The following is a 72,089-nucleotide window of genomic DNA, read 5'->3' as shown; positions in this document are numbered from 1 at the left end:
ATGTATTTCTTCTTTAATTCTCTAGTTGTAGGTCTTCTGTTCAGCTAGATTTTAGGAGGTTCTGAATGATGGTTGTTCTGTATTTTAGTTGTAATTTTGTGCTTATGAGAGGCGGTGGGTACTGCATTTATTTACATGGCCATCTTGTTTTCTCTCCCACATATTTTTTCTGATTGGTGTTTCAGGATATACAACAAAGCCACTGTAATCAAAACAGCCTGGTACTGGCACAAGAACATGCATATAGATCAATTGAACAGAATAGAGAACCTAGAAATCAACTCAAGCCATTATATTCAATTATTATTTGATAAGTTAGGCAAGACCACACAATGGAGTAAAGACAGTCTTTTCAATAAATGGTGTGGGGAAAATTGGAGAGGTACATGCAAAAAAAAAAAGAAAAAAGGAATAAAAAAGAAACTAGACCACCAACTTACTCCATATACAAAAATAAACTAAAAATGGATAAAAGGCTTAAATGTAAGTTGTGAAGCCATAAAAATCCTAGAAGAAAACATAGACAGCAAAATCTCAGAGAACCTCATGTAGCAGAGTTTTCACAGATACATCTCCTAGGGCCAGAGAAACAAAGGGAAAAAACCCCACACAAATGGGACTACATCAAACTAAAAAGCTTCTGCACTGCAAAAGAAACTAGCATCAAAATGAAAAGGGAACCCACTGTGTGGGGGAACATATTTGCCAATGATACATCTGATAAGGGGTTAATTTCCAAAATATATAAAGAAGTCATATAACTTAACAAAAGGAAGACAAGCAGTCCAAACTTCTCCCCTTTTGAAATACCAAGTAAAATGTATATTTGATATTTTCAGTCTGTTCACTATGTCTCTTAACCTATATTTTCCATCTTTTTGTTTTTCTGTGCTGCACTCTGGATAATGTTTCCTGGTTTTTAATATATAAACATACTATGTTGATAATTTAAATATCTGAAATCTCTTTCTGATGTCTCTTGCTTCTCTTGTTCCTGGCTCATAGTGTCTTGCTTCCTTATTTGCTTGGTTAACTTTGATTGACTTCTAGTCATTGCTTATGAAAATTATTTTTAGGAATCATTTGAATTCTAGCATGAAGGTACCGTCCTGCACAAAGAGTTTATGTTTATTTCTTTTAAGTGCTTGTGTGCATTATCTCTCTAAGACACTTAAAGCAAGTGTAAGACTTGAGGTAGTATGAAGCCGGATGCAAATCTTTAGGTTTTGGTTACTTCTGATTGACTCTTACCCTAAGGCTGTGACTTTTTGGGGCACCAGTTAATTTGGGGGCCACTTACACCTTTTGTAAACTCTGGACTATGATTTGTGTCTACCTCCATCACAAACTTAAAAGAATGAATTTTCATATTTGCCCAGGTTGGGAGATACTCTCATGGCAAAAGTGCTTCTGTGTTCACCTATTTCTCTGTGCTGCAGATTCCTTTCTAATCAGATTTTTAAGAAGGTAGTTGTGTTTTTTTTTTAATTTTGGTTGTTTTCAGCAGAATGATTAGTCCAAATAACTTGCCTTAACATTCCTCAAAATATTTGTAATTTGCACCAGGGAAATAACTAATGTAAGAAGTGCGTTAGGAATGGTCAGTAGGGGAGAAAGACTGTTAGAGTAAGATCCTAAAGGCAGTGATGTGAAAGAGAAATTTTACTTACCCATGACTCTTTTGGTCACTTGAGCATAATGCTACAAATGTAATATGAAATGGGTTAAAATTCAATCCATCAGTACATCTAAGAGAATTTGTAGACATTTTTCAGTTTGTCCTTGAACACACTTTAAGAAAAACATTTTAGAATTTTCATGGCTATTAAACCAAACCCTCATTTACTTTAGAAGACTCTGCCTAAAAGAAGGGCACCCAAGTCTTATTTCCCACACTAAAGACTGTGAGCTGCAATTGCAAGCTATGTGTATATTCATTTGCAATTCCAGCATTGGTTTCTTGAGCAAACAAACTTGCTCAAATGAGAGTTGCCAAAATGTTATATTACATAAACACTAGCACTCTACAGTGGTGTTTCTCAAAGGTTACTGCACTTATGAATCATGTGGAGACCTCGTTAAAATGCAGATTAAGATTCCGAGGTGTGGGGTGGGACAGGAGATTCTGCTTTTTGAACAAACTCCCAGATGATCCCAGTGCTGCTGGTTCCCAAACCACAGTTTGAGTAGCAAGGTCTGTAGCTCAGAGCATTTCTCAGTGAACCTGGACCTGTGTTCATTCCTCATATCAGGTTTTCCCATGCACAGAAAAAAACTTTGAATTAATAAGAATGGAAATATCGAGAAGAGCCATCTCAGTTGGCAATGCAATTAAATATTTATAGCTGCATCGCAGGCCCTTCTCACAACTTGGATCATCTCCTTGAGGCCTGGAAATGTGGATAAAGCAGAATGTAGCATGATCCTCTGTGGAAGCAGAGCCTAAACCAAACTTAGTCAGCAGTTTCACATTTTACTTTCATCGAACATACTAATGAATGGTTGTTTTTATTTATTTTCCTTTGCTTGTTTTGTTTTTATTTTAATTAACTCTTTCCATTTTAATCCTGCTTCCTTTAAGAATACATGTTCATTTGAAAAGCTTTATCTTATAGTTAAGAAAAGAGTTAGAAGGAGAAGCTGATTCTGGAAAGTGGTGTGAGAAGAGGAACTGACACCATTCAATGGACTCACATGAAACAACTGTATTTGCTTGGTTAGTGGGTCTGGGTGTTAGATGTGCAAACATGTGTGGTTCCAGTTCTCAAACCACAGCCACAACTGAAGAGTTGGACTTGGGTCTAAAACAATACTCCATTTTCATTCTAGATTGTTTCTGCATTCTTAAAAAACAAGAAAGCATTTTGCTTAGTGGTTTAGTATCTTTTCACTTCCATGATTTAAATCTCTGGCCCTTGTAGGGCAAGAGGTGCTGACCACCTTGCAGCGCATGTGGACCCTGGGAAAAAAAAGAAAAGAATGAGCAGCTTTAAATTAGGTAGTAATAAACATTTCATATCTTCTCCCCCTAAGAGTTAGATGGGAAGGGGAAAGGAGGGTAGGATTGAAGAGGAGTTCTTTCCTGTATGGTCAGATCTGCCATTTGCAGTTCTTACCAATCAAGCAGTGACCTACAAGTTAATAACATGTGGAGAACAGAAAAGATGCTGGAAATCTCAGAACCACGATTCCAGCAGCCCTAAGCCTTAGGTGAGGACTCTTCATAATAGGCCCAGTTAAGCTGGTGACATGTAGGCACCCTTCCTCAAAGATCAGCAGGAATAGGAAATAAGGCAGGTCAGCCAAATTGTGTACTAGTGAAGAAAATCCGAAGTAAGACTCTAAATAGTACATTTAAGCCACACATGGGATTCTCCATCCCCTAGAAGCCTAAGATTTGAGCAGCCTTGGATGGCATGGGGAAAAGACATTGAAAATGGTGCTTCTGGGGACTAAGTGGCATGTTGTTGGGGGATGACTCTCATGAGAAGCTGGAAGAAGCCACAGATAGGCTAAGTGCTGAGGGAACCAGAATACATTCCTTTTCCAGGCGGCTGAATTTTATCACTCTGCTCTCCAGAACTGCACCCTCCCTTTAACTTGTTTGGGGAGCCACTTCAGCAACATCACCTGGGGCTTCTTAGGAATGAAGGTTTTCAGGTCTCACCCCAGGCCTCCTGAATCAAGATCTGAATTTTAACAAGATTCCCTGGTGGTTCATATGCACACTAATGTTTGAGAAATGCTGACTTCCAAAGCAGTTAAGTAGTTCTAACTGAAGATTCCCTTTCTCAACCAAGTTTGGATAACTGACCTTGGGGCCTGGTCAGGAAAGCAAACAATGGCTCTTGGTGAACTCTTTCCTAAGGCAGAAGAATCTCTCAAAAAAGTCCAAGCTCTGGACCAACAGTGTGTCTATGGACTCATTCTCTAACCTGTGATTTGGAGTTGCCTGAGTTTTTCACTTTGATATAATGAGATAAATATATGGTGTTGGATTCTCTTACTCCCTCTTCACTAGACTGTTCTAGAAATAGTCATCCATAAGCCATAGGGAGTTGAGATGAAAACTTTTGGAACATGAAATTTTGGTCCAAATGGGATTTTTGCTAGTGTTACTAATTAAGATTCTCTTCAAAACTAGGCCAGCCCTAAACTATCCAGTTGGCAGTGTTTTTAGAATCCCTCTGTAAACACACAGTGGCTTGTACAAATAGGGAGGCTTTACTTTCCCATCATAAAGAGGGTCTGAAATAAATCCCAGACAACTCTAGAAATTTGTCTTTGCCATAAATATAGTAGCATTCATTGAGAGCTGCCTTGCTAAAACGAGACAGGATACAGGCTGGCTGGTTAATTGGCCATGGGAACCACCGAGTGGTGGGTTTCCCTCTACTCAAATTTCAAAAGGAAGGCCATCTTAACTTTGCTTTGAGAGCATTTAAAGCTTTACATTTAGGTGATGCTAGTCTTCATCTAGAGTAAAGGAGACAGCCCAATTTTCATTACTGAACCTGAACAACTCCTCTGTAGTTGCCCTTCATGAAAAAGCCTCCCAGAGATTTACATGGCTGGAGCCAAGTATTACTGCACTTCTCTCTTGGACAGAAACCCTGGTCATCAGCTGTTGACTTCTGTATTGTTTGGAAAGAGGAAGAAAGATGGGAAGCTCACACTGTTTTCTTTTCATACACTGGAAGAGGTGGTCATGGGTGGCACACACAGCCTAAAAAACAATGGGCTGGATGGAGCTGAGGCTTTGAGCAAACTACATCAGCTGAGTGCTTTGAATATTGTATGAACAAATAACCATATGTTGAATGAATGACTGAGCATTTGTTTCTGCACAAGGACAGAGATTTATTTGTCAGGCTGATCTCCGTATAATCAGAGGCGAGACCAGTGCCTGATAATGTAGCAGATTCTCAATAAATATTTGTTGAATGTATGAACGCATTATGAACACATTGGAGCTCTGGGAGGTAACTGTTGAAACTGAGTCCATTTTGCTTATGTAACCTTTTGCATTTCTGCTCATTTTACATTGCCTACAAGTCCCTATTCTTCTTTCCTCTGCTTACTTGATGGGGTTGTTGCAATGCCTGAGCTGATCCAAAAACTATTGCTTGTGTTAAGGGTCATTGCTTGTCTTTCAAATCAGCACATGAAGATAGGAGCTGAAATCCAGGAGTACTCAGTTTACAGACTTCTTTTAAACAACAGCTATTAAGCATTTTACTTTGGAAATTTGCTAAGAGCTACTGTACGTGTAAGTAGATCTCACAAAATTGCATACAATTTAATCTAGCTGTTCAGCACTGCTCATATGCTAGATAAAGACTCATGTGCTGAGGCTTTAGAATTGCTTGGATAAGGGAGACATAAGAAAGTGAATGCCTCAAATTCTGTTCATTCACATTTACTCTGGAACAGAGGCAGTAGTTGGGGCTGACTGCAGGAGTTGGAGAGAAGGCAGAGTGTACCCAGCACGGCCAGTGGGGACAAGTGTGTCTCTTTGTGCTGCACACAGGCTGGGAAGCAGGCAGGACTCAGTGTAATGGTGTGATTCCATTAGCACGGAAGGGGAGAACTACACCCTCCTCTCTTTCCCAGGTTGGGATATTAATAATGTATTTTGACATCAGAGTGACTTTGCTTAATTTAGAAGTGTTCTGATGGGAGAAAGGATTTCTTTTTGACCCTCGAGACACTGAAATTCCCTCCATACTTTTCCCAACTAAGGGAAGGGGACTTGTCCAATGGAGCGAAGGGTCTCTGGGAAGGAGGTTGATCTGGCCTCCATCCAGGGTTGGGAAGAGAAAGTACTAAAGACATTCCTGGCTGTGTGAACTTGAGCAAGAACCTTAGCTTCTCTGAGTCTCAGGTGGACAGGTATTTTCACTTAGAGGGTAATTATATTTTCCTTGATATACACCCTTCTGTGTTATTGTAAATATTCGTGACAGAAACTTCAGGCATATAGTAATGAGAATTGCAGCCATTTATTGAGCATCTGCTATTATTCTTACCTAAACTTTAAGAATTAAGCATATAGATCACAAAGAAAGTTATCATCAATATGTGCTTATCTGGGTATCATATCAATAGCAGGAGATACACAAGTGCTTCTTTGCACTAACTCAACTTTCTTTTGAACCCTTTGCTTGTGTTATAATAACAGGTGTACATAACCACGGGCCAGTTCTGTGGCCAGCATCAACACCTCTGTTCTAGAGTCCACTTAAGTAGGATTGGTGGCTAAATTTGGATGATTCTCTGTGTGTATGTATGAGTGTATGTGCATGTGTGTATGCATATGCATGTGTGTATTTTCAAAAATTCCCTAGGTAATTCTGTTGCTTGTTGGCTTAGAATCACTATTAAGAAAGCCCTATTGCTGTATTAATTTATGTAAAGTCCTTGTAGAATTTGTCATCTCTATATGATTAAAATTTTTTTTTTTTTTGACAGAATCTCAAACTTAAAGAAAAGTGGCAAATACTTTTTTTCCCCTGGAGCTGTTTGAGATAAAGTTGCCAACTTAAGACTCCATCATTTCTGAATACTTTAGTGTGTATTCCCTACAAACAAGGACATTCTCCTGTATAACCACAATGCAACCATCAAAATTAGGATATTAACAATGATATGTTTCTATAATTTAATCTTCTGACCTCATTCCAATTTTACCAGTTGTCCCAATAATGGCCTGTATAGCAAAAAGATGTAATCCAAAATCATGCATTGCATTTAGTTGTCGGGCCACACATCTGGAACATTTTCTCAGTCTTTGCTTCATGCTCTGGATCTTGACATTTTTTAAGATTATAGCCTCATAGAATGTTTCTCAATTTGGGTTTGTTGGATGGGTTCTCATCAGATTTTGGTCATGTATTTTCGGCAGAAATAGCGAGGTAATGCTGTGTTTTTCTCAATTCATCCTATCAGGTGGTACACAAATTTAATTTGCCCCACTGATGATATTCACATAACTGCTTGATTATGGTGTCTGCTAGTCTTCTCCATACTAAATTTATTCCTTTGTAATTCATAAGCTTTTTAAAGGGGGGTGATAATTTGAAACTATGTAAATATCCAGTTACTCTATAAACTTCCAATTGATGTATATGTATATCAATATGAACTCATGTTTTTCTTTGTTACTTATTGGGTTATGATCCATTGCTAACATTATTTACTTTGATTCTCTAGTTGTCCTAGATTTGGTCAGCAGAAGCTCCTTCAACTTGTTTCTGTGACACTTTGGCATGTGTACAATCATTATTTGAACACTTCCTTCTTTTCTGGAATAACTAGATGTTCTCAACGGATTACTGCTTCTCCTGCCCTAGCCATGGAATCATCAATGCATCTAGGAAGCCCTGGTTCCTTTTGGTGGAAAAGGGTATATAGAGGCCAATATCTGATTTCTAGGTGTACTTACTTATTGCTACTAGAAAGTTGCCTTCTCAGTGGAGAGAGATAGGGTATAAATGCGTGTAGGAAATAAGTGTATATCCATCTAAACACTCATGCATACATATATATAAATACATACATATGTATACACACATTTACCTCTCTATTTACATTTATGTCTGTTTATCTATCCATCTCTTTTGAGAACCTCAAAGAATCATATCAATACCTCCACTTCCAATATAATACCATGGGGCTCATTCTAGTTTCTTCTTTTTCCTAATGTAACTCCCTTCTCAGGCAGTGAAAAATCTAAATCTTATTGTCCTTTGCATATTTGCTCAATTCTTTTTTATTTATATGTTTTTATTGACTTCAAAGAGAGGAAGGGAGAGAGAGCTAGAAACATCAATGAGAGAGAATCATTGATCAGCTGCCTCTTGCACGCCCCCTGCTGGGGATCAAGCCTGAAACCTGGCCATGTGCCCTGACCTGGAATTGAACTAGCAAGCTCCTGGTTCATGGGTTGACTCTCAACCATTAAGCTACACAGACTGGGCTCACTCAGTTTTTTTGTATGTATCTAGTCTCCAATGAACCATCTCCACACGATGCCCTTTTACCCCACTTGGGCTCCAATCCTCTGGACTAGACCACCACTGAGGTCCCCCATGTAGATGACCTCCTTGCCCTGCTTGAACTCTGACATCCTAGGCAGGTGACCCTTCTTTGGGGATGTCCCCCTCATCCTCCTTGGCTTCTTCATCTGACTTGGAGTCACTGTGGCCCCTTCCCTCCATCCCTTGTTCTGCTCACCAAGTAGCTCTAGGACTAGAGAGTTCAGGAAAGGAAAGAAATAGGAAGGAACATTCCAGGATTTTATGATTTGGAATACAAGCCTTTACTTTGTTTGAAAGATTAGTTTGAATCAGCCCAAAATTGAGCTGGCTCCAACCCCATCTCCAGGATGAGGCGGAACCCAGTGCTGCTCTAGGATTGTCTTGCTATGATACTAGTGGACAGCAGGCTCTGCATTTCCACTGAGTTGACCATTGGGAGCAAAAGTTTCCTTCCCCAGTTTCATATTTTTCATAAATTGCATTTCTACTGCTCTTGTCACTGTTCTCTGTTCTTTGCTTATGCTTCCCAAATTTAACAAACAAAACTTTCGCAACCTTTCATGCCTTCTGCTGATGCTGTGGGGAAGGATTATAACCCCATGGTTTTAGGTAAGAAAAAAAATAAAAGTCCTTTTCAATCTGAGCGTTACCCAAAAAACTACCGTTTCACTCAACCTCACTTTTATCTCTGTTTTCTATGTATTACTACAGCCACCCATCTCTAAGGGAATGTCTGGCTGCTGCAGCTATTTAAGAGCTTTATACCCCTTTGGTTAGGTTACATTAGCTTCTGGGCTGACCTCACATCACATAATATGTTAGCAGGTGGAGGGCCTCTGACAGAAGTCACTGTCCTAAGTCACCCTTGTGCTTTGCTGCTCACCCCCTTCTTGTTTCACGGCAACATCACTAATCCATTTCAGGACAGGGCTTCACTTAAAAGGATGGTCACGGCTACTTGTGTTCAGATGTGTGAAATCCAAATAGATGTTTGGTAAAAGCTTCCTGGAATAAAAGGAGCTTTCGACTGTCGTTTTCACATAATTTTTTTCAAAAGCATTACTGACACATGGTAAGTGTTGATGTAGGCAATGCTGCTTGAAGTGGGAGGAATGGTATTTATAAAATCCTTAGTTGTGGATGTTAGCTACCTGGATAATTTTTTTTTTCTTTTAAACAAATCTTAATGGAATAAATGACATGACAAAATACTCAGAATGCTTCTGAAACACGAGATCCACTTACACATGCCTCCAGATAGCATCCTGGAGGTCTGAATACTTGTATTCAGTGGGTGTCTCCAGGGCTGACTCACAGCTCACACTCTGCTCTGCACTCAGGATCTCGAGCTCATTCCCCACACACTTCCCTCTCTTTTCTTGATGTAATCAGGCAAGGCCAAGCACGTGCCCTCTCAGCTGTTCCGAACCCCTGGAACTTCTCTCAAATGAATTTGGCTTTTGAATAGTGCCTAGGGGGAAGAATTTCCCAGCACTAGATTTACATTATTTTCCTGCTGTGCTTTAGATATCATTTTAAAATTCCATTCACACTATGAGAGGAAACAGTTTCAAGAAAATAAGAGGTTGAAATATCTATCTTCTCTGCACACCTGTAATTCCCATTCTGCCCCACTGTCAGTGAATGAAAGAATCTGGCCAGCAGATGCGAGTGGAAATGACCTTCTCTGGAGCTGTCAAAGATGATTTTTAGAAAATATGGTAGGAGAGGATGTGGTTCCTTTAAATTGCTTCACTTTTCTCTCTATATAAGCAGGAAAGTCACTTTTCCCAGGTGGATGGGATGTGTTTGTGTTGGGGATGTGGTCTTAGAAGTCACTCTATAAGCCACTATTTGTCAGGGAAAGAGATCTTGGCAGCAAGACTGTATGGCTAATAGTGTGAGGAAAGTGACCTTAATGCAGGGGTTACCTGGAAACAAGGGCAGACTCACCCAAATCCTTCCTCAAGCTGGGAGATGCAAGACATCAAGAACATCAGTGCTCAAAGCTCCTCAGGGAAGCTGGGTGCTTAATGTCATAATTTTCACAAAGCTAAACTGATTGAATCTGTAGGTAGCAAAGTGCTTAAATTAAATCCAACTCAGTCAAGTGTGTCTAGAGAATCCTTTAAGAAGTGCTTAGAGAAGTGATCAGTATGGTCTGATGATGATTCTTAACAGGGCCGATTTTCAGACTGGTGTGGAGATCAGACTTCTATAGCTCATGATTAAGTGGTCATTCTCCTGCTCCCTGTAGGTGGACAACATCAGTGGACCAAGCTGCACTAGCGAGCTGGTCCAGTAGGAAGAACTTGTCCTTGGCCATGTGACATATCTGTATTTCCAGACTAATGACTGAAAGGTCTGGGGACATTTTTAAAATCCCTATTGTCTACCTATTTGATTCATCTCCTAGAGCTTTATCATTCTCATTTGTGATGGGAAGATAATGTAATGGGAAGACTTGTGGAAAATCAGTTTAATATTCCCGATTCTATTGCTTAAGAATAAACACAAGAACCCACCAAGCAGTGATGGTCATTTACTATCATTATTTTGTATCCTCAAGTGTTTCTTGCATTGGCTAGCTATCAATGCCCTACATTTCTATCATTAGGCAACACTTTTAGTGTTAAGATATTGGTGTTAAAATGCAACCTGAGTCATGTAAAAAAATCTTGATACTTTAGTAACTCTGTAAAGCCAACCAAGGTAGTCCCCAACAGAATGATACAGGGGGCAGGCATGTTTGGGTGGAAAAAGGAAGGGAAACCCTATAACTGGGTCACAGAATGCCAACCCTTGAAGGCAGATGCACTACAACTAGAACACTCCCCCCACCCAAGTCACATTGCAGCACAGATAAGACAAAGTTTCACGATGCTTGCTTTCTTCCCTGTCTTCTGCCCCACCCATCTCTCCAAGTGCTGCTTGGTTTGGTGTATGGACTGCATGGGCATGAGAAGACTTAGAAATACACATGAACTTGGGGCCTCTAGTCCTGAGCAGGAAATGAGAGCTGAGTAGAGGGATGAACGCTTTTTTGGAAAGAGAAAGTGTTACCACAGCTGTCGTATACCTGCCAAGCCCGATGCCGTTCTCTGATGTGTATGACAGGTTGCAGTAACCATGTGTGACTTTCCAGTAGGAAAGTCAGTTGTGGATCTAATAGTAGGAGTTTGATAACATTTTGCCCTTTGGGGTTGATGTGTAGGGGAAACTCATGCAGTCTTTTTACCTCTGTGATTCTGTGGCAACAGGTAGCAGTGCTGAAAATCCTGTTGGAGAACAGGGAAGTCGGTGCAGCTTTGAGGTGGGGGAGGTGAGTGGGAGGAGGCAGAATAAGGTTTATTTGGGTCTGTACTTTACACTTCACTTTCTTGTCTGGATCTGAAGTAGGGACTTTTTCAACAGGCTGTGATTTGGATCTGAGTGAGAGCATTATTGGTCGTGTTTAGAGAACAGCTTTGGACAAGATAAGGAAAGGATGTCTGGATGTCCTATTGTCTGGGCATTTTCAGCCTTGTCTTGTTAATAACACTTTGGCGTTTTTCTGACCATTTTAGAACAATGGAACAATAACACTACATTTTATCTAAATTGTGCTCTCTATTTATTGTAATAATGTGATGGAAAAACCTCAAAGGCTCAGAAATTTGGCTCTGGAATTGTGTGAATGCTTGAGACTGGGGCAGAGATGCCCAGTGCTTGTGCGTCTCCATCTGCCACACTGACTGCACAGTGGAGACGCACACAGGATGCGAGGCAGATGGCCAGACTGCTCTCGAGTTTGGACTCATATATGGATATTTACATATATGCAAACATGCCCTGGGCAGCTGTCTGTTCTTGTCCTTAGCAAAATGGGAGACAAGGCCCTCTAGGTCAGCAGCCCTGGGCATTGTCATAGCCCACCTCCCCCCACCAATCCACAGTCCCTTCTGACAGCAAGGTGCAAGGTAGAAGTCTCACAGCACCTTACTCTCAGGTCTGGGAAGCTATCCTTCACTCTTTGGGTGCACACTAAGTGGTGCAGTTGGGGAGACAGATTGGAGAGTTAGTGAGAAAGTGTAGTTATTGATCTCAAAGAATTTGAGACTCCAAAGAGTGTAAGCAGATGCTTCACCCTGTGCCTGGAGGGAACTCTGGAAGACAAACTACAGTTAGCCCCTTTCCCTTACACTCATCTGCTTTCTTCCACACCCATGTCCTTTGATGTGAAATTATCTGATTAAAAAATAATATGTGACAGGAAGCCGTGGGGGGTAAGGGATCTTTATCTAGAATTGAATATAAATAAGACAAATAGACAAGGGTTTTACTTACGAATTTAATATAATCTACATAGGTCCTGTCACAGGAAATATTTTTAGGATGTTTAACGAGTACTTGCTTATCAATGTCCTAATCAAAAAGCATTCCAGAGCTGGGTGACTGGACATGCATGCTTAGCAGCCAGGGTCCCTGCTAGGAATTCACCCTGTGAAAATGATGACATTGATACTGGCATGCATGTAAATATTGGCATACTGAAATCTGTAACTGAACAATGAATACCTGTGAAAATGGCAGCATCTTTTTGGCCAGCTGGCACCAACGTGATAAACACTTTTCTGTTTCTCCAAGTTGTCCAACATAGCTGCTTCTATGCTCAGAATAAAGTAGTTGTGACCCAGAAGAGTGGTCCTGCACTGTCTGATGGATGCTTCTCCTCTGCTGGAGGGTGGTCTCCCCAGCCTGGACAGCTTGATTATGTCTCAGTAAAATATCCCATATTAATTGGGCTCTAAGATTACTGCCCTTTCATTTCATGATCACATCCCCAAGCATTTGTGCCAAATGTTGCACTGCACTAACCTCGTGGGTCTGGAGGGGTCTTGAGCAGTAGGTTCTTGCTTTGCTGGGACCAGTCCTCTCTCATGACCCTTAGGCCCTTGGGCTGAGCTCTGATCACCAGCACAAACACCATTCCCTCTTGTAAACTTACTGTTGGAGTCCTTGGCTTTTTTCTTGGCCAAAGGCTATAGTCAGAGTCCCCTATCCCACATTAGCTGGCTTCTCTGATTTTCAAAATCAGGAAACAAGGGACCACGCTTCCCTGGAAATTGGCATACCCCCTCTGCATACCTACAACAAGGGAATCCTGGGGATGCCTTACTTCAGCCTCAAAAGTGTCTCTACTAGATTTTCTTCATGCTAGTGGGCACCTGCTGGCTCTACATTGTTTAACTAAGAGAAGCAGCCAAAGTTATTCCTCTCATAACAGTGAAAATCAGCTCCAAATTTACTTGTTGGCTAAACCTAAGGAAGGAGAAGAGGCTGAGCATTGGTTTAAACTTCTCAGTACACTCCATTGACTATAAAGAATAAAGCAGAACTCTCCTGAATGAGGAATTGCATTTGCATTTTGAGACAAGCAGATATAAGCATGCCTACTGTGTCCCTAAATTCCACAAATGGCAGCTGCTTTCCCTTGTCTAAGTAGGCCCCAGATGTGTCCAGTCCTTCCTCATCCCTGTACCATCTGTCACAGCCCTGCCCATCTCCAGGGCCTGTGTAAATCACTGCTCTCTTTAGGGAGCCCTACTGAAGCCTTTCATCTGCTGTGACCTGGTGATATGGCCTTGCTTTGCCCTCTCATGGCTCTCCACTCACTCTATACTATAAATGTCATTTTTGTTCTTATCTAGACACACTGAAATATGATTTCCTTGAGGAAGGGGCATTGTTTGGCTCACCCAGTGCCTCCCTCCCCTGACCCAGCTCAAATCACCCCCCACATGTCATGCAGCTGGTGTCATGCAAATGTTGGTGCACTGAACTGAGGCAGCAATTGTGGGTGGCCAGAAACAGGAGTCTCAGGGTAGTCCTGAAATAGTGTCAAGTTTGGTGAGCTGGAGAGGCATCGTTGAGGGACCTGGGAAACAGTCCTCTTCCTGACAGTAACACTCTTATGGGCTTGGAAAATTAATATTTTGTTATTAATAACAACAATCATAGTTACCATGCTAGGGCCTTATTTCCATAATCTGATTTTATCCACACAAGAAAGCTAGTAGGTAACAAATGTTATTATTTCTGATTTTAAAATGAAATGGAAGCTCAGAATATATAGTGGTTCATTGTGGAACCAGGATACAAATGCCTGTGTGTCTGTTGTTTTTCTATTACATCAAACTGCCTCTCACTGCTGGCCTCCTTGGGACTCTATTGTTAAACAGCTTCTCAATTCCAGGATCCTGTGACGTCTTGAGTGGTGTGGTCAGGTGGGAGCTGGAAAAGGGACTGGGCTTTGCTGTCATGTTGGTGACCTTCACAGAAGAGGGATCTGACAGTGTTCTTTCATCCTCGTGTCACCAGAGCAGGCCAGGACTACTGCAGGGGGTAGGTTTATGTCCTCCAGATATTTCTCTATAGTCTATTACAAATCTTGATAGAATTTGTAGATCTAAAATTTTATAAAGATTGTAAAAGTGGGAGTTAATGAGAAATACTGAATCTACACTGTGAAATGAGAGCTGCAGTTTGCTATTCAACTAACTTAAGCATAACCATATACAATAAACATTTCTATGATTGACACGTTAGTTCCCTGCTGCCACTGTAACAAATCACCACAAAGTTCGTGACTTAAAACACACAATTTTAGTCTCTTACAGCTTCGGAGGCTAAAATCAAGGTGTAAGCTGGGCTAGCTCCTTCTGGAGACTCCAGGGGAGAATATGTTCCTTGTCATTTCCAACTTCTAGGGGCTGCCGCATTCCTTGGCCTTGACCTGTGGCTGCATCATTCCAATCCCTACTTCCATTGTCACATGACTTCTTTCTTTTGATCCTCTGGCCTGTTTTAGAAGGGCCCTTGTGATTATACTTAAGGCCCACCTAGATAATCCAGGGTCATCTTCCTATCTCTAGATCCTTAGTTTATCACATCTTCAAAGTCTCTTTTGCCATGTAGAGTAATAGTCACAGATTCTGGGATTAGGACTTGGCTATCTTCAGGGGTAATAATTCAGCCTGACACAGTTAGTTTCTGATATTCACTTCTAATTTTCTCCTTACCAAGGAAGTGAACAATGCTGCCAGCACAATGCAGCTAAGAGAAAATATCCTCAGGTCCAGCATCTCTCTTAGGTTTTGTGTTTCATCTTAGTTCTTACTTCTGCCCTCTAGTCAGGTATTCCCTCCCTGATTCAACCTCTTCAATGAGATTCTACACTGAGGGGTTGTTTTTGGGTGTCATACACATAACCAGAGTGCATTTAACCGCAATGACATTTATCATGGTATTGCTAATGAGGCTTGGCTTAGCTCCAATAAACTCTACAAAATTCTAGCTGCCTGCTTTACTTAATATTCCAGAATGGCTACTGGATGCAGCATCTCATATTTCATCTTGATTCTGATGGCTCTGGACCTGTCATCCCTAAGATCTCTAAAGTACTGTGATTGCAGGGAGGTTGCGACCCTCAGTGGCAGATGCAAAGGACAAGACACTTCCTAGAACATTGTTAACTCTCCTCTCTGGCCATTCAAGGATGGTCCTATTTAGTCATATCACGCAAAGGATTTTGTGAGATAATCCAGCACTAAGAATTTACTAGGTAACCATGGTTAGAGGAGAAAGAATTTCAGTGATGAGTAGGTTTAGTGGTAAGTAAAAGATATTTGTTCTTGAGGGTTCTTATGGTCAGTCTAGACCAGAGATACAAATGTACCCTCTACACATCTACATACCCGCCAGTGCCTTGGACCATCTGCAGGGGTCTATTTCTCCAGGCTGTTAGGACTGCAGGACACCTGGAGTTTTTCAGTTAACTGTTAGTTGGAAACTAAGTGATAAGAATACTCATGTATTACAGGGTGGAGAATTTTATAGGCTGGAATTTCTTGAAAGAGAATTAGTCAGAGTGAGAGCAGAAAACTCTTCTAGTTGCTTCCACATCTGGCAAGGGAAACCCATGGAGTATTGTGGTTTGATGTAGTCAAGGAAGGTGGACAGAAGGGAACTTATTTCTCCCCAACTTTTTATTTTGAAAACATTAAATCTACAGTATAGTTAGAACATAACATAATAAATCCTCTAGATTCACCAGCCATTGTCATTTAGCCACATTTGCTTTCAATTGCTCACACACACAGGTATGTATACGTATATGTGTGTATGTATATGTATATATGTGTATATAGACACAAATATACAAACATATGCCTTTTTTCCCTGAACCATTTGAAAGTAAGCTGAAGATGTCATGACACCTTATCCCTAAATACTTTAGAATTCATCTTCTGAGACTGACATTCACTTACATGACCACACTACTATTATCTATTATCACAGCCAACTAAACTAACAATTCTATAACATTAAATATATTGTTAATATTTCTCAAACTCTCCCAAGATTTCTTTTATATGTTGTGTGCATAAGATTATATATATATATATATATATATATATATATATATAAAATTTTATTTATTATTTTATTTTATTTATTATTTTATTACATTGAGAGTAGAAAAATTGAAGGAGTGGGAGAGATAAATGCCTGAAGAGGATTATTGGGAATCTTTTTGGTATAAATTATTCTATGAGAGTCATTATGTCCTGCCGTTATGATGGTATCTGTTGTAAATTATTTTCACCGATTCTGGCATCAGACTGTTTCTTTGAAAGCAAGTCCAAATAAAGACTTAGTCTTGAGAGACCCCAGCATTTTTTTTTTTTTTTGGTTGAGAGATTACATAGGCTAGGATAATAATAGCTATTCTTAATATTTAATTTAGTGGTTATCAGACTTCAGGGTTCTTAAGAATCACTTAAGGGTGTTTGTGAAAAGCACAGATCCTTGGCCCCTTCCACCAAGTGATTCTAATTTCACTGGCCTGTGGAAGGGCCCAGAAAGCTGCAGTTTTAAAGAACATTCCAGGGGATTTTGAAACTTTAAAAAAGAATGACTGCCCGGCCAGGTGTGGCTCAGCGGTGGAGCGTCGACCTAGGATCCAGGCGATAGGGCTTCGATTCCCGGTCAGGGCACATGCCTGGGTTGTGGGCTCGATCAATGACTCTCTCATCATTGATGTTTCTATCTCTCTCTCCCTCTCCTTTCCTCTCTCTGAAATCAATAAAGATATATTTAACAATAAATAAATAAATAAATAAATAAATAAATAAATAAATAAATAAGAATGACAATCAGTTAGGCCTGTTAGAGGTATACTTAAAACATAATTCCTTCACAGTCAAGAATATAGATTTTTTAATTCCAAGTGAGTGACTCACTAATAATGGGCTTTAAGGCAAAAAAAATCACTCTCTCTCTTTCTCTCACACACATACACACACACAGAGGCACTTGTTCACTTCTGCAAAGATAATGTTTTGAAGTGATCCAGGGCTTTCCTACCTGTTCCATACTATGTGAATAACTGCTGTACTTTCATATAATTTTGGAAAGTCTATTGTGAGATGAAAATCAAGCATCATACTAAAAAATAACAAGAAATATGGCATTTTTAAATTTCAGTTAATGAAAAGAGAATGAAAGAAGCCCAAGTCAAAAGTGTCTTTCCCAGACCACTCTCTTCTGATCACCAGAAAAAACCTGGATTGGATGGATTGGGTCATCAGGCAGAAGAAAAAGTTTTCATATATATATACATGTATGTATATGTATATATATATATATATGTATATGTGTGTATATATATGTATATGTATATGTATATGTATATATGTATATATTTGGCATAGAAAAGTAAAACCATGTCAAGAGCCTTCCATAGACTACTTGAGTGGTCCCATATACTCCTGGAAAAGCTTCTTTTGGACCTAATGAGGATCCAAGGTCTATATAAAAATGCTGCCTAAAAATGGAAACAACCATCATCTGCTGTGGGTGTGTTTTGAAATAGATCAGCTTTCGTGTCATTGGGGGTTCCTAGGTGGATCTTCTTTAGGGTGATCCTGTTCAGACATACTGGATCGTGCCATCTCACAGAACAGAAATAAAACTTTTTGGTACTTTTTCAGGGGGTGAAATATGGTGTGAGGACAGTATTATGGCATCTCAGGGACTTTTCCAACAGATTTGGCACCTGAGGGATGTGGTTTCCCTGTGGCAAGACCTTCAGAATCGGTAGGAGTCCAGGGCAGGTATGCCAGGAGAGACATTTTTCAGAACTGAGTGATTTTTTGAAAGAAGAGATTAGAAAGCTTAAGGAGCTTAAAGAGACTATTTAAAAGAGATATGAATATACTTAAATTAGATTAGAATTTATAGTTGAGTGATGAAGTGAATTATCTCTTATCTTGAGTTCATTTTTTTTAAAAAGAAATGATTTGCTAAAATATTTTCTATGCACAATTACTCAGAGTAGTGATGTTGTTGGGAGGAACTGGTCAGCTGGTTGAACGATAATAATGAGCACTCTGAAGTTTTGTCTGTGTGGAAATATAACTGTATTAATTCAGATTTTGGTGCATTGACTAGTATCCAGTGGTCCATAAATACCTGTGCTCTGGTGACTTGGATAAATTTAAAAGCCTGTAGGAAAATATTCAATGAGTTGCAAGAATTTGGCATTTCATGCATATAATAAATATATTGATAAAACCCAGTAACAGCCCTCGCAGGTTTGGCTCAGTGGTTAGAGCATTGGCATGTGGACTGAACGGTTCGATTCTGGCCAAGGGCACGTACCTCAGTTGCAGGCTCCATCTCTGGCCCCCTGTTGGGGTGTGTGCAGGAGGCAACCAATTGATGTCTCTCTCACATCAATGTTTCTCTCTCTCTCTCCCCCTTCCACTCTTCCACTTTCTCTGAAAAGCAATGGAAAAATATCCTCTGATGAGGGTTAAAAACAAAACAAAAAAAACCCCAGCAGCACTAAAGGCATCTCTTTGCTATAGGATAATATTTTTTGAGATGTGAAGCAATTTCCCCCCAGTCTTTTCTTTTTTCATTTTGTCTTGTCCCTCATTCAGGCTGTTGGACTATACTGTAATTTCTTGAAGGGGAAATGAGAGTAGAAAGCAGAGAAGAAGACACCTCTTTCTGGATTTATTTTTCTTTTAATGGAAAATAAAAGGACTCAAGCAAGATTGTGAGAGAACCTCATGACTAAGTGCAAATCTCCCTACCTCATCCTCTCTTTCCCTTGGCCTCCTGCACAAGGACATAAGTCCATGCCGAGAGAAAGGGGTGGGCACAGTGAGAGGCTGAAGGACCCATGAGGAGAAAGGACCAGACAGACTGGAGCAAGAGTGGTGCACACACTGCCCAGCCTCCCCTGGGGCGATCCACAGCCAGCACCCCCTCCCATAGTACTCAGCAGTTTTTTCACTGATGTCTACTGGTCTGATTAACTCCTGGTGGAGAACTTCCCTTAAAATGTCCCTGAAAGTGGTTAAGAGAAAGACACGGGGCTCTAAACACCTAATTTAGCCAGGCTGCGAAAGGGAACAGGACACTCCTCACATCTGTACTTGTCTGGGCTTAGTAACAAGACAGAGGACCCCTGAACCAGGACAATGTACAACACACTCCTTTACACAGGCGTACCATGCACCTGAATGTCCCTTGTCATGATGTCAGTTCCTTGTCATGATGTCAAAGTATCAATACTTTGGTGTCAGAGGTGAGAGAATGGATACTCACTCTTTTGTAGTTCATTAAGAAGTGAAATAAACCTCTCTGCTAAGTTAGCTTTTCTAAAACACAGATGTAATCAGGTCATTTCCAATGTAAAATCATTTAGGAGTCTCCAGGACATGCCCAAATCATGGAGTACAATGCCATTTACAGTCAGGCCCACTGCATCATTCCAGCAACTTTTCAACTGCTATAGACCCTCAGCTGAAGGCACATTAGATTAGCCACTGCTCCCCAAGAGTTCACCCTTCCATGCTTTTACTTATGATCATCTCTGCCAGGAGCACCAGTTATTCCTTACTTTCTTTATCTGACTCAGCCCCACCCCACACCCTCCATCCCGCAACTGCACCACACACAATCTGATAGTTAGGAAAATCTTAGCCTTCGTTTAAAGCCCAGGGAAACAACACTTTCTAATTCAGACTTGCCCTGCCTCCATCCACCAACCCCACCTCCAGGGAGAATGATGCTAGTGGGTGTTATAGTACTTAGGTCTCAACACATCTTTATGAATTGTAAATCCATCCTTTCCACAATAGAATTGTGCTCCTGGCACAGAGTTTTGTATATAGCCATCACTCAATTGGTGTTTGTTGAGTTAATCGAAATGATAGGAAAATAAATCTTTGTTGGTTACTGACCTATATGAATATGTGTAACATATGAGATACTTATTGTATTCTTTCACATGGTTCAAGAGTAATCTAACAAGATTGCAGAAAGTATTCTGTAGGGAAGGTAGTTCCATAACAGTCTTTCAGTAATGCTTGAGAATCCATCACAGTTTGTGTTTTTGTGCCAAATATTTCAATATCCATTTATACAGCAGCATCTTTGCATTAGAAACTGCCCATGATCACTCTTGGTTCTTCTTCCACTGTGCCAAAGAGAGCTTAGGAGGTAACAAGGAAGTGAACAGAATGTAGGAAGCTCAGCTACTCTGGGTCCTTCTCTTTTGCCATTCCTATTGAGTTCCCAGTGCCCACAATATTCCAAGGTGAGAAGAAATTTGGGGTGTTCTCCAGGAAAAGAAAGAAGGCACCATGGTGCAGAAATCTGTAACTGTTGGCAAAGCTGAACCCAAAGTGAACTAGTACCTGTGCTTCTGTGAGGGAGGTCATCTGAGAGTGGTGAGAGATTTATATGGTACAGAATAAGAAGTGACCAGCAAGGGTAAGAAGTGAGTATTTACATTCTGTGTTTGGTATGAGGCCTCTAGAAGTGACAGATATTCCAGGTCTTTTGCTTAAGAGCTGATTGAGTCATTTTTGGCCAGAGAGAAACTCTGCAGCAGGAAAAATTGGCAAATTTTCATGCTCCTTTGCTGCAGATGAAAGTCATACCTCTGTAGAGGACAGTTAGAATGGTGAATTAAACTCAGACTCAAAGCCTGGGTGTCCATTTTCAAATTCTCTATATTCCAACATGTAGCTGGCACCCTGCTTGACACTGTGCAGAATGTCACTGTGACTAGGACATGACCCTTATCCTTAAAGGGTCTATATAACTGATGCAGAGAAAAGGGCTAATATACACCAGCAATTAATCAGTTACTACAATGAATCGAGTTAACCACCAAAATAAATGGCTCTCCCTTCCTCCTTCCTATCACTTGCTTGGCTTGTGAAATATACTGAAATGCAGGCCTGGGTAAGAAAAACCCAAGGGAGGCCTAGATCCCTTAGCCACAACTAATCTCCTATCTTCCCACCAGCTTTGGCTGCCCTCTAGGTCAGATTGCCAGGGCCATGTCACTGGTAGTCCTATGGGAACATTGGCTCTGCCCAGAGTAAAGCCCAGGGATTTGGGAGAGGGATATAAGGAGAGGGTGTCCATGGGGAAAGTCTTCAATGCAGCAGCCAAACACCTGATAGGTCAGAACCCCTCCATGGACACTGCCTGTGCTTGTAGCCACTGATGTATTGGGATGGACAGTAAGAGGAACATCATTGTGAAATATTTGAATAACGTTTCTGACTGCCATGAAGTACTCAAACTCCATGGCCTATTATCTGTGTCACTTGCTGGTCTATAGGTGGATGGGTTCTTGCAATCATAAACTCAGTGGGATGTCTTTGGCCTGTGTGTTCCTGGTTGTGTAAACCACCAACTGGTATTTTCAGGGTTAATACTTCCCTTTCCTCCATATATCATGATCTTCATACTTCTTTCATCACACTGCTTACTTTTCCTTTGTTGCCCCAGCCCTTCCTAACATTATTTTCTCACCCTCCCTTTCTAAAATGATGGCACTATTTTTCAGGACAACATTTGTACTTGAGAATAAAGAACAACAAAGGGAAAAAAGATGATTTTTACCTGTGTACACAGAATCCCAAGGTAAGGCTGAGGTGATCATTGGAACAAAGCCTTGTAGACATTGTTTTCTGTTCTAAACTCTATGGCATTACTAAAGGGTGAGGCTCTGAGGTGATGGATTGGGGACCTGTTCTAGTTCATGGTACAGAAGGCATATTTATAAGTTCAATAGACAGGAAATTTTCCCTTCCTGACATTTTTTCAGTTTTATCACTCAGAGGCCAGTGCTGTTCCCAGGGTATAAGCAGCTGCTCCAGAGTTCTGTGGTAGGGCCTGGGAATTCCTCCTAGCAGGGGAACTCAAGAGATGGCATTTGCATCCTTGTTACTTCCTTCCTCTCCTGCTGACTACCCCACAGTGGGTGGGCCTCCACAGGTGCATGCAGCTACAAAGTCCCACAGGGAGAGAGGGAGCACAGATTGCTTCAACTGACTAATGTCTACCTAGAGGCCACCATGGTGTTAGAATTGGGTGAATTCCAGGAATTCAGAAGCAAACATGAACTTTCTTCATGGTTATTCTCTTCCTATAATTTCTGGCAAGTTATTGGGGGTGTGGATGTGAAGAGATGATGTGTCAAGTGACTCATACAGTACTTATGACAATGATACTGAGGGACAGAGGATGGTGATCCTCTAGTGAAAGCCACCATGCTTATCAACTTTGTGCATGCCACAAACAACTGGAACAGGTCTTTGCTTAGAGTATTTAGGAAACAATGGATATTAGCATCATAATTAATTCATATGCTCATTCATTCACTGATTCCATAAACATGTACTGAGGGCCTACCACAAACAAGGTCATCATGTTTTGGGTGGGATTGAGCACACTCACCTGGTGATTGGCAACAATATCAGGTAGAACAAGGACAGAAGCAAAGATGGATTAGAGAGAATATCTCACCTGTGGAAGCTGACTGCTGAGAGGCAGCTGGATGGCTGAAGAGTAATGGCCAGGTAGATGGTGAGCTCAGCTATAACAGCAGAGCGGAGCTACAATTTCTTGACTACTTACTATAATCCCTTCAGTTCTCATAACAAGCCCATGAGGTAAGCATTATTCTTTTCATTTAGAAGGTGAAGCTTCTGAAGCTTAGAAAGATTAATTTTCCCAAGGGCACATTTATTGCTTTAGGTGATGGAACTATGATTTAAACCCAAGGTTTCTGATTCCAAAGCTTTAAACTAATCTGCATAACATCCCCAATAGTCCATCCATGGAAAAGCTGGGTATTAAGAAAAGAAGAAGTGAGTGATTCCAAAATGGTGGCAGATTGAGTGGAAGCTACACTGATACTCTCCCAGGACCAAACTGGAATTACAACTAAACTATAGAAAAGTCATCCTGAATAATCAACTGAAGAGTAGTTGGAGAATATACCCTAATAACCCAGGACCTAAAGAGAACAATGCATAGAGATTGGTAGGAAGTATGAGACTCAAGAGGGCAGGCTGGGTTCCCACAGGCAGCAGCTGAAGGTCTGGAGGGCTATCTCAGCTGTGGGGGTTCTCACTGAGAACTCTGGGGACTAAACTCCAAGCTAGGCTTCCAAGATCAGAGCACTAGAACTAAGAAAGGTGCCCACAAAACATCTGGCTGTGAAAAGCAGCAGGGTTTCTGTCTGCCAGGGAGAGACAGCTGGAAATATGGGTAATCTCTTAAAGGGACAGTGAACAAAGTTTTGTGTGCAGCCACTGAACTTGGGCTCCAGCAGAGGGAGGGCACAGTGTACTATAGCAGTGTGAGGAAAATCCAGAGTTGCAGGCTCTGGAGATAGAGCTCAGAGGGTAGCCATCTGGATTACTGTGCTGAGTCCTTCCGCCATACTGCAGAAGACATCTTTCTCAGGCAGACCTTTGCTAGCCAGGCAGCTTTTGCCTGGGGGGATGAGGAGAACCAATTGCCCAAACCATTGAAAAACCATTCACCACACCCTGTGGATTTATGCCTTGCTGTGGTCTACAGCCTGAGATTCATTAAGAGACTCAGGTTAATCAGCCTGAAGGCAGAGGTGGACCTCTGGGTGCTTTGAGTCTTTGCCTAATCTGCTTCTGGACCTGGGCTTTGGAAAAGCAGACTTTGGTGTACATCTTGGTCCTATCCAAATGCACCCAGATCCAGCAAAGGGGACCACAAGCCATGGACTGTTGATACCTTCAAACAGGGTATTCAAGGCCAGTCACAAACAGCATCTGACATTGGACTGCACCAGAGACCCTCCAAAAAGACTGGGAGTCCTAGCACATCTACCTAATACATAGAAACAAACCCAAATAGGCAGCCAAAATGGGGAGACAAAAAACAATCCCCAAGTGAAAGAACAAGAGAAGTCTCCAGAAAATGAGCTCAATGAAATGGAAGTAAGCAATCTATCTGATATAGAGTTCAGAATACTGATTTTAAGGATGATGAGAAAAGATAGGGAAACTATGAAGGAAATCAAGAATGACATAGCAGAAATAAAGAATACATTGGAAGGAATAAACAGCAGATTAGCGGAAGCTGAGGATCAGATCAGCAAATTAGAAGACACTGTAGAAAAAAATCACTCAATTAGAGATCCAGAAAGGAAAAACAATTAAAAACCAGGAGGACAGTTTAAGGGAGATGTGGGATAATATGAAACATAACAATATTTGCATCACAGGAGTGCCACAAGGGGAAGACAATAAGCAAGGGATAGAGAATCTATTTGAAGAAATAATGGTAGAAAAGTTCCTTAACCTGATCAAGGAAAAAGTCATACAAGTTCAGAAGACACAGAGAGTTCCAAGTAAGAAGAACTCACAGAGGCCCACGTCCAGATACATCATAATTAAAATGCCAAAAATTCAATACAAAGAGAGAACCTTAAAGACAACAAGAGAAAAGCAATCTGTTACCTACAGAAGAGCTCCCATAAGGCTATCAATTGATTTCTCACCAGAAACTCTATAGAGCAGAAGGGAATAGCATGAAATATTTAAGGTAATGCAAAACAAGGATCTGAAACCAAGACTACTCTATCCAGCAAAGCTATCATTCAAAACAGATGGTGAAATAAAGAGCTTCCCAGACAGAAAAATGCTAAAGGAGTTTATGACCACCAAACCAGCATTGCAAGGAATGTTAAAGGGACTGCTGTAATAAGTTGAAATAGAAAGAGAAACATAGGCATAAAGAAATAAAATATCAATAGGTAGTACCTATCAATAATAACCTTAAACGTAAATGGGCCCTGACAGGCGTGGCTCAGCGGTTGAGCATCGACCTAGGATCCAGGCGATCAGGGTTTGATTCCTGGTCAGGGCACATGCCCTGGTTGCGGGCTCAATCCCCAATGACTCTCTCATCATTGATGTTTCTGTCTGTCTGTCTCTCTCCTTTCCTCTCTCTGAAATCAATAAAGATATATTTAAAACAACAACAACACTAAATGGATTGAATGCTCCAATTAAAAGATATGGGGTAGCTGAGTAGACAAGAACACATGACCCAAATATATGTTGTCTACAAGAGACCCACCTCAGAACAAAAGACCCCCAAAAGGATGAGAGTGAAGGGATGGAAAAAAATTTTCTGTGCCAATAGAAATGGAAAAAAAAGCTGGGGTGGTGATACTCATATCTTACAAAAAAAACTTCAAAATGAAGACCATAATGAGAGACAAGACAGGGCACTACATAATACTAAGGGGATTGATCCAACAAGAGGATATAACCCTGATAAACATATATGCACCCAATATAGGAGCACCTAAATTTATTTTAAAAACTTCTGGACAATTTTAAGGGAGAGAGCAACAGCAATACAGTCAGAGTAGGAGACTTGAACACTCCACTGACTTCACTGGATAGGTCTTCCAGGCAAAAATCAACAAGGAAACAGTGACCCTAAATGACACATTAGATCAGATGGATTTGATTGACATTTACAGAACATTTCACCCCAAAGCTGCAGAGTAAGCATTCTTCTCAAATGCACATGGAACATTCTCAAAGATAGACTACACGTTAGGACACAAAACAAATCTCTACAAGTTCAAGAAGACTAAAATCATATCAAGCAACTTCTTGGATCACAATGGCATGAACTTAGAAATCAACTACAATAAAAACACTAAAAACATTCAAACACATGGAAGCTAAATTGCATGTTATTAAACAATGAATGGGTTATCAAAGAGATCAAGGAAGAAATCAAAAACTTCCTGGAAACAAATGAAAATGAACACATAACAACACGAAATTTATGGAACACAATTAAAGCAATTCTGAAAGGGAAGTTCATAGCACTACAAGCTTACCTCAAAAAACAAGAAAAGCTTGCAACAATCTAACTCCACAACTTAAATACTTAGAAAGAGACCAACAAGAAAAGCCAGAGTAAGTAGAAGGAAGGAAATAGTAAAGATCAGAGCAGAAATAAATAACATAAAGACTAAAAAAAAATACAAAAGATCAATGAAACCAAGAGTTGGTTAGTTGAAAAAATAAACAAGATTGATAAACCTTTAACCAGACTCATCAAGAAACAAAGAAGAGGACCCAAATAAACAAAATCGGAAACAAAAGAGGTGAAGTAACAACTGACCCAGCAGTAATACAAAGATTGTAAGAAAATACTATGGACAACCGTACTCCACCAGGCTGGACAACCTGGATAAAATGGACAAATTCTTAGAAAAATACAGCCAGCCAAAACTCAATCCGGAAAAGTCAGAAAACTTGAATAGGCCAATAACTACTGATGAAGTTGAAGCAGTAATAAAAAAAGCTCCTGGCATATAAAAGCCCTGGTCCGTTCAGCTTCACAGGGAAGTTTTACCAAACTTTAAAAGAACTAAAACCTATCCTCCTCAAATTATTCCAAAAAAATCTAAGAGGAAGGAACACTTCCAAGACTAGCATTAGCCTAATTCCAATACCAGATAAAGAAACTACAAAGAAAGGTAATTACAGGCTAATACCCCGGATGAACATAGATGCCAAAATCCTCAACAAAATATTAGCAAATCAGCTCCAGCTACATATGAAAAGAATCATACATCATGACCAAATAGGATTTATTACAGAGATGCAAGGCTGGTACAATATTTGCAAATCAATAAATGTGATACATCACATAAACAAATTGAAAGACAAACATCACATGATCATATCAATAGACACAGAAAAAGCATTTGATAAAATTCAGCACCCATTTCTGATAAAAACTCTCAGCAAAGTGGGAATAGAGGGATCATACCTCAACATAATAAAGGCCATATATGACACACCTACAGCCAACATCATACCTAATGGGCAAAAACTAAAACCGTTTCCCTTAAAAACAGGAACAAGACAGGGGTATTCGCCTTCACACTCTTATTCAACATAGTACTGGAAGTTATAGCCACTGGGATCAGACAAGAATAAAACATAAAAGGCATCCAAATTGGACAAGGGAAAGTAAAACTGTCATTATTTGCAGATGACATGATATTGAACATAGAAAATCCTAAAGACCTCACAAGTGCCTATCAGTAGAGGAGTGGATTAAAAAGCCATGGTACATTTATACCATGGAATACTATGCAGCTGTAAAAAAGATGGATCTCTTAGCCTTTGGGACAGCATGGATGGAACTGGAGAATATTATGCTAAGTGAAACAAGCCAGTCAGAGAAAGACAATTATCACATGATCTCACTCATATGGGGAATATAATAAATAAAATAAACTGATGAACAAAATAGATTCAGAGACACAGAAGCATGGAACAGACTGAGGAATCCCAGAGGGAAGGCAGGGGTGGGGGAGTTGGTGGGGAGATTAATCAAATAATTTATATGAATAAATGCATAACCCATGGACACAGACAATAGTATGGGGGTGGGGCGGATACAGGGTGGAGGGGATCAATGGGGGGAAGGGGACATCTGTAATACTTTCAACAATAAAGATAAATTCAAAAAAAGAAAAAGAAGCTATTTGGGAACAATTAGCAGTCTCTGTCATAGTACATATTTTGGCCACTCAAATATCCATATGCATTCTTTTTCCTTCATATGTGGCAGTGAAGAGTCCATCAGGTGATAGGCTGTTCATGGCAGGTAGGGAAATAACATTAAGGTTCTCCTTTACTCATGGCAGAACCCAACTAGTCCCCAAAAGGAAGGGAACTTGCAAGAAATTGGCAGGGTATCAGTATATAGGCTTGAAAACAGGGCTCCAGTTACAATGGGAAGAAGGAAAAATAATCATGGGAACTAAATGGACACCCATTTGTGGAAACTCCTTTGAATATAGCCGGAGAGAGAAATATGGCCTGATATCTATGGCCAAGGATAATTCAAAGCATTTAATTAATCATAATGTGCACTAATTGAGCCTTGAAACAAGATCCTGTGAGTCTTGTTAACCAGGTGTGCTGGATGCTAACCCTTTAGTTGCTGAACAATGAGGCTCTGGGTTAAGATTAGGAGTACTGAGGCACAAAAGTCAGTCCTGCTCCTAGGACTTCCCCAGATTCATCCTTCCACAGTGCCACAGAGGTCCTAGCATTTTGCTGTGTCCCAGCAGCCACGCCTGTGTCCTAAATAATACCAGCTCATTTCAAATTCTGCCCCGCCTCAGGGAGACCAGGAAGCCAGAGCCTTTCATGCCTGGAAGGATGAGGCGGACTCTGCGCAAAGGGCTGCTTCCACGGCAAGCACGCAGCTGCCCCAAGGGACTGAAAAAGGAGGGCGGAACAAAGGTATCATTACCCATCTTAATCTCCTTAAATTCTTTTCTCCAGTGTTTAATACAGTTTGACATTCACATAGAAAAGTGAGTAGTTCGGTCAAAGCACAAACTAAAAGGTGTGAAAACAGCTGTGGAGAGGAGGGAAGATGGCGGCCCTGTGAGAAGCAGCAGAGCGCCCCCGCTCCCAGCCACAGACTCGATTTACTCCTAAAATCCTACGAAACCAGCTTGGAAAAAACCAGAAAAACATATCTGAGTGGACGGAGTGCTAGTGGGGAGCACTAAAGAAACATCACAGAGTCCAGTAAGAGAGGGGGGCTTAAAATGGGGGAGTGCCCCCTGAAGCCTGTGCTGGGCTCTGAGCCCAGAGGCTTGGAGGCCGCAGAGCTCCCTCCTTTTGGGACTGCAGATGGCATCCAAAAGGGGGATCCCACACCCGGAGAGGAGAGGGAAAGGAGTGCCCCCATGCACAGGACAGAGGGGCCCAGGGAAGGGGTGAGTCCCAGAGGGATCAGCGCCTTCCTAGCGAAACAAAGCTTCTAGTGGCAGCTGCGACCGGGGTCTAGTGCTCAGAGTGCCGAGCATAGGGAAGGCTGTCCCAAGGTGTGTGGCTCCTGAGTGGTAAGGGACCAGAGGACTGCACTCAGCAGCCACACACGGGGACCCTCTGCCTCCCTGTGGGGCAGCGTGTTGAGCCCCAGAAAGCACTGAATCTGCATGGCACAGGGGAGGGGAGGAACGCACCCGCCCTGAGCTCCGGGTGCAGAAAGGCTGGGATCTGTGACCAGCCCTGAGGGGCACCGTGGTGGCGAGTAAAGCCACTCCAGCTTTGCTGAGACCAGCAGTGCGGGGAGCTGTGTGGAGGTGACTTTGGGTCCCCTCCTGCTAGTGCCTTGGTGCATGGGCTGTGGGACCTTGCAGGGAGGACTTCCTGCCTGTGTGTTGCTTTGTGCATTTGCAAGTTTGATTGCGGAACTGGTTCCCACCTTCCCGGCGTGCACTGTGCGGACAGACCAGCGGAGGCTGGGATTGGACAGTAGACGGTCTGAGGGGCAGGCCTGGTGCAACCAGCCAACCAGAGCTGAGCAGGAAGGGGCAGAGCCCGCCTGCCTCTACTGCAGCCAGGAGCACTGCCCCCAACAGGAAAGGGGTGGTTCTAGCTCACTGAGGCCCCAGACACACCTGTAGGGCATAGCCCTAAGGGGGAAGGGAGAGCAGCTCACAGGAGGACAATACAGGAATAAGACTCTCAGGGACTGTGGTTTGGGAACTGGAGGAAACACTGAAAACCCCTGCTGGGGGCTGGGCAAGCAAAGGGCCCACCAGGATGTGTTTTTAATCGAACCCACTGAGCCCAGGCTGCCGAAACGGCCCACACAGAAAAGGCAACAGGCTGAAATCAATCTGAAGCTGCAGTGGGACAGAGCCTGGGGAGCTGGAATCAGGACAGGGTAGGGACTGAGGAACTGGCCGTGGAGCGGAGACTAACTCCCTCAGAGTGAGCGCCTGACAGCGAAACCTCTAAGGGAAGTGATACCCTGGGCTACACTAACCACCCTGCACCCTAAAGACTCTACAGAAGACTCTGGAGTAAGACCAGGAAACTACAAGGTTGAAAAGTAGTTGAAAAGAGGAGGTGGTCCACGGAGAGCCTCACATCAACCATCTACCTAAGGACACCAAAGCCAAATCTAGACGGCTCCTCACATTGGCTGATACACAAGTACCTCCCACGAGAACTGAAATCAGCACACAAAATAGTGACCCTCAGACAACATAAGTTGCTCAGAAGAAACTCACCTGATTGACTACTTTTTCTTCTTTTTTTTTGTTTTGTTTTGTTTTTGTTTGTTTTTGGTTTTGGGTTTTTTTTGTTTGTTTTTTGTTTGTGGGTTTGCTTATTTTTTCTCTTTTTTCCTTAAGAAGAAGAGAAAGGGGAGAAAATTTGTTTTTTCTTCTTTTTAAAATTTTATAATAATTAAAAAAAAAAATTTTTTTTTAAACACTTTTTAACTAAAATTTTTTTTTCTCTTTTTTATAAAAGAATTTTGTCTTGCTTAGCTTGCTTTTAGTTTGTTTTGTTTCTTTGCTTTGTTTTGTTTTATCCTTGCTTCTAATATTAAGACTTTCTTGATATCCCTGCTTAATGACTGGGACTTTATCATTATAACCAAGTTTATTGCTTTCCTCTATAGTTTCCCCCAAATCTCTTACTGAACTCCCTCCCTGCCTGGGCTTTATCTCTCTCTCTCCTCTCGATCCTTTGGCATAACTTTTTTTTTTTCTTTTTCTTTTTCTACTTTTCTTTCATTCTTTTATTATCCTCCCTTCTGTCTTCCTGTCTTGTTCGATTGTTAGTTTCTCTTATTCTCTTTATTGTATTTTTGTTTTCTCATTTTCGACTATTATACTATTCCCCCATCTCCCTTAATTTTTTTCAGGCCCTTCTTTCAGAATCTTTTCTGTGCTTCTGTTATCTCCCAGTAGCTACTCTATTTTTTACATTTTAGTTTATAATTATTTTCTAAATTTTCACCAATATTAATAACAATATACATCTCTCTCTAAGCATTACTTTTCTTTCTCTCTTTATTTTTTTTTGAAGCATTTGTGTGTGTGTTCTCCCTTCATCCTCCCAGTTCTATTTTCATATGGGTTGTTTTCATTATGACTGTCAAGATATTTTGTAAGATACCTCTTGTTGCTTGGAAGTTTAGTTGTGTATTGTCCTGCCTTGCCAGCACCCGGACAACAGCTTACACAACAAGGTTGGGGCTGAGGCACAGTTAGCCAACCTGAGAGAAGGGTCCTCCCAAGGACTGATCAATGACAATCTAGATCCAACCACAACAGGAGAACATAAAGGAACCACAAAAGGAACACCGACAAGAGGGACACGCTTAGAGCAAAGAGCTCAGAAGTATAAGGAAAGCACACCTCTAGGCTCCACTGGACCCACAAGACAAAATCCAATCCCACAAGACTGAAGGACAACAAATATATCTAATATATAGATACAAACACTAAGACCTACCAACATGGGGAGACAAAGAAACAACCCCCAAATTAAAGAAAGGGTAACATCCCCAGAAAAAGACTGACGAGATGGAGTTAAGCAAGTTATCAAAAAGAAAGTTCAGAGTATGGATAACGAAGATGTTCAAGGAACTTAAGAAGATTTTAGATGATAAGATCGAGCACATTAGTGAAACCATGAAAAAAGAGATACATACCATAAACAAAACTCAGAGATAAAGAATGCTGTATGTGATATCAAGAATACACTGGAAGGAATTAAAAGCAGGCTCAATGAAGCAGAGGATAGAATAGGTGACTTAGAAGACAAGGTAGAAAAAAATCATTCAATCAGAGCAGCAAAAAACCCCCCCAAACACACTTAAAGAGCATGAGGACAGTCTAAGGGAGCTTTGGGACAACATGTAGTGAAAAAACATTCGCATTATAGGAGTACCAGAGGGGGAGGAAAGAGAGCAAAGGATAGAGAACTTGGTGCAGGAAATAATGATAGAAAACTTCCCTAGGCTGGTGAAGGAGAAAGCCACACAAGTTCAGGAAGCACAGAGGGTTCCAAACAAGAGACCCACTCCAAGACACATCCTAATTAAAATGGCAAATGTCAAGGACAAAGAGAAAACATTAAGGGCTGCAAGAGAGACAAGCAATGACCTAAAAGGGAACCCCCATAAGGCTGAGAGCTGATTTCTCAATAGAAACTCTTCAGGCCAGAAAAGAGTGGCATGAAATTCTCCAAGTAATGAACAGCAAGAACCTCCAACTAAGATTGCTTTATCAAGCAAGCAAGGCTATCATTTAAAACTGAAGGTGAAATAAAAAGCTTCCCAGACAAAAAAGGCTAAAGGTGTTCAGTACCACTAAACCAGCATTGCAAGAAATGCTAAAAGGATTGCTTTAAGAAAAAGAAGGAATAGCGAGAGAAAGGTACATCAGCATAAAGGGGAAAAATGGCATTAAATAAGTTGATATCAATAGTAATCCTTAAATGTAAATGGAATAAATGGTCCAATCAAAAGACAAAGGGTAGCTGAATGGATAAGAAAACAGGACCCAAATATATGCTGTCTACAAGAGACCCACGTGAGAGCAAAAGAATCACACAGGCTACAAGTGAAGGGATGGAGTAAAATATTCCATGCAAATGGAAAGGAAAAGAAAGCTAGAGTATCAATTCTTATTTCTGACAAAACAGACTTCAAAATAAAGACCATAAGAAGAGACAAAGATGGCTACTACATATTACTAAAGGGATCAATCCAACAGGAGGAAATAACCCTTATAAACCTTTATGCACCCAATATAGGAGCACCTAAATACAAAAAAAATTTTGGGGGGACTTTAAACGGGGGATTGACAGCAACACAATCATAGTGGGGGACTTTAACACCCCACTGTCAGCATTGGACAGATCATCAAGACAAAAAATCAACAGGGAAATGCAGACCTTAAATAAATCACTAGATCTAATGGATTTAATTGACATTTACAGAACATTTCACCCCAAAGCAGCAGAATACACATTCTTCTCAAGTGCACATGGAACATTCTCAAAAATAGACCACATGTCAGGGCACAAGGCAAGTCTCTACAAATATAAGAAGACTGAAATCATATCAAGCATCTTCTCGGACCACAATGCCATGAAACTAGAAATCAACCACTATAAAAAAACTCAAATATATTCAAACACATACATGCTAAATAGCATGTTATTAAACAGTGAATGGGGTACCAAGGAGATCAAGGAAGAAATCAAACAATTCATGGAAAGTAATGAAAATGAACAGACAACAACCCAAACCTTATGGGACACAGCAAAAGCAGTCCTGAGAGGAAAATTCATAGCATTACAGGCCTATCTCAAGAAACAAGAAAAAGATCTAATGAACCATCTAACACAACAACAAAAAGAACTAGAACGAGAACAGCAAGAAAAGCCCCGAGGAAGTAGAAGGAAGGAAATAATACAAATCAGAGCAGAAATTAATAACATAGAGACTAAAAAAACAATACATAAAATCAATGAAACCAAGAGCTGGTTCTTTGAAAAGGTAAATAAGATTGATGCACCTTTAGCCAGACTCACTAAGAAACAGAGAGGACCCAAATAAATAAAATCAAAAAAGAAAGAGGTAATATAACAACTGACCCTACAAAAATACAAAGGATTGTAAGAAAATATTATGAGCAACTATATGCCAACAAACTGGACAACATGGGGGAAATGGACAAATTCCTAGAAGCATACAACCTTCCAAAGCTGAATCAAGAAGAGGCAGAAAACCTGAATAGGCCAATAACAACTAATGAAATTGAAGCAGTAATCGAAACACTTCCAGCAAACAAAAGTCCTGGACCACACGGGAGTTTTACCAAACATTCAAAAAAGAATTAACAACTATTCTATTCAAACTATTCCAGAAAATTCAAGAGGAGGGAAAACTCCCCAACTCTTTTTATGAGGCCAGCATCATCCTAATCCCAAAACCAGATAAAGATACTACAAAAAAGAAAATTACAGGGCAATATCCCTGATGAACATAGATGCTAAAATCCTCACTAAAATTCCAGCAAACCGGATCCAGCAATACATTAAAAAATTCATACATCATGACCAAGTGGGATTTATTCTGGGGATGCAAGGCTGGTATAACATCTGCAAATCAATAAATGTGATACATCACATAAACAAAATGAAGGAAAAAAATCATATGATCATATCAATAGATGCAGGAAAATCATTCAATGAAATCCAGCACCCATTTCTGATAAAAACTCTCAGCAAAGTGGGAATAGCGGGATCATACCTCAACATAATAAAGGCCATATACGGCAGACCTACAGCCAACATCATACTCAATGGGCAAAAACTAAAACCATTTCCATTAAAAACCAGAACATGGCAAGGATGTTCACTTTCACCACTCTTATTCAACATAGCACTGGAAGTCCTCGCCATTGGACAGGAAGAAAACATAAAAGGTATCCAAAGTAAAACTGTCATTATTTGCAGATGACATGGTATTGTACATAGAAAACCCTAGAGACTCCATCAAAGTACTATTAGATTTGATAAACAAATTTGGAAAGGTAGCTGGATACAAAATCAACATCCAGGAATCAATGGCATTCCTATACACCAACAATGAACTTTTAGAGAGAGAAACTAAAAAAGCAATAGCATTCACCATTGCAACTAAAAAAATAAGATACCTAGGAATAAACTTAACCAAAGATGTAAAAGACCTGTACTTGGAAAACTATGTGGCACTGAAAAAATAAATAGAAGAAGATTTAAACAATGGGAGAATATACCATGGTCATGGATTGGAAGAATTAATATCATTAAAATGCCCATAGTACCCAAAGCAATTTATAAATTCAATGCAATTCCTATTAAAATATCAACAGCATATTTCACAGACCTAGAACAAACATTAAGAAAATTTATATGGAACCAAAAAAGACCCCGAATAGCTGCAGCCATCTTGAGAAAAAAGAACAGAGTGGGAGGGATCACATTACCAGACTGCAAACTGTATTACAAAACCACTGTAATCAAAACGGCCTGGCATTGGTACAACAACAGGCATATAGATCAATGGAACAGAACAAAGACCCCAGAAACAGACCCACGCCATTATGGTCAGTTAATATTTGACAAAGGAGGCAAGAGTATCCAATGGAGTGAAGACAGTCTCTTCAATAAGTGGTGCTGGGAAAATTGGACATATACATGCAAAAGAATTAAACTAGACCACCAACTTTCACCATACACAAAAATAAACTCAAAATGGATAAAAGACTTAATTTTAAGTCAGTAAACCATAAAAATCCTGGAAGAAAACATAGACAGTAAAGTCACAGACATCCCACGTAGTGGAATTTTCACTGATACATCTAGGGCAAGAGAAACAAAAGAAAATAAACATTTTGGACTACATCAAACTAAAAAGCTTCTGCACAGCAAATAAATTAGCCTCAAAATACAAAGGAACCCCACGGTCTGGGAAAACATATTTGCCAAGGATGTATCTGATAAGGGGCTAATTTCCAAAGTGTACAAAGAACTCATATTACTCAGCAAGAGGAAGACAAACAACCCAATTAAGAAATGGGCAAAGGACGTGAATAGACACTTCTCCAAAGAGGACATACAGATGGCCAAGAGACACATGAGAAAATGTTCAAAGTTGCTAATCATCAGAGAGATGGAAAATAAAACCACAGTGAGGTATCACTTCACACCTGTCAGAATGGCTCCATCAACAAATCAACAAGCGACATGTGCCGGCGAGGGTGTGGAGAAAGGGGAGCCCTAGTACAGTGCTGGTGGGAATGCAGACTGGTGCAACCACTACGGAAAACAGTATAGCGGTTCCTCAAAAAATTAGAAATGGAGCTGCCTTTTGACCCAGTGATTCCACTCTTAGGAATGTATCCTAAGAATCCTGAAACATTAATCAGAAAGAATATATGTACCCCGATGTTCATAGCAGCACAGTTTACAATAGCCAAGATCTGGAAACAGCCCAAGTGCCCATCAGTAGATGAGCGGATACAAAGTTGTTGGACATTTACACCATGGAATACCACGCAGCTGTAAAGAAGAAGAATCCCGTACCCTTTGGGACAGTATGGATGGACCTGGAGAATATTATGCTAAGTGAAATAAGCCAGGCAGCGAAAGACAAACATCACATGATCTCGCTTATATGTGGAATCTAAAGAACTTAATAAGCTGATGAATAGAATAGAGTCAATGACATGGAAGCATAGATGAGACTGACAAATGTCAGAGTGATGGAAGAGGGCGGGTTGGTGGAGGGGGAGAGAGTAACCAAAGAATTTATATGCATATATGCACAACCCAAGGACACGGACAATGGTGGGGAGAGGGACTGGGGAGGGGGATGGGACTGGGTAGAATGGGTCATTGGGGAGAAAAAGGGACATCTGTAATATTTTAAACAAAAATAAAATTAAAAACGAAAAGAAAAGTGAGTAGTTCTAATCCTTGACTTCTATGAACCTCAATTTTGAAATCAGTACCTATTTAGATATGCATTTGCATAGTTCTTATAACAGTAGGAAGTAATATCTAGCTGCCCTAACAGGGACCAATATAGAAAGTGGCTTAAACAAGACAGAAATTTATTTTCTCATATATAACAGTCCAGTGCTGATACAGAGACATTACTGTGTTGGGGGACCCAGGATCCTTCTGTCTTTTTGCTGTGTATCCCTGAGGTCTTGGTCTCATCTACACTATCCAAGATGCTTTACCCCTCAGTCTACACGTGAGCTATGAGGAGAGGAAAAAAAGAGAGGAAGACATGCCACTTCTGCTATATCTCATTAACAGGAACTTGCTCACCTGGCCACTCCTAGGTGTAAGGAGGCTGGGATATGAGCTATTTATTCTACAGTGGCCCATCCAGGGTAAAACTGGGCATTCTATTAAGGAAAGAAGAAGCTATTTGGGAACAATTAGCAGTCTTGGTAATAGTACCCGTTTTGGCCATGCAGATATCCGTATGCATTCTTTTTCCTTCACAGACCAATTCAGTCCTTGCCCATAAGGGATCATCCTAAAGTCCCACTGAGCCACTGTACCCAGCTCAAAGTCTAGGACCTTTGGGTGACATGCAGTATAGTCATCTTTGTCACATTTAGATGAGGTTCCTCTACATAGTAACAACAAGCCTCTGTTTTCTCCTTGCATGTAGCATACAATGACAGTGCAGCATTAGACTGATGACAGTAAAAAATAGATGAAGGGATCAAGACAAAAAAATACATAAAACACATAGACACAGACAACAGTATGGTGATAGCCAGAGGGAAAGGGGGTTGGGGGTGCTGGGGGAGATGGAAGAGGGCAAAGGAGGGTAAAATAGGGAGGGAAAGAGACTTTACTTTGGGCGATAGGTGCACAATGCAGTGTACAGATGATGTTTTGTTGAGTTGTACACCTGAAACCTGTATGGTTTAATTAACCAATGTCATCTCAATGAACTCAGAATAAAAAACAAAACTCCTATTCAGAAAAGAATAGGAAACACACAGTGGTCATTGGTCCACAGCAAGGATCAAATCCCTCCAGGCAGAAATAGTAACAATTCCCATCCTGCTGTGCAGTCATTTCCTTGGTAAGCACCCTTGGGAGCCTCTGATAAGGAGCCTTGGACCTGACAAATTCACAGAGAAGAATGGCAACCCAGCTTTGAAATTTTACCTGTGAGTAAGAAGTGGTTATTTCCAGTCCCTTGTACAGCAGAGAAACCTACATCCCCCAAAATACAGTGCTGTTAAAAGTTTTTTCAAAGACTGAGGCCAAGAGAATCATCCATAACATTCTTGTCCATTGGGACTTTTTTGTCAAGTGAGAGACACCCACATCAAGTAAGCTCAGGCACAAGGGGGACATAATGGCTGGTGAACCCAAACTATGGGAAAGGGAAAGTTGGATCTGGGCCTCAGAATGATAGAACTGGAGCTGTACAGTCACTAGGTTATCTGATTCCCCTGTCTCTGCTGCTCTCCATGTGCTAGCATCTTATTTTCCTTCCACAAACCTGCTACTTCTGTGGCAGAAACATGGCCACTGGTGGTGCCCAGATTCCACTTCAGAGCACAGTGACCTATTTTCTCAGCTCAAAGTCAGAAATTCCTAGGGTGGGGCTCTGATTGGCTGGCTTGGGTCATGTGCAAGTAAACCCCGTGATGGACAGCCCCGCTAGCACCTCCTGCTGGAGTGGGAAGACCGGAGAAGTCTAGGCAAACACAAGCAGGTGCCTCCTACAGGCCTGGGGGTGGACAATGAGGACTGATTCAAGCCTTCTAATTCCTAATCCACTGTGTTTCCCAAGACCCGTCTTTTTTCTCTGTTGTCTGTCTTAGTCAATCTTGATTTCCACATCAGTGATGTCTGACATAGTTAATTTTGGTTGTATTTGAGCTGTTGCATTCCAAGTTCAGCAAAGATACACAGTGTCAGGTAATAGTCCTTCTCAGTCTAGTGAACCAGTTAACATTGCTGACAGGCAGAACCATTAACATGGTGACTTACTTTCTGAACATAATAATCCTCTGGCAGCCTGAGCTCTACTGATTGATATATGACCTAATAAAGCTGATCTGGTTAAAATTCTCTGGTCTTCAAGCACATTATTCTAACTGTGGGCATTAAAAAATATTTTTCTGTTAAAGTAAGTTTAATATTTTTATAGAAATATACTTTCTAACCATCTTGCTGGACCTGACTAATGTGAGCATCTTCTGTTACAGACTATGTGGAAATACACTCCAAAGCCTAGGGGCCCTCTCAGTCAGCTGGAGGCCTTCATGGCAAAGGGCTGTTGGTCTCACCCATGAGTGTGGAAAGATTCAGTGGGTTAATTCAAGAATCCAGGAGGCTAACAAGGAAAGCAAGTGATAAAACTCCGAACAGGAAAAAAGGAAGCTAGCAAACAATAAAAAATGGCAGAAAGGTTCACAACCCATCTGGAACCCATTAGAATGTTGGAAACCATTTTTCCAGAATATTTTTCCAGTGTTCTTTTCAGCTTCTGTGCTTGTTAGGAAGAGCCCATTTGGGAACAGGACAGTATAATTTAGTAAACACGCTTTTAGGCACGCTAGTCCTGGGGAGTTTCTTTGGAGTGTCTTGTTGAGGTTAGTAGTAAAATCACAGATAAGAACAATCAACTATTAATAAGTATGTGCCCTTAAACCAACTTCCATAAAATTGATTTTCTAAAGACACAGTGTGTTTAAAAGTAAAAATATAGCTTTCAGACGAACTGGTGAAACATTTATTTTTTTTTCATATGATATTCTCTAATTTTTGTCTGGTTGATAGGCCAAAAATTCTAAATAGTCTACATTTAATTAATAGTATGGGGAAAAATGTCTTTATGATTTTTACTTGTGCCAAGGTTACCTGTATAGAGCCCGCAATTCCTGGCCTAAAAGCAGGAAATTAAATACATTATCTGGGAATTTTTCTGTGAAATTCACACAAGTCCCTTAACTGTTACAGAATTCAGCTGGAGTAATTAAAAAACATTAAATCAAGGAAATTGTATCTAGGAAATTTAAATAATCCCTAAACATTTTGAAATGAACATATAATTCTTTTGAATTAAAAAAAAAAAAGATTTCCATTTTTTAAAAAGTTAAATTCTGGACAAAGATCTTTAAGCAAATTGCTCTTAAGAGGATGTGAAAAAACTTTATATTCTTGTTTAAAATTTGTATTTTCATTTAAATGTGTTTTAAGATGTATCTCTGGGAGGAAAAAGGGTATGTATGGTCACTTTAAAAATTAAAAGAAGATCTGGGAATGCCTTTGAAACCTGCAAAGTTTGATGCAGGCAGTGTGTGTATCTTACTTATCCCAGTGAATAGACAGAGGGCCCAGTGAGTCCGGGGCCCTCTCGTCCTGCTCCCAGGCTCTCGTGTTTTGGGTTGGGGAAGAATACTTTCACAGGTGGCAGTAGAAGGGAACAGGCTTTGGGATGTGACAATCTATTGAGACTTTGAGACATTTGTCTACAAGTGTGTGCTTCTGCTTACAGTGGGTTAGTCACTTAACCAATGGGGACTACCGGCTCCTCACCCGTAAAATGGGGAAACTCCAGGATGATTGCGGTGATAGAACAAGGAAATGTGTGCCAAGTGTTTGATCAGAAGGGGTTTTTAGTAGTGTTGCTGTTATTATCATGACTATTACTGTGAGTCAGGATTTCATCTGGACCTAGGACTCTGCTGGCTGCAAGGAGCTCGCCATGGGCATTTATGTGCCATTTCTCAGTTGGGAAGGCTTCCTTCTCCCCCACCAAGGTCCAGCTTATCAGCCATTTCCCACTGAATGTGGAAATTTTGAAGGGATGGCATGGAGTTTGTTTTTCACTTTAGCTTTTTTTCACCCAACTCAGTTTGATTGGGAACAGGCTCTCCTCTTGCCACCTGTCAGGGGAATGCCTTTGCCAGAGAAGAGGGTCTGCCTCCTCCTCTCACATGCGCTAGCCTGCCAGCTGTTTCCCATTTGCCTCACCTGTAGGGCTTTAGGCCAGACTTACTGAGGATTGGTATAACCAAGGTGAGAAGAGAATAAAAGCATATGGCCTTGGGGGCAGTCCGTTGTCTCAGCATCAGAGTTCTGTCTCTCCCTTGTCTGAGTGTCCAGTCTCAATTTATTTTGCCCTTGCTTTTACTGTAGGGATGTGGACTGCTGACACTGGTCTGTTTCCATGACAATCTTTTTTTGGACTCTGTATTTCTGGCTTTTGAATTTCCTGACTGTCATCTAGAAAATTTTTTGCTTGTTCAGTCCCCAAACACATTGCTGCCTAAGCCTCCTTTCCCTTCTCCATTCTCTTCCCAGACCTTTCGCCATTCAGAGAAAGCAACTTAGAGTTGAAGGCAATGAGCACTGTGTGGAAAGAGCATGAGCTTTGCAACCATGCAGATTGGAATTTTATTCTGAGCTCAGCCATTTACTTGTCCTAGGGCACTGGATAAATTACTTAACCCTTCTGAGCCCAGTTCTTTCATAGGTAAAATCACAAAAACTGTGGTTTTCATAGTGTTCATAGATGCTCCTTGCATGCGGTGAGCAACATACAACCGTGCCTCTCCATCAGGGGATTGGATCAATAATTGACAAAATGTCATAACAGGCCTGAATCTGTGAACCAACAGTAAAAAGATAACTGTGATGTTATGTAAATTAAATCAAGATTTGTATAACAGCATTTGCTGCTTGGGTGGAAAATGCCACCATTTTCAAAATGTCCTATTCTGGAAAAGGACCTATCTCTGTTTCTAAGCCGGCCTTAGACTATGACCCAGGAACCTGGATTGAGCAGCACAGTGACTGTCAGTGTGGTGATGAACGTGTGTGGATAGACTTACTGCAAGTTTGTCCATGAGCCACAGAGCACTGTGGAGGCAGATGCTAGGCCTAGCATCAGGGAGGCATCCAACACACTTAATTTTTCCTTTTCTTTTAGTTCTTTCTTTAAAATTGTATCTTGTCTTCTGTAACTTCCCTAATAGATTGTAAGTGGGCCAATGAATCTTAATTGAACACTTTACTCAATAAGATTACTTTTATAAGAGCAATTAAATTGTGTTATACCAAAATCTCTATTACTTTAGAATATATTCAGAAAGAAAATCAAGATTTTCAGTTTCTGTAACTAAGAGTCTCCTGTCACCTAGTAGCAGTTCCTCCAAATTATGACAGAGTTATAGGGCTCTGGAGTCATGCAGAACTAATCCAACCACATTATTAATAAAAACTTCACGTCCCTTCCTCACATAGTGTATGGATTATTTGGGACCCTGTTCTGTATTCCGATCAAGTGGATTTAGACTATATACTATAGCTGATTAGGAAGAACCCTATTCAATCAAGGATTTAATACTGAGTTATTACCCAAGCCTGATTCTTAGAAATAGACATTGATCTTGCTCCTGAACATGGCACTGGAAGAAATAGTGACATTTTCTGTTTAGACAGAAGCAGGCAATATTTTCTAGTCTTCTGTGCTTCAGTGGCACAGAGGTGGCACCCTTATTAAGCTCTAGGCTATGTTCTTAGAGAGCCTACCACTCAGTCCTAAAAATGAAAGGTGACGTCTTGAGACATAGTTTTTGAAATAATGTCTTTCAAAACTAACACAGATAAAGGTCCAAAAGCTATCAAGGCAACTTATGACAGAGATGAATGTAAGCAATACCCTGTTAAGTATATCCATTAATCACTATTTTAAAACGTTTTTACAACCAACTCTTTTTCTTTTATTTTTTAGTTATAGTTTGCCTTTGAACAAAACTTTTGGTTAACTATTGAAGTGGATGTAGATGCAATTAACCCTTTGTCTCCCGTGGATTTAACTTTCAGTGCTAAAGGAATTCAGCACATCTTAGCACACAGGCAGGCAGACCTGCTATCTGTATTGATTATATGATTCTTGGTATCTCACTGGAATCATTAAACACATTTAATAGGCAGCCATTTTGGTATGGTGCTTTGTATTATGTGGCCATGAAGGAAGAAGAGAAATATTTGCTCTCTGGGGATGTATGCTTTGTTTAACCACTTTTGAAAAGCTAGCAGACAGTGAGGCTTATATTTCACTGGAGATGTAGACTGGAGTAAGATTGGTATTGCCATGTAGTAATATGCAGGAATATTCTGTTTCTGTTTTCCCCCATTTGTGTTCTTCTCAAGCTATGTAGCTGAGTCATATGCGTGTATGCACGCACATGGGGACCCAATGAACATGCACAAATACGTTAGTCATGATGACCATACTATGTCTCAGCTCTGGAATGGTAAAAAATAATTGCCATTCTCCAAACTAAGTTCTGAAAATATTAGACAACACATTGTGTGACTAGGTCACTGAATCTTGGGGATGGCTTCCATGACAATGGGTCAGAATTATCCTTGAGCTATCACTTTCTCTCCTTTCTTGGCAGACATATTCTGTTACCGCTCCCTTAAAACTTTGGGCTATGACTGCTATGGGTTTGGCTTCTGACCTAACAGGCAGCACACCCAAAACTTCTGGCTGATTAAGACCTTTGCTTTCATACGCAGATGATCTCAGGGCCTTCTGCATGTTGGTGCTTAATGATGATTGTCAGGTCTGCCTGCTGTTCATGCTAACTACCATAACTTAATCTCAGAAAACTATACAGAGTAGAGCAAAAATAGGTTTACAGTTATTTGTATGAAAAATAATACAATTAATAAATAACAATACAAGAATAAACTCTGTGTTTTGTGTAGTTACAACTGTAAACTTACTTTTGCCTTACCCTGTATTCTCAACTAATCCTTCACTCTCATCCCCAATGTTAACAGAAAGGCCATAATATATGGTTAGTGTTTCCTTTTTTGTTGACAGTCTTGCTTTACTGAGGCTTCCATTCTCCAGTGCCCTGGTTATGCTACTATTTGGCCTAAATTTGCCTTATTATATGAGGTATCATGTGCTGTGGGGCCTTTCTGAATGGCATGCCCCATTATTTCGTGTCTGACATCTTGGAGTTTTGTTCTACCTCCAAGGCCATTCTGCATCTTCCAAGGCCTCAGGTTCATTATTTACATATCTTTGCTGTGAGGAAGGAACAAGCAACACAAGAACAGTGTAGAACTGCCAGGGGCAACTCAAATGACATATTTTAAAGAGAATAATTATTTTTCTCTGAGATATTAAAGTGACTTCAGGACCATGGTTTTCAAAACTTGGTTGTGGAATTAAGTCCAACATAGGAGGCTCCTGAGCTCTACTCCTCTCATGAGCACATAAAATCTACAGCTATACATGAAACAATTTTCTCTAAAAGAAATCTATAAACTAGCTGAGTGACTCCTACATATTGTTTGACTAAGAAGAAAAAAACCCTATCAAAATAGATAGGAAGGGCTGAGATATACTCTTGCCATAACCCCCCTAACCCCCACCCCACATAGCAACATACAGTCAGGAGGAAACACAACTCCCAGCTTCAACATGTAATGCCCCAACTTTTAAGACTTTCACCTGAAGGATGGACCCCCAAAACACCTAGCTCTGAAAGCCAACACGGTTTGTATCCAAGAGACTTACCAGAATATAGCAAACAAAAAACCATTCTTAATGTACTTGCAAGGTCTTACCATGGCTGTCTTCCCAGGACTTAGTGCAGAAGGAGGAAAAAGAAATGCCCATCTTCCAGTCTTTTCCTGAAATAGGCTTATTTGTGGATTTTTAAATTTGTAGCCTTAGGATCAGGCTTCTATTTTAGTGCACAACTAGGGACCAACTGTGATCCTCCCAGGAGACCAAAGAGATCACTGGGAACCATCTCCATGTTCTCCCTCTGCCCTACTCCAGGTGGCTAATATCCCCCTGAAAGGCGCTTGTGCATATGTCTGGTGTTCCAACTTTTGTGGCTACTATCAAGGTACATACTACTTGAGATCACCTGCCTCTGATGGCCATTGGGGTTTGTATTTTCAGGTTTCACAGGACTGTAGCAAACAAAGAAACAGTTAAGGGAGCACCCCCATCCCCACCCAAGCTTGGTGCAGAGGGAACAGACAGAATTCCCATATCCAAGCCTTCCCCTGAAAGAGGTGTGTTTGCTTACTTTAAATGCTGCTACCCAAGGGTCTTGTTTCCCATCAGCCTGCATTTAGGTGCTGAGATCTTCCCCTTTGGGACACTGACAGATCTTGGCATAACTTCAACTACTGGGACCCACAAAGAAGGTGACTTGGATAATCACAAATGTGTGAGAGACAACCAAGAACTAAAGCTAAACTTCAAGATAAGGTTCATCTCCTACAAGACACCACTCCATAAAGACTGGAGAGGTGACTGTTCTATCCAAGGTGCAGAAAGCAACATAGAGAGTCAAAGAAAGTGAAAAAACAAAGGCATATGTTACCCCCAAAAATAGGAAAATAAAACTGTAGAAATAGATCTTAATGAAGTGGAGATAGATAATTTTTGATCACCCAATAATGCATTAAAAATAATGGTCATAAAAATGTTCACCAAGGTCAAGAGAATGATGCATGAACAAAGTGAGAATTTTAATAAAGAGATAGCAAATATAAGAAAGTATTAGACAGAAGAATACAGTAACTAAACTGAAAAAAATTCAATAGAGAGGTTCAACAGGAGGCTAGATCAAATGGAAGAAAAGATCAGTGAATTCAAAGACAGGGCAGTGAAACTCATCTAAGCAGAGGAGCAAAAGATAAAAGAATAAAAAAAAATGATTGGGTAAGGGACTTATGGGACGTCATCATAAAGACCAATATTTGCATTTTAAGGGCCCCAGAAAGAGACTAGGGAGAAAAAGAAGCAGGAATTTTATTTGAAAAAATAATGGCTGAAAACTTCCCTAATCTGGGAAAAGAAACGTATCCAGGAAGCCCAGATTTCCAAATAAGATGAATCCAGAAACCCAATCCAGAGACACATTATAATTACATTGTCAAAAGTTAAAGATAATGAGAGAATCTTAAAAGCAGCAAGAGAAAAACAACTTATTATGTATAAGGGAATCCCCATCAGGTTGTCATCAAATTTTTCAGCAGAAAAATAGGCCAGAAGTGAGTGTCATAACATATTAAAAATGCTGAAAGAAACACGCCAACCAAGAATTCTCTACCTGGTGAGTTGTTTTTCATAGCTGAAGGAAAGAAAGAGTTATCCAGATAAGAAAATGCTGAATGAATTAATCACCATTAGGATGACCTTTTAAGAAATTTTACTGGAACTTCTTCAAGCTGAAATGCAAAGACACTAATTTGTGACAGGAAAACATAAAAAAGTATAGTTAAATTCAGAATATTCTAATGTGGAATGATGGTGGGTAAATCACATATAAATCTAGTATCAAGGTTAAAGGACAAAAGTAATAAAAACATTACAATAATTTGTTAATGGATACACACAAGATAAAAAAGGCAAATTGTGATATCACAAACAAAACATGAGAAGAGGAAAGGAAAAATGTAGACTTTCATATATGTACAAACTTAAGTTGTTATTCGCTTAAAACAAATTATTATAAATATAAGATGTTGTATATAACCTTTGTGGTAATCACAAGTAAAAACCTATAATAGATACATAAAAGTTACAGAAACGTACCTAAGCACACTACAATAGAACATCATCAAATCACTAAAGAAGAGAAAGAAGAAGAAAGGAACAAAGAAATTACAAAATAGTCAAAAAACAATTAACAACATGACAATCGTAAGTCCATACATTTACTTAAATGTAAATAGACTAAATTCTTTAATCAAAGACATAGAGTGGCTGAATGGATAAAAAAACAAGACCCAATTATATCTACCTTCTAGAGACTCCAGATGTAAGAACGTGTACAAACTGAAAGTGAAGAGGTGGAAAAAGATAATTAATGTAAATATAAACCAAAAAAAGCAGAGGTTGCTATACTTATATATCAGACAAAATAAACTTTAAGACAAAAACTGTAATAAGGGGCAAAGAAGGTCATTAAATAATTATAAAAAGGGTATATCCAATAAGAGGATATAACATTTGTAAAAATGTATGCACGAACACAGAAGCACCTACATATAAAACAAATATTAACAGATCTTAAAGGAGAAATATAGAGCTATATAATAACAGTTGGGGACTTGAATACTCCACTTTCCATTTATTGAAGAGGCTGTCTTTTCTCCATTGTATGCTCTTGCCTCCTTTGTCAAATATTTAATGACTATAATGGCTTGGGTCTATTTCTGGGGTCTCTGTTCTGTTCCATTGGTCTATATGTCTGGTGTTGTACCAATACCAGGCCATTTTCATTACAATGGCTTTGTAGTACAGATTGATATCCAATAAAATGATCCCTCCAACTCTGTTATTTTTTCTCAAGATGGCTGCAGCTCTTTGGGGTCTTTTTTGGTCCACATAAATTTTTGAGCTGTTTGTTCTAGATCTGTAAAATATGCTGTTGGTATTTTAATAGGAATTGCATTGAATCTATAAATTGCTTTGGGTAGTATGGACATTTTAATGATATTAATTCTTCCAACCCATGAGCATGGTAATATTCTTCCACTTGTTTATATCTTCCTCTATTTCTTTTTTCAGTGTCACATAGTTTTCCAAGTACAGATCTTTTACATCCTTGGTTAAGTTTATTCCTAGGCTTTTTTTTTTTTTTTTTTTAAGTTGCAATGGTATTGTTTTTTTAGTTTCTCTTTCTGAAAGTTCATTGGTGGTGTATAAGAATGTCACCAATTTTTGGATGTTGATTTTGTATCCAGCTACCTTGCCAAATTCATTTATCAAATCTAGTAGTACTTTGATGGAGTCTTTGGGATTTTCTATGTACAATACCAAATGGTGCTGGGAAAATTGGACAAGTAGATGCAAAAAAATGAAACTAGACCACCAACTTTCACCATACACAAAAATAAACTCAAAATGGATAAAAGACTTAAATGTAAGTCGCGAAACTATAAAAATCCTGGAAGAAAACATATGCAGTAAAGTCACAGACATCTCGCGTGGTGGAATTTTCACTGATACATCTCCTAGGGCAAGAGAAACAAAAGAAAAAATAAACATATGGGACTACATCAAACTAAAAAGTTTCTGCACAGCAAAAGAAAACAACCTCAAAATACAAAGGAACCCCATGATCTGGGAAAACATAGTTTCTAAGGATGTATCTGATAAGGGGCTAATTTCCAAAATGTACAAGGAACTCATACTACTCAATAAGAGGAAGACAAACAACCCAATTAAAAAATGGGCAAAGGACCTGAATAGACACTTCTCCAAAGAGGACATATAAGAAAATACTCAAGGTCGTTAATCATCAGAGAGATGAAAATTAAAACCACAATGAGGTATCAACTCACACCTGTCAGAATAGCTGCCATCAACAAATCAACAAATGACATGTGCTGGTGAGGATGTGGAGAAAGGGGAACCCTAGTACACTGCTGGGGAGAATACAGACTGGTGCAGCCACTACAGAAAACAGTATGGAGGTTCCTCAAAAAATTAAAAATGGAGTTGCCTTTTGACCCAGTAATCCCACTTCTAGGAATATATCCTAAGAATCCTGAAACACTAATCAGAAAGAATATATGCACCCCTATGTTCATAGCAAGACAATTTACAATAGCTAAGATTTGGAAACAGCCCAAGTGCCCATCAGTAGATGAGTGGATGAAAAAGCTGTGGGACATTTACACCATGGAATATTATGCAGCTGTAAAGAAGAAGGATCTTGCACCATTTGAGACAGTATGGAAGGACCTGGAGAATATTATGTTAAGCAAAATAAGCCAGTCAGAGAAAGATAAACATCACATTATCTTACTTATATGTGGACTCTAAAGAACCTAATAGACTGATGAACAGAAATGATTCAGTGATGTGGAAGCATGGATCAGACTGACGAATCTCAGAGGGATGAAGGAGGGCAGGTGGGTAGAGGTAGAGAGATTTACCAAAGAATTTATATGCATATATGCACAACCCAAACACAGGGACAATGGTGTGGAGAGAGAGGTGGGACAGGGTGAATGGGTCATTGGGGAGAAAAAGGGACATCTGTAATATTTTGAACAATAATAATAATAATAATAATAAAAATACTCCACTTTCAACAATGGAGAGATCATCCAGATAGAAAATCAACAAGGAAATGCTGGGCTTAAACAACACCTTAAAGGACACTAACAAAACATTCCATCCAACAGCAGCAGAATACACATTCTTCTCAAGTTCACAAGGTATGTTTTCCAGAATAGATCATAGGTTAGTCCACAAAACAAGTCTCAGTAAATTTAAGAAGACTGAAATCAAGTCAAACATCTTTTCTGACCACAGTGGTAGAAAACAAGAAATCAATTACAAAAAGAAAACTGGAAAATCACAAATAGGTGGAGATTAAACAACATACAACTGAACAACCAATGGGTCAAACAATAAGTGAAAAGAGAAATAAAAAGTACCCTGAGATAAATTAAGATGTAAATACAACACACCAAACTCATGGGATGCAGGAAAAGCAGTTCTAATAAGAAAGTTCATAGCAATAAATGTCTACATTAAGAAAAAAGAAAGAGCTTCAATAAAGAACTTTAAACTTCAAGAAACTAGAAAAAGAAAAACAACCTAAGCCCAAAATTAGTAGAAGGAAGGAAATAACAAGGTCAGAGTGGAAATAAATGAAATAAAGACTAAAAAGATGTTATAAAAGATCAATGAAACTAAGAGCTGACATTTTGAAAAGATAACAAAATATACAAGCTTTTAGCTAGACTCACCAAGAATAAAAGAGAGAGGACTCAAGTAAATAAATTAGAAATTACAACTAATACCACACAAACACAAAAGAACATAAGAGACTGCTATTACAATTATATATAAAAAAATTGACAATATAAATGTAATGGATAAATTACTAGATACATCCAATTTACCAAGACTGAATCATGAAGACATGATTCTGAACAGACCACTTACTAGTAAGGAGATGGAATTATGAATGAAAACTCTTTTAACAGAAAAGAGTTTCTGTTTGAAAAATACATTATTTAAATCTTTAAATATAAAACATTTAAATAATTAATACCTATTCTTTTCAAACTCTTCCAACAAAATAGAAGAGGAGAAAACACTTCTGAACTCATTTTACAGGGCCAGCATTATCCTGACATCAAACACAGACCAGGGAGCTACAAGAAAAGAAAATTATAGACCAGTCTGTGATGAATATAGATGCAAAAATCCTCAACAAAGCATTAGCAAATTAAATTCAACAATACATTAAAAAGATCATACACTGATAAAGTAGGATTTTATTTAAGGAATAAAAAGATAGTTCAGCATTGGCAAATCAATGAACATAATGCACCACATTAACAAAATGAAGAATAAAATCATATGATCATCTCAATAGATGCAGAATAAACATTTGACAAAATTCAATATCCTTTCATGATAAAAACTCTCAAAGAACTATAGAGAAAACATACCTCAATATAATAAAGGCCATATATGACAAGCCCACAATAATATCATACTCAATGGTGAAGATCTGAAAACTTTTCTTCTAAGATCAAGATACCCACTCTCACCCATTTATTCAACATCATACTAGAAGTCCTAGCCAGAACATTTAAGGAAGAAAAATAAAGGCATTCAAATTAGAAAGAAGGAGTAAAACTTCTCTATTTGCAGATGACATGATATTATATATTTTTTTAAAATCCTAAAGATTCCACAAAAAAACTGTTAGAACTAATAAATTCAGTAAATTTGCCAGATACCAAGTCAACATACAAAAATCAGTTGCATTTCTGTATACTAATAATAAGCTATCTGAAATAGAAATTAAGAAAACAATCCCATTTACAGTTGCATCAAAAAGAATAAAATACTTGGGAATAAGTTTAACCAAGGATTAAATAAGATCTGCACACTGAAAATGAAATATTGATATAAAATTGAAGACACAAATAAATGGAAAGATATTTTGTGCATATGAATTGTAAGAATTACTATTGTTCAAATGTTCATACTATCTACAGTTTCAATGCAACCCTATCAAAATTCCAATGACATTTTTCACAGATATAGAAAACAAATTCTAAAACTTGTATGGAACCACAAAAGATCCCAGATAGCCACAGCAATCTTGAGAAAGAAGAACATGCTGAAGACACCTCACTTCTTTATTTCCAACTATATTATGAAGCTATAGTAACTAAAACAATATGGTATTGGCATAAAAACAGAAACATGATTCAATGAAGAGAACAGAGAGCACAGAAATAAATCTATGCATATATGGTCACTTAATTTACAACAAAGAAGCCAAGAATATACAATGGAGAAAAGATATTTTCTTTACTAAATGGTGTTGGAAAAACTAGAAAGCCATGTACAAAAGAATGAATTGGGACTTCTATTTTATACCTTATAAAAAACTCAAAATGGATTAAAGACTGGAACATAAGACCTGAAACCATAGTAACTTCTAAAAGAAATCATTGTTTTTGGCAATGATTTATTGGATTTGGCACCAAAAGCAGCAGCAACAAAAGCAAAAATAAGCAAGTTGGACTACATCAAGTTAAAAAGCTCTTCAAAGCAAAGTAAACCATCAACAAAATATAAAGGCAACCTATGGAGTAAGAAAAAATATTTGCAAATTAGATATCTAATAAGGGATCAATATGCAAAATATCTAAAAACTAATACAACCTTATAGCAAAAACAAACAAATAATCCAATTAAAAATGGGCAGAGAATATGAACAAATATTTTTTCTAAAGAAGATGTACAGATGGCCAATGAGTCCATGAAAAGGTGCTTGACATCACTAATCAGAAAAGTGCAAATCAAAATCACAAAGATATATTACTTTAAATCTGTTAGAATGGCTGTCATAAAAAAGACAAGACATAACAGTGAGGATATGGAGAAAAGGGAACCCTTGTACACTGTTGGTGGAAATATAAATTGGTATAGCCACTATGGAAAACAGTACAAAAGTTCCTCAAAAAATTAAAAATAGAACTACCATCTCATCCAGCAATTTCATTTCTAGTTATGTATCTGAAGGAAATGAAGTCACCACCTGCACTTTCATATTCAATGCAGTTTTATTTACCATAGGCAAGACCTGGAAACTTTTCCACTGACCTATGAATGGAAAAGAAGATATGGCATATATATACAATGGAATATTATTCAGCCACAAAAGGAGGAAATCCTGCCATTTTGTCAGCATGGATGAAACTTAAGGGCATTATGCTAAAAGAAATAAATCAGACCAGAGAAAGACAAATACTGTATGATCTCACTAATGATGTGGAATCTGAAAAAAACATACTCATAGAAATGGATAACAGAGCAAAGAAAAAAACAACTCATAGACCAGCCAACAGTATGGTGATTACCAGAGGGTAAATGGGGGATAAATGGTGATGGAAGGAGATTTTGCTTGGGGTGTTGAATACACAATACAATATACAGGTGATGTATTATAGAACTGTACACCTGACACTTATATAATTTTATTAACCAATGTCACCCCAATAAATTCAATAAAATTTTAAAAAAGAAAAGAAAAGAAAAAAGGAAAGAAAAGAGAAAAGAAAAGAAAAGAAAAGAAAAGAAAAGAAAAGAAAAGAAAAGAAAAGAAAAGAAAAGAAAAGAAACAGAGAACAGATTGGTGGTTCCCAAAACTGGGGCTTGGGATACGAGAAATGATAAAGGTGGTCAAAAGGTATAAACTTTCAATTATAAGATAAATAAGTCCTGATGATGTAATGCACAGCATGATGAGTACTATATAATGAACAATACAGTTGGCCCTTGAACAACACAGGTTTGAGTTGATTATAAGTGGACCCATACAGTTCCCTGGTTGGAAATTGCATATATGGAGGGCTGACTTCAGTTATACCCGGATTTTTGACTGCATGGGTGGTGGGTGCACCTAACACCCATGCTGTTCAAGGCTCAATTGTACTATATTGTATATTTGAAAGTTGCTAAAAGAATAAATATTAAAAGTTCTTATCACAAGAAAAAAATCTATCTAACTATGTGAGGTGATGCATGAACTAAACCTGTGATAATCTTTTTGATATATATCAAAATATTTATCAAAGTATATATCAAATAATTGTGTCATATATCTTAAACTGTGTTATATGTCAATTACATCTCAATAAAAATGGCCAATTGGAACAAATGATAGAAAACTATACAAAAAAATTCTGCATTCTTATTGGTGCTTCTGGTGATTTGTTCTTTTGCTTGCCCTCTGGTTCAGCTCTTTTCAGATTCAGTCCTGTCCATTTGCAGAGAAGCCTTGGCTTGCTGCACTGTCCACGGTTCCATTTTATATGATTACTGTCTGTTATCTGATTCTCTCCTACCACTTGCACAGATCATCTAGTCCCCAGATTTTACTCCTCCAAATCCCAGCAACCACAAAGGTGGAGCAGATCTCCCAAGGTGGCTTATTTATTGACAAATAATCAGGACCAAATATTCAAAAGTTGCAGTTCATGCAGATTATTAGAAGGATTTGCCCTGATACTTTGTGAGTCTTTTGTAAGGCAAATATCCCTGGGCATTTTACAGAGTTTTGTTGACAGGATTTAGCTTATGTATGGGTTAAGATAGCAGTGCTATGAGGTGTGATATGAGGACTAGCAATAACTTAGCCTATACAATAAACTGAAATTCTATTGCTCTGGCATGCCATGTTGTTCCAATTCACTACATTAAACATTTCTTTCTTCTAAGGCATTGACATTCTCTATTAAAATGCAAATATATTATCTGAGAAAGCTTCTACTATGGATGAAAGTGTGCCAGACTGGTTTCAGCAAATTTGGCTTCAACCCTTCCTTGTGTTGACCTTTATATGGAAGCACAGAATGCTAGGACAATAAAAGGGATCTTAGAGGCATATAGTGATTCTTTCTTCCCCATGTATGAAATTCCTCTAAAACCTCCTCGAATGCTTCTAATGACAGGGATCACGAAATGGGTAACATTATTCATTGAAATGTCCTTTTTTGTTGAGTCCAAATCAGTTTTCTGGTATCTCTCATGTGATGGCCACCTCTTTTCTTTTTCAACTCATACACCCTCAATCCCTTCAACTGTTCTCCTTATGCCTATGAAGCATAGAGGGAAGGTACATCACTGCTCTTGATATATGAGAGCCCAATTTTGCATTAACATATGGGAAAACACATCATATTTTCATTTCCTTTCAGTTAAAATCAACTAAAGTCTCCAAGTCTTTTCCTGGAGAGCTATTACAATCTCCCTTCCCATGGGGGAGCAGATTTTGAGGCCCAGGGCAGGATTTTAAATTTACCTCAAATACCTTTATGTTACTTAATGTTTAACAAGAGACAGATTTTTCAGAATCAGTTTTCTTATCTCCAAAATGATAATAACCTCTTCTGTCTACCACTCATTCCTGCTGAGTGAAGAGGAGATACATGTGAAGGAATACAGGGTGCCTGTGTTCATGCCAGCTCCACGCCATTGGTGGTGGCTTCCTGAAGCTGTATCGAGGTGATTTCTGAGCACCTATCTGCACCTAGATGGAAAGAGAACTATGATTGAATTATTATGACATCTCCATGGTGTGTGTGCGCATGTGTGTACATACTCGTTGTTCTTGACACAGATTTGTCATACTTATACCCATGCAGGAAATATTGGAACATTCATTAACAGTGGAACACATATTAATTATCCAACTTGCATTAGAAAGCAGGTCCATTTTGATGAGAAAGGAGCACAGCACATTACACAGAAGGGTTTCTCAGCTGGAAACCTGAGGACATTGTAGGGTAGAGGGATGGGTGAAGCCTGTCACTGAAAGGAGGGGAAGGAATGCCATAATCCAACTTATTTATTTCAAATTTGATTCTAGGAACAGTCATAAGCTAGAAACATGGGTCAACATATATTCTACAGACTGCCTTTATAAGGAGTTTAGACCCAGGGCTGCAAATTCTAATGTGTACAGGAGATGCATCGGCAACATCAAGCCTCGAGGAGGTAGGCCAGGGAGGCTGTATGGAGAGCTAGGGGATGGGGTGAACTGAGGAGTACACTCTCCGTCCAAAGGGAGTAGGCCGGCCCCAGTTGTTTACTGTCAGATGTAAATATGAGCTCACTTTTGCCAGAACACTACATTAAGAGAAGCTGAAAATCTGGCATTTTATGTAAAATAATCCATTTAAAAATGTTGATTCAATACAAAAATAACTGTGGATTCAACAAAACACATCTGTGGGCCAGATTTGTCTTCTAGCTGCCAATTTGGGATCTCTGTTCTAGTAGAAAAGGAAAAATTAACTCTTATTAACAAATGCTTACACATGTGCAGTGGAATCTCATTAATTCAGGCCAATAGACAATCACTGCCCACCAAAAGACTAGGGTTAGCAGACATGGATTTGGCCTATAGGAATGTTGGATTGCAGTAGCGGATGATAATTTCAAGACCCAAATAATTGTAATTAAACTGGAAATAATAAGTGCCAGAAAAAGTACCATAAAAATGTTATGAGGGATTCTTTTTTTGAGGCAGAAGGGTGTGTTGCTGGTAGTGGGTAGGGATGGCATTGGAGATGGGCGTCATGGAATGGAAGGTTTTCCAGAGAGGAAAGATAATGGACAGCCAGGTGAAACATGGAACTTTAATTTGCTAAAAGGTGAGCAGTCTAGTTTGCTTGGGACTTAGAGCTGAGAGGGGAAAAATAAATTGGAAAGATATAATTTAAAAGTCATGTTATGGAGAGCTCTAAAAGAACATCAGAGAAGTTTATACTTATTTCAACAGGCAATGAGGAGGCCCAAATATAAAGCATGTTCAAGAGGCAGAATGTAAACGAATGACCAGAACTCTGTATTAGTGTTAGAAAAGAGTAAAAATGGCCCAAACTAGAATGGCAGGTGTGTGCTCAAAAAAGCAGGGATTATTGTGAGACAAATTGAGGAGATAAGGTAAATGTAACTTCTCAACAGATTGAATGCAGGGAGCAAAAGAGAAGCAAAAAAGTATCCTTTTTAAAATGGGGAAATGATGGAATAGAAGAATTGGGAAGTGGGGAAGGGACAGGTTGGTGAAGACTTCAGTTGGGTCATCTTGAATTTAATATGTTTTCAGTTGATGAAGTTACAGAAGCAAAGTACACAGGTAACAGTGTGTTTGCGGTGTGAGGCACCGAAGTCACTGTCAGTGACAGAGAGGGAGGGAGGAGAAATGGAGACAGAGAGGGAAAGGGGGAGGGAGAGGGAGAGGGAGAGAAAGAGGGCCAGAGGCTTGGGGAAGCAGTTGTAGTAGATAAGGTTTGGCATGAAGTGATGAAGGTATGAGGATGGGGTTCTTGATGGCAGTTGGGGAGAAGAGAGAGAGGGAGAATAGGAGCAGAACCAGCTGTGGACCAGACCTTGGAGGATGCTCATGCTCAGTGGATGTGAGCAGGAAGGAAAGAACTCAGGAAAGGATCCTGAGTAAAGGAGGGAAGCCAGTAGAATGCCAGAACTCAGATACCAAGAGAAACTAGTGGGAGAGACAGTGTTGGCTGCTTCTAGTACTGTGGAGAGGTCTGGAAGGAGAGCTCTACAATTTGGCTTTTAACCATCACCCTACTAAATTATTCTCAATGAGGCCTCTTTATCCTTAAACCCAATGGCTGTTTTAATGTTCATCTATCAGTAGCACTCAGCACTATATTATCTTTTTCCTTTTAGAAACATTTTCTTCCTTTTCTTTTATGAGATGACACTCAGTTTTCCTTCTACTCTACAGCTCTTCACACTCTGTTCCCTTTCAACTTTCTCTTCTCCCAACCATTGTTAAATATTACCATTAATTAGGATTTTAAAAATAGTTTTCTTTCTTTTTTATTGTTTACACTATTACAGATGTCCCCCATTCCCCTGCTTTCCCCACCTTTACCCAGCCACCGCCCTCTTATCCCCCAGTCTGGCCATCACCACATTGTTGTCCTTGTCCATGGACTATACATATAAGTTCTTTGGCTAATCTCTGCTCCTTCGTTCATCCAGTCTGCCCTACCCACTTGCCCTCTGACCTCTGTCAGTCTGTTCCCTGTATCCATGCCTCTGGTTCTATTTTGTTTGCCAGTTTATTTTGTTCATTAGATTTCATATATAAGGGAGATTATATTGTATTTGTCTTTCTTTGTCTGGCTTATTTCACTTAGAATAATAATCTCCGGGTCCATCCATGCTGTCACAAAAAGTAAGATTTCCTTCCTTTTTATAGCCATGTAATATTCCATTGAATAAATGTACCACAGCTTTTTTATCCAATCTACTGATGGGCACTTGGGCTGTTTCCAGATCTTGGCTATTGTAAATAACACTGCTGTGAATATAGAGGTGTATATATTCTTTCTGATTGGTGTTTCAAGATTCTTAAGATATATTCCCAGAAGTGGGATCCCTGGGTCAAAAGGCAGTTTCGTTTTTAATTTTTGAGAAGACTCCATACTGTTTTCCATAGTGGCTGCACCAGTCTACATTCCCAACAGTGCACTAGGGTTCCCTTTTCTCCACATTCCCGCCAACACTTGTTTGTTGATTTATTGGTGATAACCATTCTGACAGATATGAGGGGGTATCTCATTGTGGTTTTAATTTGCATGTCTCTGGTGATTAGTGATGGTGAGCATTTTTCATATGTCTATTGACCATCTGTATGTCCTCTCTGGAGAAGTGTCTGTTCAGATCCTTTGCCCATTGAAAAAAAATTTTTAATTGATTTTTAGAGAGAGGAAGGGGGAGGGAGAGAGAGAGAAACATCCATCAGCTGCCTCTTGCACACTCCATATGGGGCATGGAGCCCACAACCTCCACATGTGCCCTGACTGGGAATCGAACCAGCAACCTTTCAGTGCACAGTTGGATGCCCAACCAACAGAGCCACACTGGCCAGGGCCTTTGTCCAGTTTTTAATTAGATAATTTTTCTTCCTTTTGTTGAGTTTTATGAGTTCTTTATATATTTTGGAAATTAACCCCTTATCAGATGTATCATTGGCAAACATGTTCTTCTGTACAGTGAGTTCCCTTTTCATTTGTTCCTATTCTCTTCTCCTCTTACTTTCCTGTTTCTTTCATCCAATTACTTCAATTGCCATTTATATATTAATTGTTCCCAGATCCTCTCTCCAAGTCAGAGCTCTTGTCTAATCGGTAGAACCACATCTTCAATTGCCAACTAGACATCTTCAATGGAATGTTTCACAGTATGTTGAACTCAATACTCAATTTGTTATCTTTTGCCCTCCCCACTCCCCTTCTCTATATACACACAAAGCTATCACTTCCTTTGTTCTCAATTACAGTGAATGGTGCTACTTACCCAGTTACCAAGACAGAACCCTGGGCCTTATCCTTTCCTCCCTCCCTCCCTCCCTCCCTCCCTCCCTCCCTCCCTCCCTCCCTCCCTCCCTCCCTCCCTCCCTTCCTTCCTTCCTTCCTTCCTTCCTTCCTTCCTTCCTTCCTTCCTTCCTTCCTTCCTTCCTTCCTTCTCTCCACATCTTCACATTGTACACCTTCGTACTCCAGTTCAGCTTAAAATTGTTCTAACTACATGTTCCTTCTTCCCTCCTCACTCTAGTTCCCTCCTCTAGATCAATTCCTCCTGTCTAGAAAGTATTTCTTGACAAGCTATTACTTCCTGCTCGGTGCTATTTCTCCTTCAGACTTCAGCTGGGATAGCTTATTTTAATTTATTTTCCTGAGGTCAGGAGAACATTCTGCTCTCTCTATAACATTACCAATGATACAGATGCTTGTATAATTCTGCATAACTCTCCTGAATTGTAACCTAACTTATATTTTTTCTTGAATCTAATGTGTAGTATATTGCCTGAATTATAATAGCCTCTTAGTAAATATTTATTGGCTATGAATGAGCTATTAGCTCTGGAAGATAAAAGATAGATGGTGATGTGAATAGTCAATTCAATAGGATGGTTTGAATATTTTTCATTTTGTAAGATTTTAAAAGGTCTTGGGGAAATGAATCATTGACTTAACCCTGACTTTGCTGCTAATTAGATAGAATGAAATCTATTTCAGTCATCAAGACACATAATCACAGATCATATTTTTTAAAATGCTTTTATTGATTTGAGAGAGAGGAGGGGAGAGGAAGAGAGAGATAGAAACATCATTGATGAGAGAGTCATTGATTGGCTGCCTCCTGCATGCCCCCTACTGGGGATTGAGCCCATAAACCAGGCATGTGCCCTGACCATGAATCAAACCAGGATCTCTTGATTCATGAGTTGATGCTCAACCACTGCACAAAAATAAACCTTAGTATAATGTTTGATTGCAAATTAATGAATAAGAATCATAGACTATTAAAGCTCATGTCATTTAAAAATTAATTAAAATCCCTGACTTTGTTGTTGACTAATAAAGTTTTGCCTATTTAACAAAACACCTTACATACATATATTTAATCAACATATTTATTTATTACTATACAAGGTATTGTGCCAGGTATAACTGGGGGAGTAATACAAATAGATGACATTAATCACCTATGTTATCCCATTTTAATGGCTTTGTGTCATTTAATTTACTATCTATTCTGAAAACATGGTAAGTTTACATAAACAGACAACTGACTCTACTAGTAAGAGTAAGTACTCAGTGATTGTTAGAGATAAGAACTGTGGAAAGGAAGGAAGAGAGCCATTGACTTTGTGCTGGACTGGTCAGGAGAAGACTTGATAATTTTTAGGAGACCTCATTGTATAGCAGGTGAACCCCAGAATTCACCCTTCTTCTACTTAGGTGTTTTTCCTGCTCATCAAGTAAACAATCACATATTCTCGGGAGGGACGAGAGTAATGTGGACAGAATTCAGATGTGACACAATGAGTGAGAGGAAGAACAGGATGGACAAAATGGTACAATGTGCACAGAATGAGGTTTCCCAGCCCTTTGTGGAAGTCACTTTGTCAAGGTATGTAGCAAGTAGTCATTAAGATGCTGACAGAGCAAATTGTTCTTCTGTTTATAATAGTACAGAAAAGGCTTAATGCGTTTCTCATTTTCCTTATTAAACCAAGCCTTTTTTTTAAAGTGGTTGTTTGATTCTCCTACATGTCAGCACTATCATCTCAGCTGGTGACTTTTTATCTCCTACTCTCTCTCTTCATCAGTTAGGGCTAGGAACATACTCTCAAGGAAAACAATTTAAAGAGTATTTACCAAGTAACAGTTTCAAGTTATCAGGGTACATGCCTAGACTTTTCTGTTGGTTTGCTTTCTGGGACAATGTCCTAAAGGTCTGTATAATTTGGAAGAAGTGTCCCCTAGCCTGTTTTTGATGGTGATGCCATTAAATTGCCCAGGATTGAGAGAAGCCATGTGTTGTTTCCCATAGTCATGCACCTTGAATATAAAAGCTATGAAAAATATGATAGAATTTACCTGTTGTTCAGAAGATGGGGTAATTCTTTAGGGAGCTGAGGTTTGAATTATTGACTTCATCTACATAATTAGCAGATTTCTCATGCTCAGCTGTCAAATCTCAATTCTGTGCGCTATATCCACTTCTTATCTTCCAACCTCTCCACCTGTTCTATCTTACATTTTAAGGAATGGCCTTCTGCTGGTAAATGTTGTATTGAAGGAATGCTAGCATTCAGGAGTCAACCTAATGTTTTTTCCTGATTGGCTAGCTAACCCATCCCTTTTCATTTTCTCACTTTTTAAATGAAATTGAGGATTGTATTTGGCATATACATGAGCTTGGCAAGAAGGCAGGATCTGCACATCTGTATGAAAAAGGGTTGACTTCTGAACTGGTAGTGATTCTTATCTGTCAGCTCTTTGATGCTGCTGTTGTCAATAAGATTTGTTTTACTGGAGCTGACTCACCAAACTTCTATTTAGAAATGGTAGTTAGTGTTTAATTACTAATGATGAAAAAACAAAACAGTGAAAAATAAGATAGATAAATTACTTTGAATTTAGTGTTTATTCATGTGTCCAGTTGTATGCTTAACACCAATTGTGCTTTATCCTTAGGATGCATCGTATCTACAAAGAAAGATCAATGCCTCTCAAAACTGTTTTGCCTTGCATAGTGGTGGTGCATTCAGTGGTGAAATGTCTAGACTGTGTGCTCCATTGGCCTTTTTGGATTGTACTTTGCTCTCTCCATGGAGAGCACTTGTGATTGTTCTTTCAGATTTTTATTTTTGAGAGACCATCTTCTCTTAAAGCAATCATGCTTCTGGCTGTGATTTCTTACCTTTCTTTTCTCTGATATCTTTGATAATATAAGGCAAAATCAACTCATTGCCTTGTCCACTTGTATTTTTAGCTGACAAGATTAAATGGTGACCTTGTGTATTTCTTTCATGGAAAATAATTATTGGTCATAAGTAGGTGCCTAGAAGTTGTTCTTTTAACTTTGTTTCCAGAAGTTCTGTTGGGTTTGGGTGAAGCTTTGGTGTTAGATTCCCATTCCACCAGTGACATGTATTCCTAAAGCCACCCTGGCCATACTCACCATTTCTCCATCTCCAAAGATAATGAGCCCATATGAGGTTTGGCCTACAAACCTGACATCATCAGCATTGTTTTTGAGGCAACTAAGCTAACCCAGTTACAGCATTCATGATTTTGTTATGCTAGTTCAACTGCCCAGGGAGGAAATAATTTCCTCTCAATTGCTTGTGAACTGTGTTTTCTCTGTCCAGGAAAATGTATTATGGTGTCTGTTAGGGTTATTGACCTGCCTACTAGGTCATCTGGAATATTACAACTTTTTGGCTGGTTTTGCACCTGTTCTACAGGGACTTGACTCATAAGATCAAGAGGTTTTCTGAACAGTATCACTTCATTAATTTTGGATAATTAATATATTCATCATTAGGATCAAATTCTTATTATATTTTTACAGGTTGAGTTTATGCCTTTTATTAATCAGAGAATGTTTTTTGGGTCTTAATATTAGAAATGGGAATGTGTGTATCTGGTTATATTTGGTAGAATTTGTGTAAAAGTCTTTGTGTAACAGACTTTTAATACCAGACTATTCCTATAATTTTTTAAAAAATTATATTTTACAGTAGTATTAAAAAGTAGTAAAGAAGTGGAATATTTGAATGCTTGCTTGAGAAAGCTGCATGTTTACCCCTCTTATCCTATGGGAAATTTTCTACGCATGACACAAGTGATCCATTTCAGAATGGAAACAAAAGAGATAAGACAGGGAAAGGGAGTGATTGAGACATCAAGGACACTGGAGGGGATTCCGTCCTTATAGGATTTTCTATGTGATTTACAAACTGTTATGCAGCAAAAACAGTGTCTGTTTCAGTCATGGCGGGAAGACCTCGTCTGATCCTTAAGAGGCCGATGCACGTAGTTGACATCAATTAAAGTATTCTGGCTCCGGCACACATAAAATATGGCTTTAGGAGAGAACAGTTTAATGCAGAGCCTCACCTCTCAAGGACAATGAATGGCATCCACTTGGCTGCAGTTAGAAGCCACTTCTGCAGAGAATTTTGGCCACTATGACCTTGTGCTGCTTGGTCTTCGTCATCTTGAGGAGAGTCCCTGGCTCAGTGATGCCTCATTCCCTGTCACATTGCAGATGGTCCTGACACTTCAGCCAAGCCCAGCTGATTTTTCCTGGCTGGCCGCATTCTCTTTATATTGCCTGTGGATCAGAGTGGCAGCAATGTTCTCGTTTATCATATACTGTTCTGTGCTGTCATTTAGAAATACTCATATGCTTGCCCAGTGAATATTGATAAGATACCTTTGGAGCGAGATAAAATGTGGTAAAGGAAGCATCTTTCCAATGAGATAAAGAACTTTAGAATATGTGATAAAAGCACACTGCAAAGCCATTAATGAGAACTTGGGGGTGGGAGACAAGGCTTATTGTTTGAATCTGCTCTCCGAAAGATTTGGGGCTTTTCATTTCTGTTTCTAAAGAAAAGCTCTTTGAAGGCCATGTTTGAATTAAAAGCTGTATTTATTATCTGTTTTTCCATGTTATCTATATTATAATTGCATATTGAATTGGGAGTACAGTATTTCCTGAAGGTAGTTCCTTTCTAATTCCACTTTTATCCTACCCTCTGGTGTAGTGCATGTTTGCATCTGCTAGAACTGATAACGTAGGAATCTCTACCTAACATTATTAGAGTTCTCTTGTCCTCTCTCTCCTGGCCAGTTTGAAATGATTATCGCCTCTGGACTCTAGTCATCTGCTCAGAGATAACACAGCTTCCAGCTACAGCACTGCACCTCCCTCCTCACTTTGAAGTAACGGTGGCTCCAAGTATTACCAGCCACTGGTTCATCTTAGTTCCCATGCCAGCAAGAAAGGGAAAGGATCTGGTGTGGGGCGGGGTGAGAGTGGAATGAGTACAGGATGAGTACTCTTTCACAGTCACAGCCAGGAGTTCACTCTGCTCAGATTACAGAGCAGGCGATTAATCTCATGTGAAAGTAGCGCAGCCATTAGACTAAAGGGCTTCTGCTGTAGTAGGTGCAGAAATAGGTAAGCATGGGGTGAAGAGCAACATTCTTGAACTGAGCTTTTTATGGGAATGTTTTCTAAGTATATACCTAACTCTTAATTTGGGAAGGAAGCGTTTAGACTCCAGAGTCCTCAGTGGGCACCCCCACAGCTGAGCTATCCCTCCAGACCTTCAGCTGCTGCCTGTGGCGCCCAGCCAGCCCTGTCGGCCTGCACACTTCCTCCAGTCTCTGCGGGGTCTCCACTTTTCATCATTGGTTATGAGGGTGCTCTCCAGCTAGTTTTCAGTTGATTACTCAGGATGGTTTTTCTATATTTTAGTTGTAATTCCAGTTTGGTCCTGGGAGAGTGTCAGTGTAGCTCCCACTCAGTCTGCTGCCATCTTGGAATCCCCTCCTCTGCCTATTTTTTAATCTGCTTGTTTGTTTTCCTTTTTTCCCTGTAGGTTTGCATAAGTTTTTTGTTGTTTTTTTAATCCTCACCCGAGAATATTTTTTCCATTGCTTTTCAGAGAGAGTGGAGGGGGAGAGAGAGAAACAGCGAGTGAGAGAGACACATGATTGGTTGCCTCCTGAACTTGCCCTGACCAGGGCTGGGGATCGTCTTCAACGGAGATGTGTGCACTTGGCTGGAACCCAACCTGAGACCCTTCATTCTGCAGGCCGATGCTCTAACCACTGAGTCAAACCAGCTAGGGCACGTTTTTAATGTATGTTCAATATTAACCCAATATCAGATACATGATTTACAAATATTTTTCCCATTCTGCTGATTGTTTCTTTTGCTGTACAGAAGACTTCAGGTGCAGTTAAGAAAGCAAGGTCAATTCCTAACCTATTGTTATCCTCCCCTCCCCTTCTACCTGACACTGCAGTAAAATGATTACATTTAGTTCCCTTTTGAGCTGAGGGATATCAACTGTTCATAAAATTTAAATGTGTTATGAACTAAAGATTGTTTCTAAAACAGTCTTCCCTGTTAATTACTTATAGCCCTCTTTTCCCTTCATTTTTCTTAATGCTCATTGGCTAGAATTAATAATTAATATAGAATAGTTGCTGAGCACTGATTATGTGACAGATCACATTACCATATTTAATTTGAATTTTACAGATGAGGAAATTGAAGCCTAGAGAAGTTAAGTGGCTTTCCCAAGCCTCGAATGAGAAATCTGACTCTTAAGTCTAGTACATTGCCTGACAGCGGACCTCTTAGCACCAGCTCTTTTGTGCTGATGGAGGGAGAACAGACAGACTAAGCGTGTGCTCTGTGATGGTGACTGTGCATGTGCAATATGCAACCGGAATGCTGAAAAACAGCATTGGCTTTGTTCTGAGAACTGTTTCCTTTTTAACATGTTTTTCTTTCCCCTGAAAAATAGATAAAATTTCTATAATCTTGATGAGAATTTTGATATTTTAAAATAAACAAACAGATTGCTGCCTTGTTTTTAAATTAAGGTGGATAAAATTTTTCTAAAATTTTTAGTTTGTGGGGAAAAGTATAGCCACAATATAATCTAGTAAAGGTATATCTTTAAATATGCAGCAAAAATGTGCCACACAATGACTGAGTTATTATAGAGCTTCTACTTGGCACTCCAGTATAGTTTCCAGAGCTCCTGTCTGGTTGCAGATGAGCTTGGCATGGGTTTAAGTAACTTGTGTGAGGTTTCCAGAATACTAGGGGTTGGCTGAAGAATTTTAATTCCCACCTTCTTATTCTGTGTTTGCTCTCCACTCAGAAACCATAGCAGGGGGGAAAAATGGAGCAGAGGAAGAAGAGTGTATTCCTTCCAAAAGGCACATATTACCATCGTGGCCTCAACACAGGCTTGGCCTCAGCACACTAAGTCTGTCTTATTCTACCATCCAAGGGAATTCATTATGTATAGAAAACCCACCGAGAGAATAACTTCTTCAAAGAAAACCCATTTCTCAGAAGAATGTTAAAGACTGAAGCATGTGGCAGAAATAATTTCTTGAATTTTTGTTTTCTTTTAAAATTCTATTTCCCTTTGCTAAAGGTTAAAGGGAATGCTCTCTTCTTTTGCCTTTTTTCCTATGCATTGTAATTATTTGTTCATTGCCTTCAATTCTTAGGTTTCTAAATATAAGGTATTTTGAAAATGCAAATCATTTGTTATTAATGTTTATCATTACTTGTGTTTTTATTTTTCAAAGTATTCATATTCATCTTGTTTATCAATTTTCTTTCCTTAGCTCATTTCAACTTTAATGGCAATTTTATTTCATAATTTAAATTTTCTCTGATTCTTACCACTGCATGAAAAAAAAATTACTGCTTCTACTCAAATAAATGTCTTTGTTTTATTCAGAGCTGTCACTTTTACTTGTACGATAAGATTATTTTAAATGAAATAACATTCTGTAAAGCTGACTGTACTAAGAAATACTGACATGCAGTGACAAGAGTAAACTTTTATTTCTGATGGAAATCAAAACATTGGGTATATGTTTTGCTACCTTGTAAATAATTTGTAAAAAGAATAATACCACAGAACTGCCTATAAAATTCTCATTTTCTCTTCACTAGAACATTTTTAGTCATTTAAGGTGATAACAGTTAAAATTCTGAAATTGTTAACAGAGAATATTAATAGAATGATATTTTGTACTTCCAATAATGTAAAGAATAAAAGATACCATTTCAGAGATCTAGAGGATCTAGAACTAAGTTAACAAGGGTGGTTATGATGATACTGAAACAATAACTCTCTAGAATTTGATTTATCTACTTCTTGCTCACATGTTTATACCTAGCTCCCAGGCTAGTAGATGTAAGAGAATAAAGCACTGTAAAACACAGTGTACAGAGTTTTTTCAGTTGTGGAGAAAAGTCATTCAGAATGCTTGTAATGATTTGTAATGAAACTTAAGAAATGTGTCAGAGTGTGCAGTCAGTCAAATGAGTCCATTCAAACACACTTTTAGAGTGGTATTGCTCTGCTCAAACTATTGTAAAGCATGATGGAATGGAAAATACACTTTTATGATGAAATGTTTGCCTGAAGATCTAAAACTAGCATTCAAAATATCCTATTTTAAATATTTTAAGCATTTATTCCCAGAAGTAGGATCACTGGGTCAAAAGACAGTTTTATTTTTAATTTTTTGAGGAAAATTCATACTTTTTCCCACAGTGGCTGTACCAGTCTGCATTCCCACCAGCAGTGTGCTAGGGTTCCCTTTTCTCCTCACCCTTGCCAACACTTGTTTGTTGATTTATTGATGGTGGCCATTCCGACAGGTGTGAGGTGATATCTGATTGTAGTTTTAATTTGCATCTCTCTGATGATTAGTGATATTCAGCACTTTTTCAAATCTATTGGCCATCATTAGAGAAGTGTCTATTCAGGTCCTTTACCCATCTTTAAATTGGATTGTTTGCTTCTTGGTGTTGAGTTGTAAAAGTTACTTGTATATTTTGGAAATTAACCCCTTATCACATAGATGTATCATTGGCAAACATGCTCTCACATGCATCCCTATGTTCATTGCAGCATTATTTATGATAGCCAAGACCTGGAAACAGCCCAAATGCCCATTGGTAGATGAGTGGATAAAAAAGTGTGGTACATTTACGCAGCTGTAAAAAGGAAGGCTCTATTACTCTTTGAGACAACATGGAGGGACCTGGAGATTATTATGCTAAGTGAAATAAGCCAGTCAGAGAAAGACAAATACCATATGATCTCACTTATATGTGGAATCTAATGAACAAAATAAACTGGTGAATAAAATATACTCAGAGGCATGGATACATGGAACAGACTGAGCTGTCAGAAGACAGGGTGATTGGGATGCTAGATGAAAGGAAGTGAAGGGATTAAGAGAAAAATATATAAATATATATATAACACATAGACACAAATAAAAGTGTGGTGTAAGCCAGAGAGAAAGGGGTTAGGGGTAGGTGGAGGTGGGCAAATGGAAGATAAATGGGGTTAGAAAGAGAATATGCTTTGAGTGATGAGCATATGATGCAGTGCTCAGATGATGATTTTTTATTTATTTTATGTTTTAACTTACATTTAGTGTTTAAAGTATTACAGGTGTCCCTTTTTCCAGGCCTTCACTACACTATTGTCTTTGTCCATGGGTTATGCATATATGCATATAAATTCTTAGGTTAACCTCTCCTCACTCCCATCCCACCTTCCCTCTGAGATTCCTCAGTCTGTTCCATGCTTCTATGTCTCTGGATCTATTTTGCTCATCAGTTTATTTTATTCATTAGATTCCACCTATGAGTAAGACCATGTGATACTTGTCTTTCTCTGATTGGCTATTTTGCTTAGCATAATACTCTCCAGGTCTCACCATGCTGTCTCCAAGGGTAAGAGTTCCTTTTTTTTTTACAACTGCATAGTGTTCCATGGTGTAAATGTTCAAGAAGATGCTTGATATGATTTCAATCTTGAACTTGTAGGGATTTGTTTTGTGTCCTAATATGTGGTCTATCTTTGAGAATGGGCCATGTGCAGTTGAGGAGAATGCATATTCTGCAGCTTTGGGTTAAATGTTCTGTAAATGTCAATTAAATCCATCTGATTTATTGTCTAGAACATCTATCCAGTGAAGTCAGTGGAGTGTTAAAGTCCCCTACTATGACTGCATTGGTGTCAATCTTTCCCTTAAAGTCTACCAGAATTTTTTTTTATATTTAGGTGCTCCTATATTGGGTGCGTTTAAGTTTATCAGGGTTATATCCTCTTGTTGGGTTGATCCCTTTAGCATTATGTAGTGACCTTTAATGTCTCTTGTTATGGCCTTCATATTGAAGTCTATTTTGTCAGTTATAAGTATTGCTACCCCAGGTGTGTTTTTTTCATTTGCATGGAAAATTTTTTTCCATCCCTTCACTCTCAGCCTGTGTGTGTCTTTTGTTCTGAGGTGGGTCTCCTGTAGACAACATATATTTGGATTTTGTTTTCTAATCCATTCAACTATCCTCTATCTTTTGAGCAGAACATTTAATCCATTTATATTTAAGGTTATTATTGTTAGGTACTTATCTATTTCCATTTCAACTCTTTATGCCTATGTTTCTTTTTCTCTATTTCTACTTCTTATTATAGCAATGCTGGTTTGGTGGTGACATAATCCTTTAGCACTTTTTAGTCTGGAAAGGTTTTTATTTCACCATCTATTTTGAATGATAGCCTTGCTGGATAAAGTAGCCTTGGTTTCAGATCCTTGTTTTGCATTACTTTAAATACTTTATGCCATTCCCTTTTGGCCTGTAGAGCTTCTGATGAAAATCAGCTGACAGACTTATGGAAGCTCCTTTGTAGGTAACAGATTGCTTTTCTCTTGTTGCCTTTAAGATTCTGTCTTGAATTTTTGGCATATATTATACCTCTTATTATGATGATAATTAAGGAAGATAATCTTAGTTATGCAAACTTGTTTCCTTTGGCCTTCTTTCCTCCATACATCTTGCCGTCTCTCTGTTGGTAATTCTCATTGTCCCAACCATCTGGGACATACTGTCTGTTCATGATAGAAGGTAGAATAATAGCAAATTGGGAGACAAAACATCTAGTCTTAGTTCCTTAGTGCTCTTTTAGTCTTCCCCTTTATCCATCTTTGACTACTTTTTTCCCTGCTATGCCCCACAATGAGTAGACTTTTGAGTATAGGACAGATTTTGTTCCCATAAAGAAATTTTGTCTAAGAGAAATGTTATATACTTTAAATTTTCTCTTTAACAATCTGCTGCTTTTCAGTTCCACTAAGATCAGAGAATTTTTAAGGGTATATTTGCAGTTTCTATGATTTGTAAACCTATTGCAACATTCTTTTACTTAATAATATATATATATTAAAATTACTCCATTTTCTTATTTGGGACTCTCTGCACTTCCTGAACTTGTAAGTCTGTTTCTTTCACCAGGTTGGGGAAATTTTCTGTCATTATTATTTCAAATAGGTTTTCAATTTCTTGCTCCCTCTCTTCTCTTACAAGTCCAGAAAGTGCAGAGAGTCCCATACAAGACAAACCTAAAGAGGCCCACACCAAGACACATCATAATTAAAATGCCAAAGGTAAAGACAAAGAGGGAATCTTGAAAGCATCATGAGGAAAGCAGTTAGTTACCTACAAGGAAGCTCCCATGATACTGTCAGCTGATTTCTCAACAGAAACTTTGCAGGCCAGAAGGGAATGGCAAGAAATATTCAAAGTGATGGAAAGCAAAAACCTATGACCAAGAATACTCTACCCAGAAAAGCTATCATTTAGAATTGAAGGTTAGATAAAAAGCTTCACAGACAAGAAAAAGCTAAAGGAGTTCATCACCCCAAACCAATATTACATGAAATGTTGAAGGGTCTTCTTTAAGAAGCTAATAAGCAAAATAAATTGATAAACAAAATAGACCCAGAGACATTGAAGCATGCAATAGACTGGAATTTCAGAGGGAAGGGGAGGGGGGGATAGATTAATCAAAGGACTTATATGAATATATGCATAACCCATGGACACAAACAGTAATGAGGTAAAGGCCTGGGGAGGGGGCAGGAGCAGGGTGGAATGGGTCAATGGGGGGGGGAAGAAGGGGGGTATCTGTAATAATTTCAACAATAAAGATAAGTTTTAAAAAAAGAAAAAAATTACTGTATTTTCCTTTGGAGAAAACAATGAGAAAAAGAGAAAGAAACTACCTCTAGTTTGATATATACACTTTGGTGAGAGTATTATAAACCTCATTTGCACTTTAGTCTAACCATTCACACTTTTGCAAATGATTCTTTAAAGTTATTCTTTCCCTAGAGAGGCTGATAGAAAGGTTGAATTACTATAAAGTAATAGGAAAGAAAATGGACTAATCAGTTATTATAATGAAAATTATTATTGACTTTAACACTTTCATTAGGGAGTTTATTAATTGATTCATTTTATAAACATTTATAAAGCGCTATTTATGATTGGACAAATATGAAGAGTAGTGTAATGTGGTCTATGTTTCTGGAGTTTACAGAAATGACCTTCTACAAGACACAGTGTGGCCAAATGTTATCAGAAAGATAGGTACACAATATACTGGGAGTTCAGATAACAGAAAATTATTTTCAATGGAGATGAGTTGAATTATATATTAAAGTAGTAAAATTTGAGCTGGCTCTTATTTTCATTGAGATGTAACTGCCATAATATTATATTCGTTTAGGTGTACAACATAATGATTTGATATTTGCATATATTGCAAAGTGATCACCATAATGTCTAGTTAATTGTTGTCACCATCCATAGTTATAAATTATTTTATCTTGTGTGAGCTAGGTCTGGACAGCTTGTCTGGTGGACATTTATTGTTGTCCTTTCTAGCATCTGTTTCCCTTTCTTCCTATAACATATCTAGATTCTTGGGGAATCTAGCCTTTCCCCAAACTTAGTCACTGTGGTCTGGGTGGTCTTCAACCCCCTGTTCCACAGATGGATCATGTGACCAATGCATAAGCCATTAAGTACTTTGTACCCTCTTAGGTATAATTGGCTTCAGGGTAACATCACCTAGGATGACCTAATCAGAGTGCATATAGAACTTTTTTAGGGGTTATGGGAAAATAATCTTTACCTTTCCACTGGTTTTGATATTGTGAAGATATAGAGCTAGAATTGTTGCAGAACAGAGTTTCAGGGAGAAAAACTGCGTCCTGAAGATACTGTATAAGTTTCTGCATCAAACCTCATGCAGAACCTGAACTACTTGACTTTTTAATTATGTGAACCAGTAAGTTCTCTTTTATTATTTTGTCAGTCTGAGATAAATTTTTAAGTCTTTGGCAAAAATAAATAAATAAATAAGTAAATAAATCCTAGCTAATCCATTCAGGTAGGGTTTAGATCAGAAATAATGGGATGAGGACAATCAATCTAAGGGAACAGACTGAAATCAAAAGTGCCAACTGTAGGAACTTCAGGGCTTGTTGAGGAAAGGTAAATTTCAGTTTAGTGGAATTTCAGGATACATGAAGGAGAAAGGAAAGAAATATAGAAATTTTGTTTTGGGTTTAGTTATGGAAGATTTTGAATGCTTGATCAAACATTTTATTTGAAAGTCAATAGAGAAAAGTGAAATATTATAAGAGAGAAGTAAGTATATCTGAGCTTCATGGACAACATTGGATAGATTTAATGAGGCAACCCTTGAGGGTTGGTCAGAATAGTTAAACATTTGTAATAAGACATAGAAACTTAACTAGGTAAATGTTGTGATCACTCTGAAGAACCAGGATGGAACTTCACCCAAAATTTTGTTTTGATGTTGAGACTGACAATGCCAAACACACAGATACACACACACATACACACCAAAGAAGAGAAAGTTCATTAGTCACATAATATGGCTTTCTAGGGGAGAGCAGGGCATTTCCCCAAGACATCTAAAACTGACTTGAGAGAGCAAGCAAAAGGAGATGTGCGTGCAGTTTTCATGGTAGTTAGGGGATTTTTGTGTGTGGTTTGAACTTCTCACTAACATCAAAGGAGGGGTATCTGGGCTTCCTTATCAGCTTACCAGGTAAATAGATATATGGACAACGCTTTTTGACATGTGTGAATGAGGAGTTTTGGGATACCCATGTAGTTATGCCGTATGGTTAGAAGCCTGGGTTTGAGCTTGAGGCATATACTTAGTAATTATGCTTAAAGATGTGGTGGAAGTAGATAAAA

Source organism: Miniopterus natalensis, chromosome 1 (genome assembly GCF_054644295.1).
Source record: "Miniopterus natalensis isolate mMinNat1 chromosome 1, mMinNat1.hap1, whole genome shotgun sequence".
Taxonomy (NCBI): Eukaryota; Metazoa; Chordata; class Mammalia; order Chiroptera; family Miniopteridae; genus Miniopterus; species Miniopterus natalensis.
The sequence above is the reverse complement of the archived record's forward strand: the minus strand, read 5'-3'. Positions refer to the sequence as shown.